Source organism: Scaptodrosophila lebanonensis, unplaced genomic scaffold (genome assembly GCF_003285725.1).
Source record: "Scaptodrosophila lebanonensis strain 11010-0011.00,11010-0021.00 unplaced genomic scaffold, SlebRS2 tig00001410-arrow-pilon, whole genome shotgun sequence".
Lineage (NCBI taxonomy): Eukaryota > Metazoa > Arthropoda > Insecta > Diptera > Drosophilidae > Scaptodrosophila > Scaptodrosophila lebanonensis.
In genome coordinates, this window is record NW_022060738.1 from 1648519 (window position 1) to 1720607 (window position 72089).

Sequence of the window (72089 nt, forward strand, 5' to 3'; positions counted from 1 at the left end):
TCCTTGGTAATCTCGTCTTTGTCCTCCGTCGGAGCGTGGACGCAAATCAGGCTTATGTTGAAAAATCTCGCCTTGACACGGATGGTTGCCAGCCGTTCGTTCACAGGTGTGAACCTAGAGACACAGTTACGCAATCTCTTGCTGACCGCAAAACCGCATCCAAATTCGCGTCTTTCTGCATGGCAGCTGTAGTAGATGTCAAAGGCTGCTCTTTGGGAGCAACCCTGACCTGTCCATCGCATTTCCTGGATGGCGGTGATGTCAGCTCTTACTTTATTGAGAGCATCCGCCAATTGGATAGTAGCACCTCCTCTGTTAAGGGTCCGGACATTCCAGGTGCATATCCTTAAATCGTGGTCCTTTAAACGTTTGCTAGGGTCGTCAACTTTTGGGTGTTCCTTATCCGAGGCTGTTGTTATGTCCTTCACTGGGAGTAAAAAATTTTCATGTGGTGGGTCCCAAGCCCTACGCACAAAAGCGCTGCACACATTTGCTCACTTACCAACTCCGGATGGAGCCGGAAAGCTACCCAGAGAGCACCGCGAGGAGGTCGTGTGTCAACTTGATGATGGCAGAGACAAAGATCACTCTGGCCATTTCCACGTTAATGGCAGTCAGAAGCTTTACATTGTTCTACCAAAATCCGAGCTCTCTCTGACAATAATGTTGCGCAGGCATATATTATGAGCTTAAGTATGCTGGTGTCAGCCCAATTTGGCTCATAAACTATGACCTGATTGTTGGTCTTATGCTGAGGTAGCACAATAATATGTGTCTTATTCTTGCTTATTATTACGCGACCACGCGGCCAGTTGAAAACGTAAGGCGAGAATTTTTGATGGTGCGGACAAGTTGGGTGCGACCGTTGAAGAAGAAGGATCTGATAGAGCTGCTGCGGGAGTTCAATATGGACACCGCTGGCATGAAGAGCTGGCGGCACACTTTGAGAGTCTCCAGCTACGCTCGCTCCGCCCCGCACCACCGAAAGCGCACCTTGAAGTCCATAAAAGTGAGGAGGAGCAGGAAGATTTGCTTAACCTGGACCCATCACCTGAAGAAACAACGACTTCATAGCACTCGTGAGGAATCCAATTCGATGGGAGTGGGGATCCTAGGTCGTTCCTTCGGGAGCTGGAAGAAATTGCGAAAATGAGTGAGGAGCCGCCGGAAAACCTATTACCAATGCTACCGCTGATCTTCAAAGGCAAGGCATTGATGTGGCAGCGTGAGCGACCCGACGCAGACATGGCGGAGTTCCGTGAGGGGCTGCTCAGGGCGCTCCCCATGGCACCACACGTGGAGGAGTGGCGCGGGAGCGGTTCCAGAGGGAGATCGCAGTCGAGGAGGTCCGCACGGAAGATGAGCTCATCCGGGCGCTGGTGCGACGGGAGGAGTCGAGCCGAGCAAATGTGCTAGCGCCAATCACAGTGGGAATTCCAGGACCACAGCCTCCACTGGCACGACCGATCTGCCGACGCTGTGGTAGGGCAGAGCATGACGCTGGGTGCTGCCCGAATCAACAGCAACTTTACTGCTGGGCTTGTGGGAAGCAAGGAATACGGGCGAATGATTGCCGCAGAGCGGGAAGGGCGAACCCTCGACGGGTGGCCACGTTCCTTCAGGAGGAGTTGCCGCGCTTTGAAAACATTGTTAATGTGTCGTCCCTGGCAACACACATGTCCGCGTTAAGACAACAGGCCCATCAAACGTATCCAGGACAGGTGGCAGCCATACGTAAATTAAAACCCCCAGCCAACTTAAAACAGTTGCGGGAGTACATTGGCATGGCCTCATGGTACCGGCGGTTCGTGCCCAACTTTGCGAAGACAGCCGGGCCACTCACCGAACTGCTGAAGAAGGGCAAGAAATGAGCATGGGAGCGGGCGCAACAACAGGCGTTCGACGACATTCTTCTGGTTGCAGACAGATGCAAGTATACAGAACTTGTCCCAATCCGCACCGCCACAGCGGTAACGGTAAAACTGGCGCTGCGAGAACGAATTCTAACTCCCTTTGGGACGCCGAAACAGCTTATCACTGACAATGGTGCCCAGTTCACCTGCCGCACATTGAAACAATTTCTCACGGAAATGGGCATTAATCATTAGCTGACACGCCACAAGAGAACCCGACGAAGCGGAGCAACAGAACGGTCAAAACCATCATTGCGCAGCTAGCGGATGGCCAGCATGACGGGTGGGAAAAACACCTGCCACAAATTCATTTGGCAATTAACACAGCACAATCAGAAGCCACAGGCTACTCACCAGCGTTTATATTGTTTGCATGGTACGAAGGAACCAAGGGCTGGCCAGTGAAGACCAAGAACCCCAATACAACTTGAGGAAGTGAATGGAGGCGGTGGCCCGTCCGACAATCCCGCGAGTGGAGCGGAAAGCCCTGAGCACGGAGGTGGCACAATGGGGAGTATATTTCGACGACAGCGGGGACCCACGAGCATTTCTGCGCATGCTGGAAGATAAAGCAGAAGTGAGTGGAGAGCCGGTAGATAATTTGGTGCCGACTTTACGCTATATCCTGCAGGGCGCGGCACTGACGCGGGACCGCACAAGGGGAAACTCGACCCAGTCGTGAGCCGAGTTCCGAGCGGAACTACTGGAAGCGTACCCGGCGGCCCCTCACGTAGAGCGGTGGCGACAAAACTCGCAGCGACGCTTCCAGGTCAAGTCGGAGTCCACGTCGTTCTACGTGCAGGCGATGCTGGAGCTGATGCTCGATGCCGACTATCTGGGGAGGATCAGCAGATGCTCATCTACAGCAATATTCGGCCAGCGATCAACATCAGGGTACGGCATCAGGATGTCCATACTGTGGCAGAATTCAAACGGCAGGCACCAGAACTGGAGGCCTTGTTCCGGCCTGTTCGGTTGGGGCAAGGCCACCCCAGCCAGCGTTCATGGCTCCACCGGGGCTTACGATCCGACATCCAGGGCCAGCAGACATGCAGTCCCTTTTGAGACTGCACATGCACCAACAGCAACCAGTACATAGAAGTTAAACGACAAAAAAAAAAAAACGAGAAGTCGAAGTCACAAATGCCACGTGCCAGACGCCTGGGCAGCTGGCAGTGCGATGCAATCAAGCTGCCAGTGCACTGGTATGCGTGATGGGTAGCACTGTTGCCCAACCCAACAGCTGGCCAACAAACAACACAGCAGCAGCTCGGTAGCTCGGAAATTCCGCTGCCGGTACCAGCGGGCCGGCCGGCACCCAACCCCTCCACAGAAAGGGGGGAGTGGAACGACGCCCTGGCGACCGTCACAGGGTGTCGTCACTAGGGGAGGACGGCGAGATAGAAGAGGACAGCGAGGTAGAAGAGTAAGGGAGTAAAAGATGGATAGGGAGAGAAGAGTGGTAGAGATAAGTTGAAAATGGAGTTTAATTTAGGTACATCCACAAAGGTGGACAGATGTATTTTGTAGAAATCTTAAGTTAAGCCACACGAGGTGTAAAAATATTCACTAGGCACGGCGGCGCAATAAAATTATAAGACGAGTATCACCGAGGCAGCGTTGCAAACTTTACCTCCTTTGGTATTTGAACGTAAGGCGTGTATAACTGCACTCTAACATACTAATTGCGTCTATGCGTGTCAATGCATATTTGTGTGTATGTCTCGTAGCCTCTGCATATATGTCACATATACATACTGTTTGGTCACTTCGTAGTTGAAGGGAATTATATTCAATTAGATATTAAGAATGTTTTGAAGTTTAGATTTAAGTAAACAAAATGAATTGTTTGCAAATATGCGCAATTGTTAGGCACTCTCTGTACAGCTGTAGGCTCTATTTACATATGTATGTTGCTCTCTCGCGCTACCTCTCAATGCGTTCCACACGCGCATGAGAGCAAGCATAAGCAGTGTAATAAACTCACTTAAAATTGGAAGATAAGACTGTGCAGTTCGCTTTTCTTTGTAAATTTAATAAACCCAGTGCGAGCCAAAAACAGTCTGCCATTTTGTGGTATATATTCACTTCACTTGGAAGTGAACAACCTCTGGACCCTAGCTTTTGCCATACCGGCAAGTTTCCAGATTTAGCTGAACATTTTGGCGCCCCCGAGTGGACACTTGATTTTCTTTGCTTCGCCGCAGGACTTTGTTCTTCGTTGGATTTGTGCCTGGACGTGGATAGCAGAACTTGTGCCGTACACTTGATCTGGATTTTGGCCAGTTCCGCATCCACATGACTTTCCATAATTGTCAGGGAAGTGCACAGGTTACGAATGCCAATTAAGTTTCGGTCACATATATGTGTACATTGTCGGCTTGTGCATAAATAAATAAATGCCAATTGCCAAGCGACAAACATACATACATACATATGTACATAAGTGCGTTTATTTGCTGCAAGGTGGACCGTGACTTTTTTTGGCATTCGCAATAATTATTTGTACCGACATTGTCACAGTATTAAATGCATGCACAGTTTAATAAAGTTTGAAAAAAAAACACTAAGTCAAATTTGAACTTGATATATTTGTATTATTTAAACTGGTTGCGCTTGGCATAAAATTATTCCCAGTATATACATTTACAAATAAATATATACACACGCATGTATATATACACACATACATACATAAATACATAATAGAAAATTCTGCGCTGCCAACGTTTGATAACTCAAATATTAATTCGAGTTATTGAACTTGTGTTTGCTTTGCGTCGATCAGCTGCGCTAACTAATAGCACACTGCCGGCCAAATATATTAGGCACACTTTTGAGTTGGTGCATATTTAGGCAGCTAACTCCAAACGTCCCGGTCTAATATATTAGCCATTGTACTTGTCCATTAGTATATAAGCGTTAGATTTGATAACCGCCAGCTGTTAAAGTTTATCAATACACCGATTTTAATAATACAGAATCAAAATGCCTAGTAGAAGATGCAAGCAAGTTCAGAGCAGAGAACTAGACGAGCCGAATTCTAGTAAAGCCGACTGCTGGCTACAGTCGCATGATAATGTGGTTCGCGACATTAAACGCATTAAACGCTCTATTCAGAATACCCCAGTCATCGAACCATTCGAGGTTGAGTGCAGGCTAGAAATTTTGAATAGGTATATAGAAAAGGCATTTAAAATACAAGAAGAGCTCGACAACATAAATCCTTCTCTAGCTTCTAGAGCAGACTTAGAAAGTCTGTGCGTCACAGCAAAGGCATTGCTCATGAGCAGAGGTGGACGGGCAAAACTCCATACGGATAGTTTAGCCAATTCCACAATTAGTGGACACTCTCATTTAGAGGAAACTATTCCGATTATAAAAACTTTATTGGTCTTTTTGAGAGCTTGGTCGACGGCTATCCATCTTTGTCCAATATTGAAAAGTTTAACCACCTGCTTTCATGCCTAGAAAAAGAAGCGCTCGGTACCGTAAAGGCCTATCAAGTTACCGAGGATAATTGTCCTAAAGCGCTTGCAGCGCTTAAGCGCGTAACGTAATAGTTGCCTTATCGTATTCGATAGCATTGACAAACTTTTTGATTTGCCTATATTGCAAAGCCCGTCAGCTGTGTCGTTGCGTTCATTGATTGATAATGTTCGCGCCAGCTACGAGTCGTTGTTGTCGTTAGGTAACGACAAACAAGTTATGAGCAAAGTTGACCCACTACACGTTCAAAGTGGGAGGAAAGCCTTGACTACAGCCGTCTTCCGTCTTGGGAAGATTGCGAGGCTGCGCTCAATCGAGGTTATCAGCATTTGTCCGCTGCAGAATCGTCTTGTGGCCGTAGTCAAAAAAGTTGTGCCAATTATGCAAAAAGGGGTAGTAAAGTTGCGCTACCAGTTGCTCAGCCTAGTCAGCCGTCTGGTCCGAAATGTCCGTTCTGCCAGTCGAATGAGCACTACATACATTCGTGTACCCAATTTGTAGCGAACGCTTCAATTTCGTGAAACGGTCTCTGTTATACATAAACTGCCTTAGAAAGGATCATACGACAAAGGTGTGCAAATCAGTTGGGTGTAGAGTTTGTTCGAAACCACACCACACAATCCTGCACAAGTATGCCACAAACTTGCCACATCCTGCACCTGTTAGTCAGTCAGTAGTTGCACTGCCGGCAACGCCAGCACAAACTTCGGTTGTTAACCATGCAACTACTGTGTCTGACCAGGTCATATAAGCTACGGCAGTTGTTCGATTTATGGATCAATCAGGATCTTTCCAACTTGCCAGGGCCTTACTCGATTCTGGTTCCCAAGTCAATTTCATGACGGAAGAGTTGGCCAAATCGTTGAATTTAAAATGGGAAAGAAAAAATATAAGTTTGCTAGGTATAGGTAAACGAAAATCTGCTGTCAGACATATCGTGCAAACGTCGATAGCTTCACGCATTGGCAACTTAACATTCGATTCTGAATTTGGAATTTTGAGCGTTTTTTCGTCGTACCAGCCTGAAAAGGCTCTGGTAAACGTTGATGTGCCTGAGGGTCTTCAGTTGGCAGATCCTCCCTCAATTTCATATGCTTCTTGGAGCAGATGCATTTTTCGAGCTTTTAAGAGAAGGGCACGTAAAAGGAACAAGCGAGTCTCCATCTTTACAAGCAACAGCCCACGGCTGGATAGTGACTGGCCGATGCCAGTCTGCGAGCTCACCCAAATCTTGTTCTGCGTCCCTTGTAAGCTCAAGTCATGATATCTCGCCTGATCATGAACTAATTAATTTAGACACACTTGTTCGCAGGTTCTGGGAGTTGGAAGAAGTTCCAAATTTAACTGAAACAAATTTATATACCCCAGAACGGATGCTTTGTAAGAAATCATTCGTAAATTCAATCACTCGTTTGCCCTCGGGTCGGCTAAGTGTCGCATTGCCATTTAAGTCTAGCCCTCAATGTCTTGGCAACTCATTTGAGAATGCTAAAAGCCGTTTTTTTTTGCACTAGAGAGAAGAATGGCAAAGCAGCCAGAAATATACGTCATGTACAACAACTTTATGTTGGAATATATTTCGTTGGGCCATATGCTGCTACTGCTACCGACAATAGAATTCCGAGAGAGCCACACTATTTCTTTCCATACAAGTGTGTCTAAGATCACAAAGCACCTCAATGAAGTTGCGAGTAGTTTTCGACGCATCGGCCCCGTTTTTGGCAATTCGATGCCTGAAATATTTGAGTGAGCTGCACGCCCCGTCACATCCACTGGCTTCTAAGTCATTAGCGTCTGATTTTTATGTGGATGATTTGCTATCTGGAGCAGATACTGTGGAAGAATTGCGGCTGTTCTATTGCGATCTTAATGCAGTTTTAAAACCATTTGGGTTTGTTCATGCATAATGGTCATCAAATTGTAAGGATTTTGAAGTCCAGCCTTCTGACGAACTCGTCATTGGACATCAAAAGGACACAAAAGCTTTAGGCATTGTGTGGAATTCTCGTAATTACGCATTTAAGTATTCTACAGCAAACATATCGCTAGACGTAGTGCCTACAAAACGGGCAATTCTATCTTTTATATCGCGTCTATATGACCCACTTGGTTTGTTGTGCCCAGTTATTACTAGAGCAAAAATATTAATGCAAGAACTTTTGCTTCTTAAATTTGCATGGGATGATCAAATACCTAGTCACCTTCTGAAGGATTTGCAGTCCACAACGAACACATTTGTTGACTTGGAGTCGTTGCGCATACCCCGTTACGTTGCTGTCTCAAAAACAGCAAAGTGCCAAGAGCGTACGGGTGCTGTCTCTACATTCGAGTAGAGCATGAGCAGAACGTGACAGTTCACTTGTTGACTGCTAAGTCCAAAGTTGCACCATTGAAGACCAAATCGGTTCCACGCCTGGAGCTTTGTGCAGCCCAATTATTGTCCAATTTATGGGAAAAAGTCAGGCAGCTTCTGCACACGACAGTGGAGTAAGTAATTTTCTGGTCAGATTCAGAAGTGGTGTTACATTGGTTGCAAACGCATCCGTCTCATCTTAATACATTCGTTGCCAATAGAGTAGTAAACATTCAGGAACTAACGTCAAATGTGTTGTGGCGTCACGTTCCCACAAAAGAGAATCCAGCAGATTTAGCTTCGCGTGGTTGTACCACAACTGATCTGACTGATTCACAGTGGTTCAATGGTCCGAAATTTTTACATCTGGATCGTTCCCTTTGGCCTCAGAATTCACATCTTGAACTGACCAAAGTGCAGTCAGAGCTGGAGCTGCGAAAGAGTGCTACGGCTCTCATTGCGGCCGATGTGCCTTCTAACCCACTTATTGATATGGTGGAAAGGTTCTCATCGTATCAAAAAATTATTAGCCCCATTGCCAAAAAGTATTTCTTGGTCACTTCGTAGTTTAAGGGAATTATATTCAATTATTTATTAATAATGTTTTGAAGTTTAGATTTAAGTAAACAAAATGAATTGTTTGCACATATGCGCAATTGTTAGGCGCTCTCTGTACAGCTGTAGGCTCTATTTATATTGCTCTCTCGCGCTATCTCTCAATGCGTTCCACACGCGCATGAGAGCGAGCATAAGCAATGTAATAACCTCACTTAGAATTGGAAGATAAGACTGTGCAGTTCGCTTTTCTTTGTAAATTTAATAAACCCAGTGCGAGCCAAAAACAGTCTGCCATTTTGTGGTATATATTCACTTCACTTGGAAGTGAACAACCTCTGGACCCTAGCATTTGCCATACCGGCAAGTTTCCAGCTTTAGCTGTACACATACTTATAAGGCTATAATTTCCTGTTAAATCGGCATATCATAATGAAACTTGAATAGAGCGCATAGGCATACATACACTCACACAGACGCAATTGCTATGTAAATATGCAATTATACACCCTTTCCGTGAGTTCGAATACCAAAAGAGGTAAAATCGATCCACAAATTTTTTTTAATTCTCTTACTTTTTTTAATTTCTAATTTCAGGCTGGCAAAAATCCTCTAACTGAACCCTCCTCGAGGGCGCCGGCTGGGCAATGGACACTGTATCTGCCTTGGAGGAGCATACCTAGTGTCACTTGCGCGCTTACACCTTAGGCGATGCGGTGTCTAGCAGAGACGAAGGTATCGTGTACCCTAACGGCAGGGGCACGACCACTGGAGTCATGGTTAGAGGTGCCTGGCGGTTAGGCATAAAACGCTAGGGGTGATTCGCCGATATAAAAATCAAACTGGAGGTCACGAAGGATGAAGCAAAGGCTGGGATGTCAGTCCAAACGTCGGTGGGAGGCAAGACCGCTACCACCGGCGGGCACGGGGAGGCGAAATCCTCTCAGCGTGTCGCTAGCGGTCACACCTCTACCGTGGTTGGAGCAGGCCACGATAGTTGCAAAGCTACTGCCAAGACGACGATGACGACGGAAGAGCGCAAGAAAATGCTCCGCAGCAGTGCCGTAGGATCGGACTGCGAGAGCATCTCTACGGAGGCCGAGGAAATGCTTCTGCACTCCCCAACCCCGGCGGCCCAAAAGATGAAGGGTCGGCTTATTAACAACAGCAACCTAACCACAGAGGAGAGGAATAAGCTGGCCTGGGCCGATCAGAAAATCGAAGAAGCCCTCAATGCAGACAAGGAGCGGAGAGTACGCAAATAAAGTCGAAGAGCAATTAGCCATAAAACGCCAGCGCTCGGCAGAAACGGCGGCAGAGGTACCAGCCAAGAAGCGGCCCTGTCAACAACAACGCCCAAAGGCGATGGCCAGCGATGTGGCAAAACGACATCTAGTCGTAGCCCTCATCGACGGTACGGACCCCAATGGCAAGATCACGAAGGAGCAGTGGGCGACGGTACAGTCAAAGCTGTTTGAAGCTCTGCTGTTGATGATGGCGAACTCAGAGGCAGCTCCTACCTCTTTTGATGGTGCGGGCTGGCTCAATGGAGTGAAAATCCTGAGCTGCAGAACTTAAAATAGGTAAAACTAAAGAAATAAAAAAGCATATAAAAGTGACAAAAATATCTAATAACGACTCCGACACGGTGGGGGAATTTTATTTGCCAAACGGCCAGCTATGCCCCGATTCACAGCAGAGAGTAGTCAGATATTATCATTAGACCTATTGTTCACGCGAGCAGGGGTTAAGGGCGGCAGGGTCCAAATTCACCATAGCCGAAACCTTCCCCCACGCGAACGTTTGAGCTGCGAGCGCAGCCTCCTCTGAGCTCTAAGTTTAGTTGAAAAACGTACTCGCGTCTTTCCACACCTCAAGTGACTCCAGTGCAGTTCGGTGTACCCTCTACACACATACAAACATTCACATACCATTTGTACATATCACTAAACACTACCAAACTCTGTAAATAAACGTCACAAATAAACCAACACACACAAACTACAACGACCAGCCGTTTTCGTCATTGGGAAGAAAAGACCCCCTACAAGTATCCAAAAGTCACCCCCCTACACATTTTGGTCCTTCGAGCCGGATTCCCTATAATCCTCTCGACCCAGCTAGCTACGGTGGAACTGGATAAAACGATAAGTACACAAGTGCACATCTTTTGTTATAATTCCGATAATATTGCCAAGCCGCACTTTGCGAGCGCGTTCCAAAAAAAAGGCAATTTAATCCAAGTGCCAGTGCAAGTGCAAGTGAATCTAAAGAAAGGGAAAGTCGTAGCGGCCTATATGTACACACACATATAGATATATAAGTCGCCATACTTTTTTTTCCTTCCTTTGAGAGAGAGAGACTCCCGTTTCCAAGCGCGAGCTCCGAAATTCCAAGTCCAACTTGGCCGTGTACATGTTCCAAAGGTCCTAAGTTCGAAGGTGTATAAGCGAATTTATTGTGTTGCGCCGCATATCCCATTGGGCCAACCTCAATTTGTTAATAAGTGCAGAAGGCATTTATTAACATAATTCCGCATATAATTTGCCTATACACACTTAAGACAGAACACACGGCGCGCTTGTTGTTTTTTCCTCGCGTTTTCGTTCTCTCTCAGCTGTCCAAGTCGCACACTGCACTTACACAATTTCCAAATAATAATAATAAAAGTAGTGAATTGAAACTGTGTCGTCTCACTTTATTATTATTCATTTTCTATAATTATATTGCACCTAAGAAACATTCCGTCTAAATTTGTAGCAATATAAATCAACTACGTTGCCCAAAACATTTATATTTTTGGGCCGCTATTGTTTTTGTTCTTCTATAAAAGTTTCCAGCGCTTAAAATAAGCCAGCGGCACGGCTCAGCAGCGTACTCACCACGCGTCCGCTCTTCGGCCGTTTTTGTCGCTGTCTGGCGCTCACTAGCGCACACACACACACATGCATACATACATACAAGCGAGCGACGTCGAACGGTGCTAACGGCACGCATCGAGAGAGCAGCGAAAACAGCTGCGCTCGTTTTATACCCTATCCCAAGAGAGTATGCACTTTTCCTGAAGGTACTTGGCAATTACGTTTTTTTCCGTCAGCATCAGCAATCAACACTTGGCTGCCAACCAACTACAACTCGAAATGTCGCTCGTGTGCCGTTTCCAGCGTTCCTGGCCCAGTTCCATTTTATTTTCAAAATATAAATAAAATTTGGGAAGCATTTCCTAATAAAAAAAAAAAAGAAATTTAAAATCTGTTCCATAACTTGCCGTTATCTTTTTATTGAACCGAAGGAAATTGAATTCCAGTTGTTCCGTCTTCAGCCTTGTTTTTTGGCCACAAATTTTCTACGCTTCCGTTTTATTGGCTTTTTACGAATTTTCAAATCCGTTTTCACTAAAAATGGAAAGTGAAACTCCTAAATCGGAAGTGGCCACGGGATCATCCCTAATGCCTCCTGCAAGTGATAAACGGACCACCCGGTCGATGTCGCCGAAGGCTGAATCCGGCCTCACCTACGAGAACGAGTGTCCGATAGAGTTAGCCAGTACGAAGCCAAGATTAGCGGTGCTTCTAAAAAATCCGCCGCGACGAGCTTTAGGAATTGTGGGACAGCGTGAAGCAGGAATTCGAGAGATGCTCCAGACCACTTGCCAGTGCAGCCACCAAGGAAACCAAGAATGAGCTGTTCCTCATACAAGCCAAGTATGATTTTTGCTATTCAGTCTATGAGCGGTGCATGGCTCAGCTGAGTGAGCAAATCGATAAATTGTCCAATCCTCGTCTATCTCCAGTTGAGAAGCTATTTCACCTCAACAACAGAACCAGGGGGGAAGCAGGGAACAGCCAGCTGACCATCCTGTTTGGCCTCCCCCCATAACGCAAGAGTCGGGGACGGCAATAAAGGCACTCCAAAGCACGATCCAAGGGTGCTTGACAGCTCTGGAGCATTTTAAGATTGACACCACTAACTGGGATTGCGTTCTGGTGTTCTTATGCTCATCCAAGCTTCCGGATACAACGTTATCTTTATGGGAGTATTCCTTAAAGGACAAAGCTGAGATCCCAGTTTGGGCGGAGCTAGGTGCATTCCTGACAGAGCGCCATCGGGCTCTGGAGTCCATGGAGGATTTAAAACGTTCTCGCGGCACTCAGAATTTACTCAAGCATCCAAAGAAGGACGTCGCGTCTAAGAAGATCAACACATTTGAAGCGAAGGTGAATGTGAAGGCAGCTGCGCGCAACCTTTGTTCAGCCGAAAACCACCCAATCCGTCTGTGCCCCCGATTCCTACAAATGTCCGTTAAGGAAACAGAAACTGTGCCTTAACTGGTTCGCGAGGGGCCATCAACTCAAGGATTGTACGAGCCGGCATAATTGCTTCACGTGCAAGGGCCGCCACAACACCCTACTGCACCGTGGGACCCCTCCGCCAGCGCCCTCTGCATCAGTTGTCCTATCTCCACAGAATATCGAAGATTCCAGCTTACAGTCCACTACGTCTAATGTACAAAGTTATTTCTCATCAAATATGCAAGGCGTTCTCTTAGGCACGGCGGTGGTAAATATCATCCACTTGGGCACCATCTACATGGCACGAGCTTTAATCGACTCCGGGTCAGAAGGAACGTTCATATCGGAACGTTTGCGTAATCTGATCAAGCTGCCTTTCCAGAAGGTGTAGGCCCATGCATCCGGGCTCAACGGTGTGGTATCAGGCGACACGCGGAAGATGTGCAGGTTACAAGTTGCGGCCTCCGCGTTCGTGTTGACACATTTGGCAGGCAACCTGCCATCGTACCCGATCCCCCAAAGCGTGCTGAGAGATCTACCAAAGATAAAGTTGGCGGATCCCTACTTCTTCCAAAGCGCCCAGATAGACGTCCTTCTTGGGGCAGATGTGCTGCCATCAATACTACTGGATGGTGTCCGGCCCAACATTTGGGGCACCCTGCTGGGTCAGGAAACTATTTTTGGATGGATGTTGACCGGTCCGGTGGCCACTTCGGAACGCAAATCCATCTCGTCCTTCTCCACAAGGGTTTCGGTGAGCACAGAGTCCTCACTGGACAAGCTCCTTTTGAAGTTTCGGGAGGTGGAGGATCTACCTGCAACTCGGGTAAAGGAGGCAGATTTAGTCTGCGAGCAAAACTTCTTGCAAAAAACGAGGAGACAAGAAGATGGGAGGTACGTAGTGTCGCTGCCTTTTAAGGACCCACAACGAATCGACTTGGGTCACTCAAGGTCCATCGCACTGGCTCAGTTCCTGAAGAATGAAGCGCGCTTAAAAAGGACATTCCGTTAAAAGAGCAGTACGATATGGTGATCAAGGAGTACCTGGATTTGGGGCACATGCGCCAAGTTCCTTCCGACACGAGTACAGATAATTTTTATCTTCCGCATCACGCTGTCATCAAGCCAGGCAGCACCACTACGAAGGTCCGTGTGGTCTTCAACGCGTCAAGTCCATCCACAAATGGTAAAAGCTTGAACGACATTTTGCAAATATTAAAATGGCGTTTTTTCCAATTTGTTTTCAGTGCCGACATAACTAAAATGTATCGACAAATCCTTGTCGACTATAGGCACACGCCGTTCCAAAGAATTCTGTTCCGGAATTCTACAGGTGACATATGCGACTACGAGTTGAACACGGTCACCTTTGGCGTCAATTGCGCCCCCTTTCTGGCCATTCGGGTCCTTCAGCAACTGGCAGAGGACTCACGCACGCAATATCCAATAGCCAGTCAAATCATCTGCGGTTACATGTACGTGGATGATGTGCTAGCCGGCGCCCACACGAAGGAGGCCACAGTCGCAGCTATACGGGAGCTCCAGAAGGCACTTGACGCTGCAGGCTTTCCGTTGCGAAAATGGTCGTCCAATAAGAAGGAACTTTTGCTTCATATTCCCAAGGATCATCTGCTACGGGCTCATTTCTTGGAAATTGAGGACGCCAGCCAGACGAAGACACTCGGCATCCGGTGGAGTGCTACGACGGACAACTTTTTCTTCGTTGCCAGCGACGTGGATGCCAAGCCCTCCTACACGAAGCGCGGAGTGCTATCGCTGATTTCCAAGCTATTCGATCCAGCGGGGAGCAGGAGCTCTGGATAAAGAAAATCGGGTGGGATGATCAATTGCCATCTGAACTACTCAATTGGTGGAGCCAGTTCCTTTTGAGCTATCCAGCTTTGGACCGGATACGGATCCCGAGGTGGATCAATTTTCAGCCCCACGGTACCTTTCAGTACCATGGCTTTTGCGATGCGTCGCAAAGGGCATACGGGGCAGCACTTTATGTTCGTGTGGAGTTCCAGCAGGAGGTCCAGGTCCACCTTCTCGAGGCAAAAACTCGAGTCGCCCCAGTAAAGACAATATCGCTGCCGCGCCTAGAGCCAGTCCAGCGAAGCACCTTCTCTCCTCCCTTTACGCACACAGGACTCGACTTCGCGGGACCTTTTGAAATTAAAAACTACACGGGCCGAGCATGCTTGATCACCAAGGGCTACGTGTGTGTTTTTGTATGCTTCAGCACGAAAGCTATACACCTTGAGGCTACATCCGACCTCACGACGGAGAAATTCTTGGCCGCCTTTGCTCGCTTTGTGGCGAGAAGGCGATGTCCCCAAGAAATCCAGTCAGACAAGAGTCATCAAGAGCTTTAGAGCGCGACTTCCTAGAAGCCACTCGAGCGAGAGTTGCCGACATCCATGGCCAACAGCTTCTCTCCTGGAATTTCATTCCTCCTGGCGCGCCCCACATGGGCGGCTTGTGGGAGGCGGGAGTAAAGAGCTTTAAGACTCTTTTCTACAAGGCCACCTCGAGTCAAAAGTACACGTTCGAAGAGCTGTCGACGTTGCTGTGCAAGATCGAGGCGGTCCTGAACTCTCGTCCGATTTCTCCCATTTCGGAGGACCCCACCGATCTTCAGGCCTTGACCCCCAGCCATTTCCTTTCCATTGCCGAACCTGAAATCAAGCAGGAAGCATCGTCCATAATTAACCGTTGGCAACGGCTCAAGGCACTCAACCAGCAATTTTGTCTCCGATGGAAGGACGAATACCTGAAGGAGTTGCACAAGCGCAACAAGTGGAAGCAGCCCCTGCGAGACATTCAGGCAGGGGATCTGGTGGTCGTGAAGGAGGACAACGCCCCATCGCATGATTGGCGGCTTGGCCGATACCAAAACACGTATCCGGGATCCGACGGAAGGATACGCGTCGTCGACGTCTTAACGTCAAGAGGCCCCATCAAACGACCAGTTGCTAAACTACAAGTAGTTGTACTCCCCGTTCAGGAATCCGTATCCGTGTAGTAGCTACAATGTCTAGTCCCAGCTCCGTGTTGTTTGTTCTATGTTCATGTTTGTGTTTCCACTAATCGTCCAACCTACACTTTTTCCGCCTCAGCACCGGCACCCCCCTCGAGATGGCACCACGCAGGACCAGGATGGCGGAGAGCACCCAGCCTCGCGGCGTCAACTTATTCCGTTGCCGCGTATGTCGTGGAGTCCACGCTCTGCGGCGGTGTCGCCGTTTCCACAGGCTGAATCTGGAGAAGCGCCTTCGGGCAGTACTCATTAACAAGTACTGCCCGAATTGCCTGGCCCACGAGCATTCGGGACGATCCTGCAAGAGCCGGGACAAGTGCAGCCGGTGCCAAGGAGATCACCACACGCTTCTCCACATCGACGAGCGACAGCGGTCGCATTCGCCCCGGCGCTCCTCTCGTCCCACCGGTCTCGCTCGCCTCAGAGAGCCACGTCGTCGCAGCGGTCTGACTCTCTTCAACCGCCAGCATGTCTTCCACCACCACTTTCACGGCAGCAGCTCCCTTCATCTGTGTTGTTGCCAACTGCAGTGGTACTTGTCGATACAGGCACTCGTACCTTCGAGTTCCGGTCCTCGCCGATCCAAACTTCTACCGGCCATCCACGGATCCGCTAGTGCTCGGGACGGACGTGTATCCAAGGCTGATCCAATCAGGATGCCATCCGGGTCGAGACGGTCGCCCTGTAGCCCAGAGCACTGTGTTTGGCTGGACTCTATCCGGTGCCTGCCGCCAATAAACGCACTCCAAGCGTCCCCTTACAGCTCACTTCCTGGCTGTGACGTCCCACCTTCAATGCGGCTTTTTTGCAATATATTGCAAGGGGGCGGGATGTTCACGCAAGATTTTCGCTTAGAATTTACGAAGTTATATAACATTTTAGGGTCATGTTTAAATTGGAGCTTGCTACGCTCAAGATAATTTGTGTAACACAAGGAGTTTAAAAGAAGAAAATTAGATTTTGCAATACAATATTTAGAGAAGTCAACACCTAAGCCCGACTCCTTGAACTTTTTATAACATCTGGATTTTATGTTTTTTAGGTTAGAAAGTCTACGCGTAAACCATGAAGGCTTAAGAGAAGAAAATGATGCGACGCTATTGGGAACATAGACATCGAAAATAGAATACATGGTGTCATAAAAAAAATTTGAAGCAACATCTATATCGACAGAGCTATACAAGAATGACCAATTAGCATTGGGAATCAAACGGTTGAGCCTAACAAAATCACATTTGCGAAAGCATTTGCGAGGCATGTTACACTCAGAAGACCATGCACTAGATCTAGAAAAGGGAAGACAAATTTCTAGAGTAGGATGATAAATATCTTCAGGCAGTGTTAAAGGAGAAGATCTTGAAACAACAACATTAGTGATATCATTAATAAACACCAAATCGAGATATCTATGAAGGTGATTGTATATTGGATTAATTTGAACTCAAGAGAGTTCAAGAAGGCAATTCGAAAAGTCATGCTCTGACAAAGGAATAAGGTGAGGGGAACTATTAAAGAATGACCAAGAAATGCTTGGTAAATTAAAATCTCCAACCATATCAATCAAGTCATTGTCACGCAGGCGGTAACAAACTTCTCTGATACAAGTAATATGGAGCATATAAACTTGATTATCAGAAGAAGGAGGAATATAGGAGCAAGTGATATATAGGGATCGAGAAGGAGATGTTGCCTTAACTCAAATAAATTCAATTATGTCAAATTTACACAAAAAACTATCCCTATATAAATCACTAAGTTTAGATGCAATACCTCTAACGTTTTGGTAATGTAAACTAAGAGATTTAGGAGAAATTTCTAGTTTTTTGAACCATTGTTAGTAGGCGGTATTGAAGCACTAACTGGCAGGGACATCGGAATTGGAATAGTGCGTTTTTTCTGTTTGAACTCATGAACTATCATATGCGGTGGCCAAAATTTTGGGTCACAAATAGTTTCAAAAGGTTCAAACGGAACATTTATCTTAAAAGAAGCAATTTCTCGGGGCATAAAATTAAATTTAGAGATGGAAACGGTAGCAGAAGATTTGCTAGCGATGTAAGAAGCGATAGACTCACAGCTAGTATCAGCAGATAGCATCGAAACAAATACTTGCTTCCGAGGCGCTACAACTGTAAGGGAAGGAGGCATGCAGGTGAGGTAAAAGCCGTATCGACCATTTCACCAGAGGGCAGTTTACATTGATTTTTATGAATGCGAGAAACAGGCACAGATGGTTTATGGGACGCCGTTGCTGCTTCGCTGCGTGCGGATGGGACAAAAATAGGGTTCGCTAAAATGGTAATCGGCGAGGGTAAAGGGGAAGTATCAAACAGAATACCTGGAGAGGTTGACAGAGACAGCATTGGAGAGCAGTCAATGTTTTGAGGAGTTGATGGGAGAGGAGCAAGCGATTGAGGCGACAAAGAGAGCGCGACGGAAGGCACATTTAAAAATGGAGTCTCCAACCTCTTTTTAGGTGGAGAGTTAAATTTATACTTGCTAAGCAACTTAGCTCCAGAGTCAAAATCACTCGCCAACTGCTTAGTCAACTTGTGCAGCTTTATAAAATGATTTCTCACGTTATTGTACATCCGCGAGAAATCAAATCAATGCAAGACAAGACCATTTTACACCGCCGCAGCCTTTTTTGGGCTTAGCGATGATCTTATCATGGTCCCTCCCACTGAGACCAGCACATACAATATGCATCACATTGTCACACAACCAGCAGCTTATGAACTGCAGTTGAAACAGGACGGCACTAACAACACTTCTTCCCACGCATCCTGCCAGTGGAGCAGACCCTCAATTTACTCAAATGGCAAAATCCTGAAGTGCCGACGGCTGATTGGCAGGTGCTACATGGAAAGCCCGATAACCAGGGTCAGCATGTGGTCCGGAAAATCAGTAAAGAATGTGAGTGTACCCGAGATTCGGAAAGATGGCGTGGGGCGTAGGAAGTGTGTACTTACGTCTTAAAAAGCGCCACCCGGACGACGAAAACGCAAACACGCTGGCGGCAGGAGAAGTTGAAGAAGACCTGGGGCTGGAGAGTATGCTGGACAGCGCTCTCAACCTCGACAAGGGGAGCACAGTGGACGAAGCTGAGTCTTCCGAGGACGGCGACACAACGCAGGTCAGTGAAACGGCGTCGAAAGTCGCGCAGAAGAAGGAGTCCTGCAGATACTCCAAATAAATCTGCATAAGATCAAGCTGGCGTCGGCAGAGCTTCTTCTAGCCCTGGAGGAAGAACTTGCCGACGTCTGTCTACTGATGTCTGTCTGTCTGACCGTATGAACACCTGGATCTCAAAGATTCAATGCGATATTTATGAATTGAACCGTATACATGGGGGGTCCTCAAATTCTTTCGCCCAACTTTTAATAAAGTTCAGAGTTCCCTTTGCTTTATTAAAAATAGTGGAGATGTGATCATTAAAGCAAAGTTTAGCATCAAACAGTACACCTAAGTCGCTAATAGTGTAAATCCGTTCCAAAGGAATGTTATTTAAATAATATGAAACGAAGTAAGGCCTGCATTGGTGGAACGTCATTAGCTTACATTTAACAAAATTTAGGGTCAGAAGATTCCGGGAACACCACAACTGAAGGGCATTGAGATCAAACTGTAAATTTTCATGAAACTGAACATCATTATAAGAAAGGCAAAGTTTTACGTCATCGGCATACATTAGGACACGAGAGTTAGTTAAGGAAGAAGGAAGATCATTTATAAAAAGAGTAAACAGTAGAGGACCTAAATGACTACGTGTGGGACCTCCGAAGTTACTTTGATAGCTTTTGACAGTACGCCAGTAGGCATCGAATTGCCAAAACAGTACCGATGGTGACCGGTGACCGTGTTTAATCGGTGTATTTGAAGTGGCTCTGTGGGGCTTTTCTCTAAGTGATTAACCGAAAATTGCACTATGATTGTTCAACTTCAACCTGTCCGTATATTTTGGCAATGTCAGCCGACAGTGCAAATGGCCGAAGTCAAAACCTCAAAAAAGTAGAGTATAAACATGGTTGGATGGTTGGACCAACCATAAGAATATCATTTAATGACTTCTGTGACGACGTCTTGTTCGACGCGTTGAGAACTACTCGCAACTTCGTTGAGATGCTTTGTGGTCTTAGCACACACTGGTATGGAATGAAATACACTATTTCTCTAGTTCTTTCTCGGAATTATGTTGTCGGTAGCAGTCACATGACCCAACGAAATATATTCCCACATGAACTTGTACATTACATATCTTTCCGGCTGCTTAGCCATTCTACTCCCTAGTGCAAAACAACGCCGAGGGCTAACGAGTGATTGTATTCACGAATGATTTCTCACAAAGCATCTGTTCTGGGATATATAAGCTAGTTTCAGTCAAATTTGAAACTTGATCCTATTCCCAGAACTTGCGAACGAAGTAATTAGTTCATTATCAGGCGAGATATCATGACATGAGCTTACAAGGGACGCAGAACAAGATTTGAGTGAGCTCGCAGACTGGCAGCGGCCAGCCACTATCCAGCCGAGGGCTGTTGCTTGCAAAGTTGGATACTCAATTGTTCCTATTACGTGCCCTTCTCTCAAAAGCTCGAAAAATGTAGCTGCTCCAAGAAGCATACCTTGTGGCCCTTGAAATTGAGGATCTGCCAACTGAAGACCCTCAGGCACATCAACGTTTACCACAGCCGTTTCAGGCTGGTACGACGAAATAGCGCTCAATATTCCCAATTCAGAATCGAATGCAAAGTTGCCAATGCGTGAAGCTATTAACGTTTGCACAACATGTCTTACAGCAGATTTTCATTTAATTTAATCTTTAATTCACCATTTTAAATTCCAACTCTTCCGTCATAAAATTGACTTGGGAGCCAGAATTGAGTAGGGCCCTGTCAAGTTGGAAAGATCCTTATTAGTGCATAACTCGAACAGCTGCCGTAGCTAATATGACCTGGCCAGACACAGTAGTGGCATGGTTAACAACCGAAGTTTGCGCTGGCGTTGTCGGCTGGGCATAGGGCTGGTCAAAGAAGAAAATCGACTTGGCAGCACCGGAGACGGACGGCAATCTTTTAAATTGTCTCGGCAGCGCCAACTAGCAGTACCAAGCGAGGAGGGGCGCCAACTAGGGTTGCACAGGCGCAGAGTTACTATCGCCGGTTACTATTGTTTCCAGGGAGCCGTCCTACGCGCAGTTTCGTATTAGCGATGACGGCAAGGCAGCAGTGCCACGCGCTCTACGTACTCGCCTGCCGAAAATTAAAATAGATATAAGCTATACGCATATAATAATAATAAAACCACACTCACATTATACATTCACGATTTCATTGACAATCCTTACACATAAATCCATATTCTTTTAATTCATTCATATTAATTGCCCGTATTGGCTGTTGGCAAATATTTGTCGTTTTTTTTTATCAGTACATTTTCCTTCATATTTCAAATTCACTATCGGCATAACACCTACCGCATTTTCACCAAATTCATGTACACAAATAATTGTTAATATCCACGTTGCTTCACATTAAATGTACTATATATTTGTAACCACGTATTTGGAAATCCTTTTTTTTATGGGTGCACTGTCCATAATGATTCCGTAAAGCAGCATAAGTAGGGGCGGGCTACTCACCTGGGTCATGGAATAGCCCAAACACGGCCCTGATATAGAGTATAGAATAGAAATTTTGCGCTAGATACAGGCAGGGTGGTACGCCATGGATATTTCCAGCTAAGCCCCATGCAGTTGTCCGATGCCACCATTCCTGTCTGTCTACATGTAGTTCCTTTTTTTTGCTGTTCGTATCCGTGTTAATACGTTTACTTTTTCCCGCATTACGTTTGCTTTGTTTTATGCTAGTTATTATACTCTGTACATAAAATGTTAGTTAAAAATTAGGTTTGCAGGAGCTGAAAATGTAACAGGCAGAAGGAGGCGTGGCAGACCCCACAAAGAATATATATTCTTGATCAGCCCTGTCTGTCAGTCAGAGACTATAAGAGATAGAGACACCAAATTTTGCACAAAGATGCGTTATATATGTACGCTGTGCAAGTTTGTTTTATTTTTTTGATTTACCCCCCCCCCCCCCACTATATTCCCCCCGATTTTCCATTCGTATAATCACCTATATCTCGGAGACTATAAGACCTAAGAACACCAAAATTTAGTCCCAGATGCCTTATGTGAATACGCAGAAAATGTATATTTTGGAATTTCCCTCTCTCCCCCCTCTCCCCAGCAAACCGCGATTTTCTCTAACTCCCTTAAATCTTAGAATTTCGAACTATAATTTTGCACATACCTCACATAGACGCAATTGCTTTTTACATATGTGTGCAATTATACACCCTTTACGTGAGTTCGAATACCAAAAGAGGTAAAATCTATTAAAAAATTTTTTTTTAATTCTCTTACTTTTTTTTAATTTCTATATTTATTCTAAACTTATGTACAGAGTATTTCAAAGTCTTGTTTTTTCTATGAACAATTATTTTTGGTTTGTTTACGTTTGAGTTGTTTTGTATATTGCGTGTCGAATCAGTTGTAGAGTTGGCGTGCAGTGTGTGTTTGAAATCAAAAGAGGAACCGAGGTTTCGCTTATTAAGCGACTCACGCGGGCAGAGGGTTGAAACCACACACCCAAGGAGAGGTTCCGATGAGCCAGCCGGCGTTGCCCAAAGGGAAAAAGCGTGGTCGTAACAAGCTCTTCCTGCACTTTGAATGCCTTTTCTATATACCTATGTATTCAACATTTCTAGCCTGCACTCAACCTCAAATGGTTCGATGAATGGGGTACTCTGAACGTTTAATGTCGCAACCCACATTATCAAGCGACTAAAGCCAGCAGTAGACTTTACTAGAATTAGACTCCTCTAATTCTCTGCTATGAACTTGCTTGCATCTTTTACTAGGCATTTTGATTCTTTTTTATTTGAAGCGGTGTATTGGTAAGCTTTAATAACAGCTGGCGAATTTCAAATCTAACGCTAATATACAAATGGACAAGTACAATGGCTAATATATTAGACCGGGACGTTTGGAGTTAGCTGCCTACAATATGCACAAACTCAAAAGGGTGCCTAATATATTTGGCCGGCACTGTTCTATTAGCGAACGCAGCTGATCGACACAAAGCAAACACAAGTTCAATAACTCGAATTAATATTTGAGTTATCAAATGTTGGAAGCGCAGCTACAATAGAACAAATATTCTGCAGCGACGCAGGCGCTAGCAGAACAAAGATCGACGGGTAGCGCAACGAGAAAGCGCAAAAACAGCAAGTCCGAAGAGAATCGCGGCAAATTTAGAGTCGCTAGACGAATGCACAAAGCCAACGCACGATTGTTTATTGCTTTATGTGGACCTATGTACAGATGTACCGTTTGCAGACCAAGCTGTACCGACGGAAAGTGGACACAAGTACCAAAGGAAAAAGCAACGGCAAATTGGTAAAGCTGGGTCGTTGAGCTTTACCAATTTGCCGAGAATTTGGCGCGACTAAAATTTCCTATTATGTATTTCTGTATGTATGTCTGTGTATATACATACATGCGGACATATATATACATGTATATACATATGGACATATATAAATGTATGTATATACTGGGTAATTATTTTATGCCAAGCGCAACCAGTTCAAATAATACAAATGTGTCGAGTGTGTATGTAAACAAATTTGACTTAGTTTCTTTTCGATCTTTATTTAAACTGTGTATGCATTTACTAATGTCAATACATACATATATAGTATGTACAAATAATTATTCCGAATGCCAAAAAAGTCACGGTCCACGTTGCAGCAAATAAGGACAGTTATGTACGTATATTTGTCACTTGGCAATTTGAATTTATTTATTTTTTGCACAAGCCGATAATGTTAGTACACTCATATGTGGCCGTAACTTAATTTGTAGTCGTTACCTATGCACTTCCCTGACAATTATGGAAAGTCATATGGATGCTGGATGAACTTTCCAAAATCCAAACCCAATGTGAGGCACAAGTTCAGCAATCCATGTATAGGAACGAATCCAACGATAAACGAAATCCAGCGGCGGCGCTAAGAAAAGTTAAAGTCCACCCGGGGGCGCCAAAATGCGCCAAACGGCTTAAGCCGGAAACTTTCCGGTATGGCAAAAGCAAAGGTCCAGAGTATATTTTCTTCACTACCAAGTGAAGTGAATATATAATCACAAATATGGCAGACTGCTTTTGGCTCGCACTGGGATTTATGAAATTTACAAAAAAAGTTAACTGCACAGTCTGATTTCAATTTGCTGACTGAGTGTGGATCGCATTGAGAGATAGCGCGACAGAGCAATATACATATGTATGTACATAAAAACTTACAGCTGTAAGCAGACAGCGCCTAACAATAACATACATTCATATGTGCTATTCAAGCAATTCATTTTTTACTTAGATCTAAATTTCAAAACATTCTTAATAGCTAATTGAATTTAATTTTCTTAAAACTACGAAGTGACTATACAATATGTACATATGCATAAACATATACAGTGGCTCACAGCTTATTTCAACCAGCATTGTAGCCTCTGTAAAATCTTAACTAAAAGGGATATCAAAATAATTTAAACACAATTAGTTAGTCTGATGACTTAACTTACAAAATTTAACTTCATATATTTTTTAAGTATTTTTCTAACATTTTATAATAATTAAAAACTGAAAATTCAACGAAAAACAATGCCACAGCTTATTTCAACCACATACTTTACAGCTGAGCGAAGATCTGTTATTCTACGATGTAACGGTAGTTTTTTTTTTCTATGCTTTAGTCATTGTTTTCGCAATATGGTGAAATATATTTTTGCTAAACTTTGAGAGTGGATCTTGCAGAAAAGTGTATTTAGCGAAATGGGCCCACGCACTAATATTGAGCAGCGAGAACTTGTTCTCAGGCACTTTAAAGCGGCCTATTCCCGCAGGAAAATTGGAGAGATGGTTGGACTTAATGATTTCACAGTCCAGAGCATCATTTATCGATTTGTTCGTGAGAACAGAACCCATGATAAGGGTAGAAATGCTCCAAATAAAATTTTTAATTCTACGGATGAGCGCTATATTGTTCGGAAAATCCAGGAAAACCCAAGATTATCAGCTCCAAAACTGGCCAATGATGTTGAGGCAGAGTTGGGCAAGTCATGCCACCCAGAAACAATTCGTCGCGTGCTTCGGGAACACGACTTTAAAGGCAGAATACCACGCAAGAAGCCTTTTATAAGCAAAAAAAAAATAGGACGTGTCGCCTTAAGTTTGCCCGGGAGCACTTGTACAAGGATAACGATTTCTGGAGTACAGTGTTATTTTGTGATGAGTCCAAATTTAATATTTTTGGATCAGATGGAGCCTCATATGTGTGGCGTAAGCCAAACACAGAACTCGATTCAAAAAATTTAAGGGCTACAGTTAAGCATGGCGGTGGCAACGTAATGGTATGGGCCTGTATGTCAGCAGCCGGCGTCGGAAACTTACAGTTTATTGAGACGACAATGGACAAAACTAAATATCTTGAAATATTGAAGTCCAATTTGATTGAAAGTGCCGAGAAACTGGGCATAAGGGACGTCTTCAGGTTTTACCAAGACAATGACCCAAAGCATACGGCGGGCATTGTGCAGACCTGGATGATATGGAATTGTCCGCATGTTATGAAACCGCCAGCCCAGTCACCTGACTTAAATGTCATTGAAAATTTGTGGTCAATTTTGGATGCAAACATTCGAAAACGCAAAATTTCAAACATTTCCGACCTCAAAAATGCATTGGTTGACGAATGGTCCAAAATTACGCCACAAGTGACACAAAAGTTGGTCGAATCCATGCCAAAAAGGCTCAAAATGGTGGTTGATCAAAAGGGTGGTCACACCAAGTATTAAATTTAGTTAATTGATCAAAAACGTAGTTGTAATAATGTAATACATTAAGTGGTTGAAATAAGCTGTGGCATTGTTTTTCGTTGAATTTTCAGTTTTTAATTATTATAAAATGTTAGAAAAATACTTAAAAAATATATGAAGTTAAATTTTGTAAGTTAAATCATCAGACTAACTAATTGCGTTTAAATTATTTTGATATCCCTTTTAGTTAAGATTTTACAGAGGCTGCCCCGGGTATCTTCGCCGGCCAAAGTGTGCTCAAATTTAAAAAAGCTAAAGTCGAGTGTCCCGACTTTGAAATACTCTGTACACATGTTTACAATAATTATACAAAATAAAAAAAATTAAGAAAAAAAAAATTTGATCGATTTTACCTCTCTCGGTATTCGAACTCACGTAAAGGGTGTATAATTGCACATTTACATAGCAATTGCGTCTGTGTGAGTGTATGTATGCCTATGCGCATCAATTCCTGTCTGTGTAAGCATTTTCGCAGTCAACCAAACAGCAACATCAACAACAGCCGCGGGCAGCGCTTGAGCAGCGCTGCAGCAGCAAATATATTTATGTCTATAACTTCTCGTTAAATCGGTCTATCATAGTGAAATTTGACATACAGACACATAATAACCAACTGGGGGTATTTCCAAAATTTTAGTTCGAAATTCCAAGAATTTGCGGGGCATCTGGGACTAAAATTTGGTATTCCTAGGTCTTATAGTCTTCGAGATATAGGCGATTATACGAATGGAAAATCGGGAAAACCGCCATAGGGGGGAAAAATCAAAAAAATAAAACAAACTCGTATAGAATACACACATACCGCATCTTTGTGCACAATTTGGTGTCTCTACCTCTTAAAGTCTCTGAGATCCAGGTGTTCATACGGACAGACGGACAGACAGACATTTTTCATTTTTCTCTTGTACATTTCATGTACAGAGTATAATTACTTTTAAAAATGTTATATAATTTTCAATTAATTAACATTTCTTGCTCTGTCAGTGCAAGACGAATGTACATACATACATATGTAGATACATAGATGTGCAGATATGTATGTATGGAGATTCACACATTAGTGTCTCACATTTTGCTTTGGCTATTTCAATCGTTTGCACGCAACTACACGAACAGCTGCTTGCATGTGTGCGTGTGTGTGTGTGTATGTATACTTAGTTGTCCCCACCTGTTTGATATTTTTTATTGTTTGTTCTGCCTAAGGCGGCCAACCGTCCCGCATTGAAAAATCGAATAAAATAGTCCCGAAAAACCTAAAACGCGTCCCGCATGTCCCGCATTACCAACATGACATTTAAAATACATAATGTAATAGAGGAAGAGATAGAAAACCATTGTTCTTGTCTACTGCATCTCCTCCTCCTGCTCTCCTGTTTGACAAAACAGCGGTGAATTGAGGTGCTTAATAATCTAAGAGAAAAAGGAATACCAATGCAAAATTGCCTATCTATCATCCAGTACCTTCTCTATTTTTATACTCTGTACATGAAATGTACAAGAGTATATTAGGTTTGCGGGAGCTGAAAAATGTAACAGGCAGAAGGAGGCGTGGCAGACCCCACAAAGTATATATATTATTGATCAGCGTGACATGACGAGTCGATCTAGCCCTGTCTGTCTGTCTGTCCGTCTGTCCGTCCGTATGAACACCTGGATCTCAGAGACTATAAGAGATAGAGACACCAAATTTTCCAAAAAGATGCGTTATGTGTGTATTCTATACGAGTTTGTTTTATTTTTTTGATTTTCCCCCCACTTCCCCCCTATGGGGGTTTTCCCGATTTTCCATTCGTATAATCGCCTATATCTCGGAGACTATAAAACCTAGGCACACCAAATTTTAGTCCAAGATGCCTTGTGTGAATACGCAGAAAATGTATATTTTGGAATTCCCCTCCCTCCCCCCTCTCCCCCGCAAATGCGATTTTCTCTAACTCCCGTAATTCTTGGAATTTCGAACTAAAATTTTGCAAATACCCCCAGTTAGTAATTATGTGTCCGTATGCCAAGTTTCACTATGATAGACCGATTTACCAAGAAGTTATAGCCATAAATATATTTGCTGCTGCCCGCGGCTGTTGTTGATGTTGCTGTTTGGTTGACTGCGAAAATGCTTACACAGACAGGAATTGATACGCATAGGCATACATACACTCACACAGACGCAATTGCTATGTAAATGTGCAATTATACACCCTTTACGTGAGTTCGAATACCGAGAGAGGTAAAATCGATCCAATTTTTTTTTCTTTTTTTTTATATTTTCTATAATTATTGTAAACATATGTACAGAGTATTTCAAAGTCGGGACACCCGACTTTAGCTTTTTTACTTGTTATTTTCATTGATAATTGCTAACGTCACTAAAAGTGGACACATTTCTTTTAATATATAATATTGGCAGTTGCGGACAATTTAATGACATTATAAATAACAAGAGAGAACGCAGAGCAAGCCCGACAGTGAAATACCCTGTACCCAGACTAACTTCCGGCAATGAGCTTATGCGTCCCTAGCAGAAGAAAACTTGATGCTGCAATTTGCCGATGTAGTACTGGAGTAAAATTGTTTCGGTAACTTAGAATTAACCGATTTTCATAAAAATTGAAAAAAAACAAGAAAGGAATGCTAAAGTCGAGCAGGCTCAACTCTTAAATACCCTGTACCACCCCACAAAAAAGTAATTAAATTAATTTAATTAAATTAATTAATTAATTTAATTTAATTATTTAACTAAATTAATTTAATTAATTAACTAAATTAAATATAAAATATTTCATGCATGCATAGATACATTTACATTTACATCAGAATCGTGCCTTATGCGTGTTTGTGTACTTGTACATATGTATGTATGTGTGCATTGGGCCTGGTTATATGGCTATAACTTTCTTTCCGATCATTCTTTCATAATGAAACTTGGTATACGGATATATAATTACTAACCTAATGTGACTACCAAATTTTAGTTCAAAATTCCAAGAACTACGGGAGTTATAGAAAATCGTTAATAGGGGGGGAGTGGGGGGGTGGATCAGAAAAAATGAACAAACTCGTCCTTTCTCGGTCTCAGGAGAATCTGTATACCAAGTTTGGTTATTCTAGCTCTTATACTTTCGGAGATCCTTGCGTTCATACAGACAGACAGACGGACAGACAGACGGACAGACGGACAGACGGACAGACGGACATGGCTATATCGACTCGGCTTGTCATGCTGATCAAGAATATATATACTTTGTGGGGTCTACCAAGCCTCCTTCTGTGTGTTCCATGTGCACTCGCACAAAACTAATATACCCTTGTACCCTTTGGGTACAGGGTATAAAAATTATGTATATATAAATTATCTTTGCAAATATGGTTTATGTTGCTTATTTGGTTAATGTGCGCTCAACCGTTTTCAGACGGACGGACATACTTTGATCGATTTCTCTCGTCGTGCTGATTAAGAATATATACACCATATGGGGTCGGAGATGCTTCCTTTGCGCAAACCTAATATGTATATACTTTTTACCTTACGGATACAAGGTATAAAAATCCAGTACTGGTCAAAAAGTTTCACTCGTGTGAAAAATATGATTTTAAAAATAAAAAAACAAAAACAAATTGAATAATTATTTTAAGTGTTTAATATTTACATATGTACATATGTAACTGTATATATGACACATCGAAAAAAACACCACCTTAAATTGTCCCGCATTGGATTTTGAAAAAGTTGGCCGCCTTAGTTCTGCCTGCTTTTGTAAAATGCAATTTAGAAAATCCTTGAATGCAAAGTTGTAGATTTAGTTACGTAGATTACATTACCCAAATTTTAAATCGATCGGACTAACTCCCGTAATTCTTGGAATTTCGAACTAAAATTTTGCAAATACCCCCAGTTAGTAATTATGTGTCCGTATGCCAAGTTTCACTATGATAGACCGATTTACCAAGAAGTTATAGCCATAAATATATTTGCTGCTGCAGCGCTGCTCAAGCGCTGCCCGCGGCTATTGTTGATGTTGCTGTTTGGTTGACTGCGAAAATGCTTACACAGACACGAATAGATGTGCATAGGCATACATACACTCACACAGACGCAATTGCTATGTAAATGTGCAATTATACACCATTTACGTGAGTTCGAATACCTAGAAAGGTAAAATCGATCATTGAATTTTTTTTATTTTCTTAATTTTTTTTATTTTCTATAATTATTGTAAACATATGTACAGAGTATTTCAAAGTCGGGACACCCGACTTTAGCTTTTTTACTTGTTTTTTCTTTGTTTAGTGCATTTGGCATTAGGGTTTTCATTAATAACTTTATGCAGCAACAACAAATATCAAATAGTTGGGGACATCACATACACACACTCACACACACAACAAGCAACAGTTCGTGTCTATGTGTGCGGTTCTCTACGTACGGTTGAAAAAGTAAAGAGAAACATACATATGTATGCCTGTGTATGAATATAGCATGTATGTACATTCGTATTAATGTATACATTGGGCAATCGAACACAGTTGTTTGATTGTAAATAAAATAATGCTCTAAAAACAACAACAACTGCAAGTCATTGGCTCGCTCTTCTTCTTTCGTTTTGACCATTTAATGTTAATTGCAAAGGCAATACGCCAAAAGTTTACAGTTACCGTCGCTAGACAACGACTGCGTAAGCGATAGTAAAGCAGAAACCGAATAACGGAGCTACGCATATTCTGCTTCGCATTGCGGGCAGATGTATGTATGTATGATTTGTTCTTATTGATCTCAATAAATAATTAGATTATATTATTTAAATATTCTGCTTATTGCATTCAAACTTCGATATTTTGATGGTATCGGTGGCTTCAACTATCGAAAGTTTTACTCTAGCAAATTGAGATGAGAATTGTCAGTGCTTTTTGATCGTTGCTCATCGCTGCACGGCATTGACACGAGTGCCATGTTTCATATTCCGAGTTTGTGCGTGACCGTATTGACTCAATATGGCACGAAAAGACTCAAATGTGAATTTAAAATTAGGATATACCCTCATAATTATTCCCCTTTTTTGCACATAGTCTATCTTAAAATGTTGCGTTATCTCTATATATAAAACAGTTTGTCCTGACTAATTGGTGATCAACGCACAGCCCAAACGGTAAAAGATGAAATTTGGACTCAAGTATCCTTTCATAGTATCCATCATAGTGTAGGAGCACACTAAGAAAGGCTTTTGGAAAATTCTAGCTCCAACGGGGGGAAAACGAGCTTTAAAAAATATTAGTTATAGTGGTCATGTTCGTTTAAGGAAATAGTTTGTCAAGAACAAAAATGTAACGGACTACTGAACAATTTTTTGTCAAGAACAGAAAATGTTCATTTAAATACCTTAAATGCCTTCCTACTGGTAACTTATAAGGTGAAAACATATGGGTAGGTTATGCACACACAAAATAAATACAATTGGAAACATTATATTGAGCCGGGTTAAGACGGGCACTCAGTATGACGAGAAAAATTTAGCGAGATATGTCCGTACGTCCATCTGTCATTCTGGTCTGACCGTCTATCTGGATGAACGCCTGGATTTCGGAGACGGCGGAGCCCACATTCACCAAAGTTGGTGTGCAGACGCTCCTAGTCCCAAGTCTATGCAGTTGTTTTTTTTTTCATTTTGTAGATTAGAGCGTCACTTTCCTACATTCGAAATAGTTTCAATTTTGGTAAGCATTTCTGCTACATCAAGTCTGACAAAGCATCGGCCACATAATTCTCCCTGCCAGTCTTCTAAATTAATTCGTTATTATTCGGCGTTATTCTCATCAATAAAGGCCTTCCAGCGCTTTATTTTGGCATTTGGATTTCGGTCAGAGACCGCAAAAGTTAATGGTTGGTGGTCGATTAAGATATTCAGATCCCTGACTCCGTACAGGAAATTCCGGAGACTTTCTAGGGCCCAAACTATTGCTAAGAGTTCTCGCTCGTTTGTAGCGAAATTGGCCTCCCTGTCCTGTAATGTTATTGAGATCATTCTAAAAGGACTACCACTCTGAGATAATACCGCCCCCAGGCCGTGCGCTGATGCGTCTGTCGTCAAATCGAAAGGTTTCGTAAAATCAGGGTATCTCAACATCACATCCTCGGACGCTAATATATTTTTGAGCCTCTCGAATGCTTCTAGCTGTTTAGCTGTAAACTCGATCTGGACTTTCCTCGACTGGTTAGCACTAACTTTGCCATTATCACCTTTCAGTATCTCTGCTGGGGGTTGTGCAATAGCGGCATAACTTTTTATGAAACATCTATAATAGCTGGACAAGCACAGAAATGACCTTGGGCCGAAATCTTGTATCGCCTGCACCTTCTCGCGAGCAGTTTTTAATCCCCCTCTGGTCACGACGAATCCCAAACTCCACGCTTTCTTTAAAAAACATGGATTTTTCTTCGTACTTTCCATAGTTAACGGAAAAAGCGGTCTTTTCCCTGTCTTTCTCTGCTAGCTCAATCTGACTAAATCCTTATTTTAAATCCAGTGTTGTATAGATCTGAGTTTTCCCCATATTTGGCAATATTGCGGAAATAGAAGGTATGGGGTATTTAACGCATATGGTTTTTTGATTTAGTTTCCTAAACTCTATAACCATTCTTTTATGGCCAAGCTCATCGGCACCTTTCTTGTCAACAACCCAGATGGGATTGATGTACGGTGACTTCGATGGCCGAATAATGTAATTTTCAAGAAGTTATTTATCTTCGAAGTTGACAAAATCTGCTACTTCCATTGGGTATGGGTATGGGCTTTGAGTACACGGGCTCATCAGTGCGAATGGTAGCGACCGTATTTATATTATACGGAAGGGACGTGTTAGGGTCCGCAAACGCTGGGAATTCTTGGGTTCAATTCAATTCTATTTAACGTTAGCGTTAAGGAATTGCAATCAGTGACGATTTTAGAATGCACACATAATTTATAAATAATTATCTACTGTTGTTTAAAATTTTATTCAATTCTGTTAATTCTAAGAAAAGTTATTAGCGAAACAAATTCTCGCCAGTACAACCCCCACAAACTGCAGCAACAAGTTCGCTCTTCTTCTTCCTCTTTTTGCTGCTGCTTTGGGCGCATATAACTCAGTGACGGAAGTTTACCTGGGTACAGGGTATTACACTGTCGGGCTTGCTCGAATGTAGCGTTCTCTCTTGTTTTGTAATAATACTGCCAAATTCACAATGCACTTGCATCACAGTGTAGTTCTGTGTCGTCTTTATGATTATAAATTGCTAACACTGGCGCTTCCATTAATTTATCTTTAAGACATAAAAAACAATCGAACTCTTTTTCCCCGAACTCGAATTCCCCTGCCTTTTTTTTACAAGTCATATAAAGGCTTAGCCATTATTGAAAAGTATTTTATAAATCTTCGCAAATATGAGCACCAGCCCAAGAAACTTTTCACTGCTTGTGCTTTTTCTGGAACTGGAAAATTTCTGACTGTTTCCAGTTCTTTGTCATCAGCTCTAATGCCATCACCTCTTATTATATAACGTAAATACATTTACGTTGGATTGAAGAAACTCGCACTTATCCATACTCTGTACCAATTTGTTACTAACTAATATTTTAAAGACTTCTTCTAATACCTACAAATGTTCAACTATAGTTTCGCTAGCTACCATTATATCATCTATGTACACAATAACCTTGTTGCTTCTAATCATGTCCTCAAATATTTTGTTGATAAATCTCTAAAATACCGGTGTGCAATTTTAAGCCCCATTGGCATTTTCAAGAATTTATATTGCCCCAACGGGGTCGTAAATGACGTGTATTTGACTGACTCCTTATCAACTAAGACATGGAAATATTCCAATTTAGAAAATATTTTCTTGTTCAGTAATTTGTCTAACAAATCGTTAATCAAAGGGAGAGGATAATTATCATTTATCGTTATTTCATTTAATTTCCTAAAATCAATGTGTTGTTGTTTGTTGAGTTAGTCCCCAGTAATAAACTAGTAGCTGGGTATTTTTACAATCAGTACTTGAACCAAGGGTAATTCGGAGAAGCTGAACAGGGAATTTGAGATCATAAGAGCTTTCTTTCTTCTTTTTGTTCTACCTTTATTAACGATGTGCAATGTATATAAACATACAGTATTTGAGTTTGCGGTAGTCTAATTATTACTAATGTGATTCTTAAAATAAATCGTTGCTGGAGTGTTGTATGCAGCTAGCTGAGTCGGTGCGTGCATATCCAGCGTAGGTTGTTTTGTGCACATGCGCGGCCGCTATTCTAACAATAGCTGCCTGCGTTGGCTTCATATGCACATGCGTGGCCCATGCGTATCTCATGATACGGTCAAGTGCGTTTGACATTGACAGTTCGATGAAATTCAGCGATGTGGGGCATATATGAACACCAACAAGCTTTTTGGTGCCTCTCAAGGCATCTGTTCTATATTTTTCGTTAAGGGAGGCAACCAATGGTACCTTGGTTCGTACGTCATTATTGCCTTATTTATGAGGAGCGTAAGCTTCTGCCCGATCTCCTCGTAGTATTGTGTTATTGTTAAGTTTCCCTGACTTAAAGTCCACAACTCATGTTCGATTAAGTAAATTGGGCGTTTATCTGCATACGTAAAGTCAAGTCTGTTAATGATTGCTTTAAAGTTTAGTGGTGTATCGTATGAAGTCAGCACCATATCGGCAGGGCCTTTTATCTTATTTCTGATTATACCTAAATAGTAATTTTGGAACATTTTATATGCCGTATGGGCGGCTTTGCGTCATGAAACGTATGTCTCATGTTACCCCTAGCCGGGTACGGATTTTACAATATCCAATGTCTAACTACTTTGTATGCCCGGTAATTTTTCGGCATCCCTAAATATCTCTACCTCAAGTACAGTTACCGTTGTGCTAGAAAATTTAGTTTATATTTCTTTTAATTTCTTCTCAAACATTTGGGCTTGATTTGCGAATGCAGTGTTTACTGCAATCTCGACCAGGATTTTTATATCGGACTCGTTAAAAGACATTTTTGTAGTTGTGTTTTGATCGGACCACCAATTCTCGCCTTTTTAGTTCTGATTTTTTTTTAATTCAGCTGGGATCGTATCCAAACCGCATACTAGCTCCTCTAGTTCACTATCACTCATATGGGTTTTTATCTTAGGTTCAAAATTTTGTAGGTTTGCAAGGGCCTATTTTATAAACACCCGCTTAAAATTATTTTTATGTTTTTTTTTTTTTGTGAAAATATTCTATTAAATAGGGACTCTACTTACATGTCTTTTACTTATTGTCGTGTAGTGTTTTTTCTTATAGTAAAAGTGACCGCTCGTCACTGTGCTATTCCTTAGTTGGATCTTCTTGTTTGTCGGCTTGGCAATTTTTTGTTGGCTTTAATGTTGTCTCTCGATGTAACTATGAAACGGGAAACATTTATATAATCTTCAATGCACAGCAAAATCACTACCTATGTAGCGTGTAACGTCTAATCGCTTGCTCAGCGGCTACCAAGGACTGTTTAACTGTCTGAGACTGGCGCACGCTCAGTTTTCCGGCTCTAGCTCGTCGGCTTTGGGGTGGGAATCCATCCATCTCAAAAATAAATATGTCGGGTGCTACTCTAACTATTACATTACAATATTAAAAAAATAAAGGGAGTGTGCTAGTTGCTAGCTAATAGAAAATTAGGGACACACCGAAAAATAAAGTAGATATACGTAGAATAGGTTGAAGATGGCGTTTATGTGCTATGTGCTATAACCACTGTTGTGCTTGTGGATTAAATTCGCCCACCCAACCATGGTCATCATTGCCAAGCTGAAAATAAGTTATTAATATATACGGATGACCCCTTTTTTTTAAACCCTACACAGAAGCGTTGGCCAGCATGAGTTCAATGTTGACTTATATTTATTCCGTAGTTACTTAATAGCTAATAAACAGACAAACAAATCATATGGCACAAGTACAAACAAATAGATTTTAGAACAGCTGTGTTTTATACTCTAGCTGTATTTGATTATTGCTTATGCAAAAAGAAGTATGAAAGAATGTGAAAAAAAAACTTAAGAGAAATTTTTATACCTTGTACCCGTAGGGTAAAAAGGGTATATTAGGTTTGTGCAAAGTATCTAACATGCAGAAGGAAGCATCTCCGACCCCATAAAGTATATATATTCTGAATCAGCATGACGAGAGAAATCGATCTAGACATGTCCGTCCGTCTGGATGAACGCAAGGATCACAGAAACTATAAAGGCTAGAATAACCAAAGTTGGCATCCAGATTCTCCTATGTCCGAGAAAGGACGAGTTTATTTTTTTTTTTTTAATTTTCCCCCGCTACAGAATTTCGTCAATAGCGTCCACATTTCAAATGCTACCTAAACCAAACTTTGCACACATAATTTATATATAATTGTCTACTGTTGTTCATTCAATTCTAAGAAAAGTTATTAGAAAAACAAATTCACGCCAGTACAACCCCCCAAACTGCAGCAACAAGTTCGCTCTTCTTCCTCCTCTTTTTGCTGCTGCTATGGGCGCATATACCCTGCGTACAGGGTATTACACTGTCGGGCTTCCTCGACTGTAGCGTTCTCTCTTGTTATAATTGTAAGAGTTTACGAAATCGACCAGAATAACTGGACATTATCCGCGTTAGAGCAGTACTCTTGCAAAAATTATTCGGCTCTCTATTTAGCTCTTCTGATGCGAAGGCACACAAGCAGGCAGTAAATTAATGCCGTATTAAATATTTCTTTCTGGCTTGACATTGCTTAGCGCAGAAGCTTGGACATTAACAAAAGCGTTTGGATAAAAAAGACAAGTCACAAACTTACCCCACTCTTAGCCGGTGATGAAAGCGCTTCCATTTGGGCGGTGGGCTGAATATGTGGCATTGTTATGCCTATCTGAAAATTCGCTCACAACAAACAAAATAATTTAACACAGAAAAAACTAAGCACAATTCACTTCTGCCTTCGCATAGCAGAATTATTTGACGGGGAAAAAAATAACATTAATAATAAAGAATCATTAGAATACTTATATATAAATACACGCAATACATTCTTCTTTCTTTGAGCAAAAAAAAAGCTAACACTAGAACTTAAACAGTATTTATTTTCGCTTAGTCGCGGGCCGACAAATATGCGGCGGTAACGCTGCACTTGCACTAATTCGGCAATGTCGCTATTCTTTCCGTACGCCGGTGCCGCTAAGTGGTTGCGCTCTTTTGTTCCTCCCCCCTTTTTTCCAGGGGGGTTCAAAGTTCAAAGTACGCTGCTCATGCGCGGACAAATTCAAATGCAGGGAATTGAGCCACTACCAGTTGCCTCTTTAGAATTTGCTTTATCGCAATATTAACTGCTGCAGGCCACCAATAAAATTTATTGGGTATTACGCGCCAAGTCCTGTAACCAATTTTTATACATATATGGACTGACTACACCGTAACCGCTGCATTAAAATCTTACCCCTTGTCCTTGGCGCAGGTAAAGAAAAATATTAAATTTTCCTCGTTCCAATTTATAACTCCCATTGCAACCCACAGCAAATTACGCTATCGTCAGCTAGGTGGCGGTATTGAGCCCAGCGCTTCTCAAACTATGCCTTAATCAGAAATATAGCTACAAGCGCCACTACTACATTATACACCCTTTACGTGAGTTCGAATACCGAGAAAGGTAAAATCGATCAACAATTTTTTTTTATTTTCTATAATTATTGTAAACATATGTACAGAGTATTTCAAAGTCGGGACACCCGACCTTAACTTTTTTACTTCTTTTTTATTTGTCTGGGGGCTTTTGAATAATATTGCCTTAATATTTAAAGTTACAATGTTTCTAGGATGATTATGAACTAACAGCATGCTATTCAGGAGTTTAAGGTAATTAATTACACCTTTGGTTAAATTATTGGCGTTTTAGTAAGCATTCCACTCTTTTTTACAAATATAATATAGCCCATGTTAACCGTCGACAGTGAAATAATCTATTAAATCGGTCCAGTAAATTCGGAGCCTTTTCAATTCAAACAAACAATCAAATCTTTCCTCTTTATAATATTAGAATAGATAAAAATAAAATATATATACATATGTTTTGTTTTCATTCTGTACCTCTTTATTTAAAATATTTAATATACGGTCATACTCGGGTAAAACCCGCGCAACACTCGAAACATACTCGGGAAAAACCTGCGCAATACTCGCAATAATGGTACTATACTCGTTCGATCAAACGCTCATTCAGCAAAGTCTGGTTTGTTTCGATAAGGACCCAGTCATCTTAAACGAAGTGACCGAGTCTGAACTGTTTGAAAGCAAACCAAACAAAACCGGTGCTTGTTCGTAAAAATAGAAAGATTGCTCATTCAAGTTCGATCATAAGAAAAATACTGAGAGTATTCAACTCGTTCGAGATCGTTTGCAGCAGGGTGGTCGAACATACTCGTTGCAGTTCTCTGGCGGAAACCTCTAGATGCATGTAGGCTTTTCATTAGTTTTGATAGTCTTCATCATTTTAGGAAAACTCTTGGACGCGGACAAAGTCAGTCAGCCCATAGTTCTTTTGCTACCTTAACGACCTCAAGAGATGACAGAATCTTACCAATGCCTCTGCAAAACTTTTAAGAAATAGTGAATGTTGTAGCAGTTTTCGTGTCCAATTAACAGTCGTCAGTGCAAAAATTGCGTTCCATTCACGAATGAATATTGGTTTTGATTTATCAATTGAGTTTTTTCAATGCCTCAATATCGGCTATGCTATGTTTAATTATAAACAATTGCATCGTTATATACTCATTATTTTATTTTATTATTTTCATTCTTTTTTATTTTGCATACAACTTAATTAAGTATTTTAAGAATTCATTCCTATTTCTTTTACGTTTTAATTGTTACTTGCTAACATTGCCTTCCTCATTCGTAGAAGTATTTAAATCACTGTTGCTGCATGCTTCTCCCGAACATCCACTGATATTGGCAACATATAGTGCAGGGTCAATTATTTTGGGAATTGGTTTTATTTCTGTTCCAAGCTCCTTCTCAATACGATGTAGGTCAAAGCGGTCTTCATAGGTTATTAGATTAATGGCAATACCTACAAAAGACGAAAGAAAACATGTAAGCAATTTTTAGCTGACTACGATTTCAAATAAAACAAGAAAGAATGCTACAGTCGGGTAAGCCCGACAGTGAAATACCCTGTACCTAGCCAAACTTCCGAGACGAGCGAACTTGATGCTGCAGCTAATGGGCATAGCACTGGTTTGAACTTTTTCGCTAAAAGGTATTCTTAGAATTGACCGATTTAAATAAAATAAAAGTATGTAGATAATTGTATAAAGATTACGTGTGCAAAGTTTGGTTTTTGTATATTTTGATATTAAGACAGTATTGACGAAATTCTGAAGCGGGGGAAGGGGGAAAAATTAAAAAAAAATAAAATAAGCTCGTCCTTTCTCGGACCTAGGATAATCTTGATATCAACTTTTGGTATTACAGCTTGTATAGTTTTTGAGATCCTTGCGTTCATCCAGACGGACGGACATGCCTAGATCGAATTTCTCTTGTCATGCTGATTAAGAATATATATATGCTTTATGGGGTCGGAGATGTCTCCTTCTGCCTGTCACATACTTCGCACAAACCTCCCCCCATTATCGGGGGAGCCGAAACTTTATGTACTCTTGTACATTCCATGTACTGAGTATAAAATTGCCTTTTGTTTTTGTGGAGGTGCGTACAGGGTATTTAGTGGGTTGGGTCCACTTGACTCAAGCTTACCTTTCTTGTTTTGAATAGTTTTAAATCAGTAAATCAATAAACAAAATCCCTACCAATGCAACACCTCTAGCCCATATAACTATTTAGCCACAAAGAGAACTAAAAGTACAAAGCCGAAATTTGTTTTTAACAAGTTTGGGCTTAGATGAACTCAAGTAAATTTAACTACATGCAGTCGCAAGGGTTGTAGGTTAATAATAAACATAAATATTATGATTATGTACTTACCCAAGTGACCAAAACGACCGGAACGTCCAATTCGATGCAAATAAGTCTCCGCCATTCGGGGAAAATCAAAATTTATGACAACATTGACAGCCTGTACATCGATACCCCTAGTGAATAAGTCTGAGCATACTAAATTTCTGCAAAGTCCTTGACGGAAGTCATGAAATACTCTGTTTCTGTGCGCTTGAGCCATTTTAGCATGTATGTAATAACAGCAATAGCCCAACTCTGTGATCTTCTTTGCTAGTAATTCAACGCGTTGCGTCGAGTTGCAAAATATAATAGACTGGTTAATTTGCAATTTTGAAAATAATGTGTTTAAGCAGTGAACTTTTTGTCGTTCTTGGACAAATGCATAATATTGAGTCACACCCTTTAACGTTAGTTCTTCCATTAGGTTAATCTCATATGGTTCACGTAAATGTTTCTCCATAAAATTTTTGACAGTCAATGGAAACGTTGCAGAAAATAGTAGAATCTGGGGATCTTTTGGTAGTTTTAATATAACATGATCCAGCATGCCTTGAAAATCAAGAGAAAGCAATTTATCAGCTTCGTCTAAAACCAAAATTTTACAGTGCGACATATCTGCAACTTTCTTATCCATCAGATCTAAAATGCGTCCCGGGGTTGCGATAATTAATTGCACTAGAAAAAAATACAGGAATAATTATACACATATTACAATTGATCTATTGATTAGGAGTATTAAAAAAATACCTTTTTGATAAATACGAAGAATATCGTCTTTTAAAATGGTTCCTCCAGTTGTAACCATCACCCTGATGTCTAGATGCTTGGCGAGCTCAATGCATATTTGTGAAGTCTGTAAAGCCAGTTCCCTAGTAGGGACCATTACAAGTGCTTGAATAAAGTCTTTTGTCGGATCAATTTGCTCCAAAACTGGAATACAATATGCTCCAGTTTTTCCGGTTCCGTTTTTAGCACGTGCCAGTACATCTTTTCCACTCAAAGCAATAGGAATAGCAGCTTCTTGAATTGGTGACGGGCGTTCCCATCCTTTTTCAAAAATGCCCATAAGAAGTTCCCTTTTAAGGCAAAATTCTTCAAATTCGTTTCCCCTCGTATCGGTAACATCCTAAAAATTAAATTTGTTTATTAACTTCATAGATCATGAACAATTATGGTATATTTTTAAAGCACCCCATCCACAGGCGAGCGTGTTGGCCGAATTTGTTGTTCTCGGTTTGAATTGGAGTGCTCGACGTTTCGCTAGTGTAGAATAGAATTGTTTCTATCTTACTGCTGTTCGTGCCAACAGTGCTGCCACAACAATTGTGAAAATTAGCAAAGAATTAGTGCTCGATTTTTTGCACAATGAGCCGTCGTTATGGAAAAACAAAAGCAACAATAAAGCATGTGATATATTATTTAAAAAAATATCAAGAATACATATTTGAATCGCCATAAATCAAAAATTGTATTTTCGTTCGCATCCATTTAAACGTCCGTACTTGTCAAAACTTTGTCAAATGATGTTCACAAACAATGTTCGCCCCGTTAGTGGTCAAATGTATTTGTGCTGCCGAGCAAGTTCGGCCAACATGCTCGCCTGTGAATGGGGTGCTTAAAGCAAAAGTTTGATTTTAAAATTAACTCCAATATTCACACTACTCCTAACAACACGAAGGGTGTACTTAGATTTATTAAATTTTATTCAAGGAATATACACCTAATACGGTTTTTACACGGTAGATTGGTTCCAAAAACAACCGTGTAAAAAAATACATTGATCATATGCAAAAAAAGGTGATTGGTTCCTTATCTCTGAAGAAATATATATGCAATTTTTTATTTTCAAACCGTGTTATATCAAAATCGTGTAAAAAAAGACAGTGTAAAAACAGAATTAGGTGTATAGAATCTATCCATTTCAGTTGTTTCAGTTGGAAGACAGTATTTCCAAAATAAAAGTTAGTATAACAGTAAAAAGTGTAACGGTATATTGTTTTTGGTGAGTTTGTTTGTAGCAAGCAGATGGAAGAATTGCAGACCACACGATATAAGTACATATATAAATGGCGTTTTAGAACTATCCCCTTAAAACTTTTCATTCAGTGATCTCTTTGACAGACACAGACTAGAGTGACCATGTAAGACTCCACTATATCAGTGCGGTCTATAATTTTGTTTTTATTGGGTTTGGTTTTGCTCAGGTTTCCGAAACTGGTTGACAAATAGTGGCGTTACGTTTAGAACTGTCCTACATTTATTTTATTTTTATAGCCTGTACCCAAAGGGTGAAAGGCTATACTAGTTTTGTGCGAATGTATGTAACACACAGAAGAAGGCGTGGCAGACCCCACAAAGTACATATATTCTTGATCAGGGTGACAAGCCAAGTCGATATAGCCATGTCCGTCCGTCTGTCTGTATTAGCGCAAGGATCTCCGAAGGTACAAGAGCTAGAATAACCAAACTCGGTATCCAGAAACCCAGAACTTTTTATTTAATATCACTAAGATTTAACAAAAACAAACAAGAAACAAAATTGTTATAATAAAAAAATTATTGTACGAATTGACCTAGTATAAAATATGTGGTTATAACTTTCTATAAAATTGATCTATAAAGATGAAGATTGACATACGGACATAACCCACAGACAGGAAGTTATTGCAAACTTTGATGACAAAATTCAAATAACTACGTGATATATGGCGGGAAAGGAAAAGCTTCAAATACCTTGTACTGCACATACATGTAAGGTATCTGTATTTGTCTCTAACTCTCATAGCGTCTGTTAAGCTCTGTTTATGCGAACGGAGTTATGAGAAATCACTAATAGAGGGGTGCATTAGAAAAGAACGGAAAGCCATAGTTGTACATTTCATGTACAGAGTATAAACATTTACAATTGCCATTACAATTACAATTAACAAACACACACGCAGAGTCACAATGCACTAGACCATTCTCATTTTGTGTACAGGGTATAAAAATAGGAATGATCAAACTTAGTGAAGATTATCCCCATAATAAAATCTTATGCGGATTTCTGTATTTTCCAAATTCTTTATATAGAATTGATGTGTAATATAATTTACTAATCCTATAATTTACTATCCTTCGCATTCATACGACATACGACATGTAAGGTATAGAAAGGAATAGCATCTCATCAAAACTAACTTTTTCATTTGAAAAAACTACACGCTCTCACTTTTTGGTTTATTCGATAGGCAGAAGTCAATAAAAGATGATTAATCATGAACATCATTTACACTGAAAGGTTAGTGTGCTAATCGGTGTTGGGCAGTGTATATAATATGCACAAACCTAATGTACCATTTTTGCCCTTCAGGCACAATGTGTAAAAACAACTACAGTAGAAAACTTTAATAATGTATTCAATATAAATCCTAACTTAGAAACAGCACCAAAACACATAAATAGTTTGGGAAATGTGATAAGCAAATATGATCAAACGATCCAACAAAAAACAAGAGGGAAAGCGAGCGAGCTCAACTCTAAAATACCCTGTACCTCCAAAAAAAAAAAAAAAAATTATATTAATAAATTATTTAATTTAATTAAATACAAATTATTCAATACATATATACAAAAGTGGAGACATGTTCATGTACAGTTTCAACATAATACATTTACATCAGAATCGGGTCTCTGCGTGTTTATATGCAGCACAAAGTTGAATCCAAGCAGCAACAACAACAGCTGCGGGCAGCGCTGCCGGCAGCGCATGGACAGCGATTTTATTTATGGCTATAGCTTTCTTCAGAATTGACCTAACATGATGAAACTTGGCATACACATAATCACTAACGGGATGTAGCTACCTAATTCCATGAATTACGGGAGTTATGAAAAAAAAACACGAATTGCGGGGGAGTGGGGGGGGGGAGGTGTATCAGAATAAAAAAATAAACTTTACCTGCCTAGGGCTTATGGGAATCTGGATACCAAGTTCGGTTACCTTCTGAGATCCTTGCCCTCAAACAGACGGACGGACATGGCTATATCGACTCGGCTTGTCACCCTGATCAAGGATATATATACTTTGTGGGATCTGCCACTCCTCCTTCTGTGTGTTACATACATTCGCACAAACCTAGTATAGCCTTTCACCCTTTGGGTACAGGCTATAAAAATGCTTCACTACTCATATAAAAAATTATTTGTTAAAAATTGCAATTTTTCAATCAATTGTAGTAGCTGAAATACTTGTATGCATATGTAAAGAATATATTAAAATAAAACGGAAACTTACAGTTGTTTTGAATCGGTTGTCTTTTGGGGGAAGCTTTAGCTTAGATTTCCAGCCCATATCATCATTATGATTACTGACTATTTTATGATCATGGATAATCCTAAAATTCACAAAGAGAACATTAGAATTAAAAGAAAAAACGGTAGCATAAAATTTGTGTATTAAATTCTCTAAAAAAATATATTTTCAATAGCGATGACTATCGAAAAAGAATTTGAAAAAATATTTGAATACAATATGCCCTGTACCTGTGGTACATATTTACGTGTTTAGCAACAAAAAGCAGAGTAGCACACCCAACAAAATAATTATTTATTTTTAATAATTTTTTTAAAAAACAAAGTTTTTTTTTTGGTTGTTCAATTAGGGTTAATAGTTACAAGAATTACGGCGGTTGTTGAAAAATACTACTAATAGGGAAGTGAAGTGCACACGGCGGTCGCTTATAGGGAAATATAATCACCAAGTTTGGTTAATCTAGCTCGTATACTTTCCGGTATTCTTGGACGCATGGCGCATGGACGGGCAGAGGAACATGGCTATATCTTGCATTACTGATCAAGAATATACATGCATATATTTTGTGGGGTCTGTCACATCTCCTTCTGTGTATTACATACATACGCGGTACAGAGTATAATTATGTAAATGACAATTTTACTAAATTAGTTTTTTGAAAGCTGTGGGCTGTGTGTGCGTGATCGGCTATAGCATCCCTTTTTCTGAATTTTTTTATAACCATACAAGGTTTTTTTTTTCTTTCTTTCTTAAGTATTTTAGTTTTTAGAGGATAAAAATGAAAATGGGGAAGTAAATATTTTCTTCAAAGACAAATTATCCTTCACGTTGATACCTTATTGCTATAACATTATTACCAAGAGGGAGTGATCCCAGGTGAGCCCCCAAAAAGCTTGTGCTTCGGACCATTGCACCATAGCAGGCCAATAGTGGGATTTTCGGTGGTAGTCCCCATTTTTTGGTATGAAAGCCAAAAAAATAACGGAAATCTTAGACTACGGGATTCGCCGCGTGAGCAAACGAAAAAGAACGCAACTACTTTTCCGGCCGGTCTCACACAAACAATAACATCACAAAAAAAAGGTTTTTATATAATTCTGCATTTACTTTTTTTTTATTATATGCATACATTTGAAGCAGCTGTTCGAAATACGATGCCATCGTATTTGCAATAGGCAAAACAAACCAGGCCAATATTTTTAAAATGTTTGAGTTCTGCAATAGGCATACATATACATATATGTAAGTATACATTTATTTACTTTTATATGAATGCATACTTTGTGTACACATATACATATGTACGTACATATGTATGTGTGTACTACACATATTAAAGCAAAACACATTAAGTCAATCCATATGGTTATGTAGGGATAAATATATTATCAAATACATATGTATATAAAATGCACACGCGCATTAAAATAGAAAGCTTCTGGTTATTGTAAATGAAAACAAACCAAACATACCCTTTTGTCACCATATTCGCGTGGCCAGATGAAACTTTCTCCGTCATCATTATGCTGCGGTTTATTTTTCTGTTTTCAAAATAAATGGATGCTATCGAGACCTTAAAAAATAAGAGGTTATTATATGATGACTTGTCACATCAAATATTTCTTTAATTCAACACAACATACTTCACTTTTTGTCCAACTTTAAACAAGGTATAAAGTCACAGTAAAACAAAGATTGCCATCGCCTTACAACATGCTATCAATTGTACCAACCTGGAATGCACTCGCCGCCATATGAAAACCAAACGAAATAATAAAAAAATAATCGATAAATTTCGACCCACTTTGATACAAAACGTTCCAAGAACAGTCATTAAATATCTAGTTTATGCTAGCTAACATTCACAAATTCTAAATTAAGAAATGCAATATGACGTTTTAACTAGCTCTTGGATGATTGTATTGTGACTTTTAGGTATTGCTTCGTTTAAATGCAATCAAATATTTGGCTTAGCCCGAGCTTGAACTTGTTTATGTGTAAACTCGTGAGCCATGTACAACTTTCAAGACAGGGAGCATTCAGTGTAATACCGCTTAGTTTGTTCCCTGCGTAACCCTGTTTGCATTCGTTATAACTGTTACTCTTTACTGAAATTAACAACGACGCCAAACACAAAAAAACTAAAGCAAACTCATGCCACAGTTCGTAGGAAAAATCACTTGTTCAATCGCAGAGTACAATGTAACAAGTAAAAATTTTGGAACGGTGGAAAAGGAACACGAAATTTTTGCTGTAAGATTCGGACTATTGCATAGAAAGAAAGATTTGAGAATAATGCATCGCTTTATTATACCCTGTACGCAAGTGGTTAACGGGAATACTAGCTTAGTGGGAATATATTTGGCATGGTGGCTATAAAGTATATACATACATATGTATATTTTTAATTTGAATGATCAGACGTGTCGATATAGCCATGTCCGCCTACCTGTATGAACACAAAGATCTCAGAATGTTTAAGAGAATAACCCAACTTGGCATATATGTTGTCGTAAGTCAAGTCAACTTAGGGACAAGTGGGTATTTTTATACCCCGTACATGAAGGATTTAATAGTAAGTATATTGAGAAAGGAAAGATTTTGGAATGGTGGAACGCAAAAACGAAAGAGTTAAAGTGTACACTAGTTTAATGCGAATGTAGTTAACTGACAAAAGAAGGCGTGTCAGTCCTCACAATATATACATAGGTATATCTTTATAATCAGGATGAGAATAAATCTATCTGTATGACCGTAAAGATCTCACGAAGATGAAACTTGGCATACGGACACATGTATACACGGGTGGCTCGTAAACTCCAGAGATTTCGGATGTTTCTGAAATATCTTAAAAAATTCATCGATGCCATAGAACTTCGAAAGATTTCCTTTTTTCGAACTTCCATTTCTAGCCAACTGTTAGTAACAGTGGTGATGACATAGGCTAACAGCGACAGTGTTGCCAGAGCATGAAATTAAATCTAGCAGTCCAGTATTTTCATATTTATTTTTTTAGGTGTGTATACAAAAATAAAACAAATTCGTATAGCGTACTCACATAGAGCATCTGTATACAAAATTTGGTGTCTCTCGGTCTTATAGTCTCTGAGATACAGAACACCTGTATACGGGTCCGTCCGTCTGTCTGGAGGAGATCCGCAAGGATCTCAAAAACTATACAATCTGGAATAACAGAAGTTGGTATCCAGATTATCCTAGGTCCGAGAAAGGACCAGCTTATTTTATTTTTTTGAATTTTTCCCGAATTTAAAACAGCTGCGGCAATACATCGGCATGGCCTCATAGTACAGGCGGTTTGCGACGACTGTTGGGCCACTGTCCGACCTGCTGAAGAAAGGCAAGAAATGGGCTTGTGAACCACCGCAACACCACACGCTCGACAGTTTCCGACAACAGCTTATGTAGTTTCCTATTCTGGATTATCCCAACCTCAGCCAGCGCCTATGCCTGCAGACCGACGTAAATGAATACGGGCTAGCTGCAGTGTTTGCGCAAAACATGGATGACCTGGAACACGTAATTTTCTACGCCAATCGGAAGCTGAAAAAAGTCGAATTGAATTACAGCGCCACAGAAAAAGAATGCTAAATCATTATGTTGGGCATTCGCAAGCAACGCCATTATCTGGAGGGATACAAGTTCACAGTCGAGACGGACCACCTGGCTCTGCGCTGCATGAACTCCATAGAGAGCCTATCAGGCCGCATGTCTCCACTCCAGAGCGCGTAAGGAAATGCAGGTTACACGGATTCCCAAGAACTGAATCGCATCTACAAGAATATGCTACCGGAGTTCCAGCTATACGTACGCCGCCACGAGTTCCGAACGCTGCCTCACCTTATCCGACTCATTGGCGAGTTAGAAAGCGTCAAGCAGCGTGGTCAAAGGTGAACGCCTATGGCCGCATCTTTCGTCGGTACCTCACCAAGCAGTCCGCATACAATTGCAACTACAACATATGGCCGCGGCATCAACGCAAGCTCAACCACATTCTACATGCCGCGCCAAGAATGTCCTGCGAGTTGCGATCCGCCGAACGCGGTGCACATGGCTACAGCTCCGACCAACACACCATTGCCCAGCTCAGGATGGCCTGCGAGTTGCGATGCGCCGAACGCGGTGCGCATGGCTGCAGCTCCGACCAACACACCATTGCCCACTACTACTACTACGACTACGGAACCCAGTCCACTTGATGCTACTAATGTCTCTAAAGAACACGAGGAATCTAACTACGACAATAGCATAGAGATTATAAATAAAAGACATTGTGAGGAATATTTCAGTGCATACTTAATTATTGTTCTCTAAACAACCCTGTCGCTATGAGCGGAACTTACATATAGCAGGCTTGAGTCGGTATATATGTAAGATGCGACTGCAACAGCAAGCAAGAATTGGGTGTTATATTTAGCAGCGCACGAGCCGACCGATATAACGCCAAGACACAGCCCACGCGGCGACTGATCCCCTAAAGTAGACATGGAGTCCCTCTTGTCCCATGGTCCTGTCACAAAAAAGTTTTCTTGTAAGGAACTCTGGACAGCTGAGTCATACTCCAGCTGGAAAAATAACTTCTTTACAACAGTAACCGTACGAGACTACCGCGGAGACGCGATGAGTGGCAAGAACACCACTCAGAGCGAGAAACCCGAAGAAACAGAACAGTTCATCCCCCTAAGCCCAGGGACGGTGGATGCCATTGATGACGAGGATATCCTAGAAGAATATATCTCGGAGACGTCTGAGCTCGCTAGAGGGCTCTATAGTGTGGAGTTTAATTTGGAAGATGCCCCTAAGATTTCTTCAGATAAATCGCCCCCACTGTAAAGCAGCATCCGCTGGTCTCCTGCTTCGTCGCATTTTAACTAGGAAAGATATGAACATTTTTCTGCTTCCTAATTTACGCGATTGCGATAATACTGCGGCATGTATTGAGACCTCCCTCCTCCCCAGATGACGAGGCAGATCATTGAGGACAGCAAACGGAGAAAGATTGATCTCCTAATAGGCTGCAACACAAACGCTCATCATACTCCGTGGGGAAGCACTGGTGTGAGTTATTGTTTAACTATATTCTTTCTACCAATTTATTGCTTTGCAACTCGGGATCAGATCCCACTTTCGTTGCAAAGAACCGTAGCCAGGTTCTAAACCTCACCATCGCATCATATAGCATTAAGAAATGGAAAGTTCTTTCTGAAAATTCATTCTCAAACCACAGATATATTCAATTTGAATTATCTCTAAGAAACGAGAAACCAAATGCGGCTAGAAACCCTTGACTCACAAATTGGCTCCCGTTTTCCAAACCTCTTGCCAGAAATCCCACCTGAAGGCCCAGACGCGGTCGACTTCATCCCAAGTACCTCTGGAATTGCTATCTCACAGAAACATCAGATGGTCAATAAGAAGTTTTAAACCATACAAATCACGCAGGAGATATTGAAATTTATCCTCCGGAACCATTCCGAAATCATGGCTAAGATCAAAAGTGGTCTTCATACCCAAAGCAGGTAAGTCCTCATATATAACCAAAAAAGACTTTCGGCCTATAAGTCTCTGGTCCTTCCTATTGAAGACGCTGGAGAGACTAGTAGGCTTCTACTTCCATAACAAAGTCCAGCTCTCGGAGCTATGGCGCTCCCATGCCTACTGCAAAGGCAGATCAACTGAGACGGCACTTCATGCTGTTATCTCACATAGCCTTCTTAGATATAGAAGGCGCTTTTAACAACTTGTCCCCAGACACAATAACACGCTGACTCACTGATCTGGGTGTGGACAACAGAGCGATCTAACAGTGCTACGTTGATTGTCGTCCGCAAAATCCAGATACATGAGTCGGGGGTGTCCTCTCACCCATCCTATGGAACGTGGCGGTAAACTCACTGCATCTCTCCTTAGAAGTGGAAGAAGTTATTTTTCCAGCTGGGGTATAACACAGCTGCCCAGAGTTCATTACAAGAAATTTATAAATGTGACAGGCATGGTCCTGTCAAAATGGACAAAATGGACTGGACGCACACTGTAGGGAATCAATCAATATAATTGCCAAAACTCCGTTTGTTCGAGTGGACCATTTCATGCACTCTATATATGAAGTGTGTCCACTGTAGCCGTTGGCGCTGGATGATGCTGGGGAAGCAAGATTGCTTGTGTGCCGTTATATTTTCGGCTCAAGCTCAGCTAATATAGCGACCACCACTTGCTTGTCGTTGTGGACGACATTTTATATATACCGGCTTAAGTTTCCCACTTAGGTTAGGATAAATTCTCACTGCTAGCTGGTCAATTGCCGCTTGTTAAGAAATGCGTCTGTTCGGGTTCGTGGTCCACGGGAGAAGAGATCGACCTTCCGATATCTTCTTGGCTTGTAGCTTCGTGCGGTGTGACCCTTTCTCTCCTATTTCAAAATACCTATCTAAGCGTGGGCGGCGATGCCAGCTTGCCTGCCCTTGGTGAAAGGGTCTCCGCTTTATAACTTGTACTTTGTTACTTATTCTACTAATTTCATGGCAAAACCAAATCGTGTGCAGCGTATAATGAAAATTTAAGACAAATAACAATGTAGGTAAAGAAAATTCAATGTGCAATCTTAAAGTTAGTAATATGTTGTGACGAAAATTCTGCGTCGCACCCTCTCCTTTCTTCGGGGGGGCCGAGTGGATTAAGACCCTTCCAGTTTTCATGCGCTCCACTCGGATTCGTCTCCCGTCAAGGTGCTTGGAGTAGTAGGCTCGGGTGCACCTGAGCAGCCCCGATACGACGTCATCGATAAGGGCCTGGGGTATCTTCCATTCCTTCGTGTCGACTTCCCACTCCGCCGGTGCCAAAACCGGCGCCTAAGATAAACTAGTTACTACGGAGGCTGGACTGATACCAGGAGAGTCTGAGACGCTGGAGTTGATGGTCAGGGTAATCTCTGGTAGCAACTCGTCCCAGGTATTTTGATCACCGCTTCTGAACTGCGATATCATTATTTTGATTGTCCGATTTTTCTAAGCATAGTATTTCAAAGTCGGGACACCCGACTTTAACTTCTCTACTTGTTTTGGAAATGTTTTGTAGTTAACTCGTAGTACTTCTTACACATGATCTTTTTCGTTTTGAAAAATACAAAATCATATCAATTGTGACCTATAATAATATATTCATAAAAATAAGTGTTATTTCTATATATACATATAAAACAGTTTGTCCTGACTGACTGACTGATTGGTGATCAACGCACAGCCCAAACGGTAAAAGCTACGAAGTTGAAATTTGGACTCAAGTATCCTTTCATAGCGTAGGCTGGCGATAACAATAACGATTCTGGAAAATTCGAGCTCCAAAGGGGGGACAACAGACTCCAATGTTTGTATGAAAAATCTACAATTTTCATCTGATCAACGTCAAACTTAGATTGTATACTCTCTAAAAACTTCCTAGGGATTTTTCTTTGGACTTGAAATATGGGAAAAAATGTACAAAAGGCCAAACAGTAAAAGCTAGGTAGATAATATTTGGGCTCAAGTATCCTATTATAGTGTAAGTGTGCACTAAGAAGGGATTTAAAAAAAAATTAGCTCCAAAGGGGGGAAAACAAGCTCCAAAATTTGTTTGAAAAATCCACATTTTTCAACCGAGCAACGTAAAACGTGGTTTCTAAAATCAATAAAAGAATACAAATAAAACTGCATACTCGATCTGCATACTCGATTGGCCTTGGAGCTTGAATTATTGGGGTTTTCATATTTCTTCACTTTTTTCAGGAGATGCTGATCAGCGCATCCTCAACGTGCTTCTGGAGCGATTCGATCGTATGGCTGATGAATGGAAGCAGCTACATGAGCGTGTGAGCAACATGGAACGCGAGGTTGAAGAGCTTTCCTCGTTAAGGGAGCGGGTGGGTGTGCTAGAGACGAAGCTCGCTGCACAGCTCAATGCCACCAATGCCGCTTGCGACTTGCGTGTACAGGTGGACGACGTGAAATTAGAACAACAGTTTGATAAGCAGGAAAGCGCAGGATGTCCCGTATTTAGAAAATGAAAAACTTAAGGTGATTTTCAACTCCTCTCTGCTTCGCCTTAGAAGTAACTCCGGCACCCAAGTTGAGAGAAATGTATCGGGTCAAGCAAAGAAGGACCAATAATTCCATTGTTGATCAGGTGATAATAATAGATTTGAACGGCGAGAAACTAAACAACATCTAAATTTGCTGCTCTTAGGTTTTGACTCGCCAACCCCAATTTACATAAATGAGGAACTAAGCAAACGGAATTATGTTATTTTTAAAGAGGTAATAAAGAAAAATGTTTCCATACAAATTCGACCACACGTTCGCACTATTTCGCCTTAGAATGGAACTGAGTTGGATTTGTCGAAGTTTTTTCATTGATCATATGCCTAAATTATTTTTTAAATGCATCGTGCAATATTTAATCCAAATTTTACTTTTTTGGCCACCCCTTTGGTAAAAGCTTCCTACGCCCTTGGCTCTTGGCACTGCAGAATAACTGTATAAAAGCTTTTACCCCCCTTGCCGAGCCATCGGCTGAGACGGACGGCGCTGGAGTTTTAGGGCAACACTCTAGCAATAGTAACTTTTGTACTTAAGAAACTTCTGTTATGCTTTAATTTTAACATAGTTATTAGAATTGCTATTTGTCGTGCTCTCTTTTTATATTTCATATTTTGCTAATATACTATCATATATTTCGTATATTAGCAAAATTAGCTTAAATGCGAGTAGCCATACAATGCTAAACGTTCTGTGCAACCAAAACCCTTGCTTACATATTTGTCATATCAATGCGCAATGCTAATGCTATGTTTGTAAATTCTAAGGTTGATGTTATATGTGTGTCTGAAATTTGGTTTATGTCTGACATGTGTAGTTCGTTGATTACTTGTGATGGATTTAATGTTTTCCGCTCAGATCATGTAGGCTATGCGGGCAGAGTTGCAATATATGTAAGAAATAAAATTAAAGCCAAAATTATATGCAAACAACCTGAGGGGTGTGCAATAGAATACCTTTTTATTGCACTATCTTCCTTAAAAAACTGCCGAAACATTTTAATTGGCTGCATCTATCGGCCCCACCGCAACACAAACTACACCGACCTGATCAATATAATTTCTGACATTTCAATGAAACTATGAAGACCTAATTCTAAAAAATTTTAACCCTTTTTGAAATCGTTGCTAATTAGCTGGCACGGCAAAAACACATAACTCAACTTAAAAATGGAAATTAATAATTGAAGGTTGTCGTGCTTATTAAAACTGCGACACATTTATAACAAGAAAGGAATGTTAAAGTCGAGCACCCCACAAAAAAAGAAATTAATTAATTAAACAAGAGAGAACGCTACAGTCGAGTAAGTCCGACAGTGTAATGCCCTGTACCCAGGTAAACTTCCGTCACTGAGTTATATGCGCCCAAAGCAGCAGCAAAAAGAGGAAGAAGAAGAGCGAACTTGTAGCTGCAGTTTGGGGGGGTTGTACTGGCGAGAATTTGTTTCGCTAATTTTCTTAGAATTAACCGAATTAAATAACATTTTAAACAACAGTAGATAATTATATTAACAAAATTATGTAGCGTGTTAAGGGGGGGAAATTCCAAAAAATAAAATAAACTCGTCCTTTCTCGGACATAGGAGAATCTGAATACCAACTTCGGTTGTTCTAGCTTTTATAGTTTCTGAAATCCTTGCGTTCATCCAGACGGACGGACATGTCTACATCGATTTCTCTCGTCATGCTGATTCAGAATATATATACTTTATGGGGTCGGAAATGCTTCCTTCTGCATGTTACATACTTTGCACAAACCTAATACACCCCTTTTACCCTACGGGTACAGGGTATAAAAATAAACTCGTCCTTTCTCGAACCTAGGAGAATCTGGATACCAACTTTGGTTTTTCTAGCTTTTATAGTTTCTGAAATCCTTGCGTTCATCCAGACGGACGGACATGTCTACATCGATTTCTCTCGTCATGCTGATTCAGAATATATATACTTTATGGGGTCGGAGATGCTTCCTTCTGCATGTTACATACTTTGCACAAACCTAATATACCCTTTTTACCCTATGGGTATAGGGTATAATAAATCTATATATATATAAAACAGTTTGTCCTGACTGACTGACTGATTGGTGATCAACGCACAGCCCAAACGGTAAAGGCTAGGAAGCTGAAATTTGGACTCAAGTATCCTTTCATAGTCTAGGTGCCCACAGCCCCACAGCTAGGATGCTGAAATTTGGGCTCAAGTATCCTATCATGGTGTAGATGCGCACTAAGAAGGGATTTTACTCTAGCAAATTGAGATGAGAATTGTCAGTGCTTTTTGATCGTGGCTCATCGCTGCACGGCATTGACACGAGTGCCGTGTTTCATATTTCGACTTTCTGCGTGACCGTATTGACTCAATATGGCACGAAAAGACTCAAATGTGAATTTAAAATTAGGATATACCCTTATAATTATTCCCCTTTTTTGCACATAGTCTATCTAAAAACGTTGCGTTATCTCTATATATAAAACAGTTTGTCCTGACTAATTGGTGATCAACGCACAGCCCAAACGGTAAAAGATGAAATTTGGACTCAAGTATCCTTTCATAGTATCCATCATAGTATCCATCATAGTGTAGGAGAGCACTAAGAAAGGCTTTTGGAAATGCCAGCTCCAAAGGGGGGAAAACGAGCTTTAAAAAATATTAGTTATAGTGGTCATGTTCGTTTAACGAAATAGTTTGGCAAGAACAAAAATGTAACGGACTACTGAACAATTTTTTGTCAAGAACAGAAAATGTTCATTTAAATACCTTAAATGCCTTCCTACTGGTAACTTAACATCGGGAAAAATGAACAAACTCGTCCTTTCTCGGGCTCAGGAGAATCTGTATACCAAGTTTGGTTATTCTCTCTTTTATAGTTTCTGAGATCCTCGCGTTCTTCCCCCGCTACAGAATTTCGTCAATAGCGTCCAAATTTCAAATGCTACCTAAACCAAACTTTGCACACATAATTTCTATATAATTATCTACTGTTGTTTTTATCAAATTCGGTCAATTCTAAGAAAAGTTATTAGTGAAACAAATTCTCTCTAGTACAGTTTACAATTAGCATTGTGCCTGCATTATTACCTAAACTACGCTTTTAATTCAATGTGTGATATGGCAACGTTTGTGTCTTCCTTTGTTATACATATTTCAATTCTTCTAATTCAAATTTCTTCAAAAAGTTCATTAATTGAGAGCTATCCGCTTCGGGGGAATCAGCATTTTGCTTCTCAATGTCCATAGCCTAAAATCAAAAAAGTAATAAATTATTCAAACAACAGCAAGTTTTAAACATGCATATGTATAGTAGTGGACCCTATGTTCATTGGAATATGTATGCATATCTGCATACACAAAATATAAGAATATTAAGCAATAAATAGCACAAAGAATATATATATATATATATAGTACAAAAAGTACTATGTCTGGTTGGACGTACATACATACATATGTACATATCTTCGTTACGCACCGGACGGACTGCCAGTCCTCACTTAACTGTGTGCTTCCTCAGCACGTTGTACGCACAGTCGAGTTATCCCCGAAAATTCCGACGCGGGACATTTAATTTTGATTTATAAATCGGGACGTCCCGCCAAAATTGGAGCGTTCGGCAACGCTGATATGTACATACATTTAAATTTTTCATGCAGGCGTTATCCGCCTATATACATACATACATATGTAAGTATGGATTAAATTTTGTAATTCAACACTAATTTGTGTCTTCAATTCCAAATATGATTGTTGTGAATGTAAAAGGTATGTTTCTGCTTTTGTAAATCGCATGAATACACTCATAAAATAGGCTTAACGGTAAATGACTCTTAGATTTGTTCAGAATACATTTGTAGCGATGTTAGCTAACACTAAAACGGTAAGTCGCTGTATGTGCTACAGGATCAAAACTATCGATAGTTAAATCCGTCGATACAATCAATAATTCCATCGAAGTTTGAATGCAATTAACAGAACATTTAAATAACATCTTATAATTTATTGAGATCAATTAGAACAAATCATATACAAACATACATATGTACATCTGCCCGCAACGCGAAACAGAATATGTGTAGGTCCGCTTTACTGCTTTACTATCACTTACGCAGTCGTTGGCTAACGACGGTAACTGTAAACTTTTGGCATTTTGTCTTCGAAATTAACAGGCGTAAATGATCAAAACGAAAGAAGCGCGAGCCAATGACTTGCAGTTGTTGTTATTTTTCGTTTTAAAAATTTGATTGAAAACCATAGAACATTATTTATTACAATCGATTGTCCAATGTGTACATACATACATGCATGCTATATATGTACGTACACAGGCATACATACATACATACATATGTATGTACATATGCATGCATGTTTTTCTTTACTTTTTCATACATAGACACGAACTGTTGCTTGTTCTGTGTGTGAGTGTGTGTATATGATGTCCCCAACTATTTGATATTTGCGTTCTTTGTAATTTGTTGTTGCGGCATAAAGTTACTAATGAAAACCCTAATGCCAAATGTACTAAACAAAAAAAAAATTAGTTTTAAAATGTTAAATAATCTTTAATTAATTAACATTTCTTGCTCTGTCAGTGCAAGACGAATACATACATAGATGTGTACATGTACATAGATGTGTACTAAGATGTGGCTAATTCAATGGTTTGCAACTACACGAACAGCTGCTTGTATGTGCGTGTATGTATACTTAGTTGTCCCCAACTGTTTGATATTTTGTATTGTTTGTTCTGTCTGCATTTGAAAAATGCATATTTTGAAAATCCTTGAATGCAAAGTTGTAGATTTAGTTACATAGATTACAGTCCCCAAATTTGAAATCGATCGGAAAAAATTTATAACACAAACTTTTCATTTGAAAAGGTGAATAAATATTAAACCAATAATTCAAGCTCCACCACAAATTTCGAAAATCCGAGTATGCAGCTTTGTTTGTATTCTTTTATAGATTATCAAAATCAAATTTAAAGTTGTTCGGTGCAGAAATGCAGAATCAGAAACGAGCTCAAAAGTTTGTTTGAAAAATCTTCAGTTTTTCACCGATGCATACTGGTTGTTAGCCGCTTTCTCGGCCGGTAAAATTGTTGCCCTTTCTTATTCGGCACCATCAGTGCCTTCTGCAGTTCCCAGTTATGAGTAGGTGGATCACTCCACACACACACATGTTATGTCTTTATTTGATGGCTTCACTTTTATAACTCCTCATGCTAAGTTTGTAAATGATCTGAAGAGAGAGAGAGAATTTGCGTTGCCAGACTACAAACTAAGTTACATACAAATCGTTATGTTCAAATTTAACTCTTCAAATAATTTCATTACTTATAGACTATTCTCCTCCAACATTTACCCGCGTTGAAAGAGCCAACTTTCAATAACAAATGAACTAGCTCAATGGGAGGGGCGCCAGCTTGTGCATTGGACGCCTGAGGATTCCTTTAGCGGTCTTTACGTCTGCAACTCGGACCTTTCCGTCCTTTCCAGGAATTGTTGCTATCACTCGGGCCAGCATTCATTGTTGCGCTGGTGTATTATCTTCATGAATGATGACGAGTTGCCCAACCGACAGGTTCGGCTCTTATTCGGTCCACTTGACGTGTTGTTGCAGAGTGTGCACGTAATCTCTCTGCCAAAGTGACCAAAACTGTTGTTTGAGATACGTCACACGCTGCCATATATCCAGATAGCGCATCTCCTTGCCGGGCGGATCTGAATCTCGGTAGAGTGCTGATTCTGGCGCTGTGGTTAAAGATGTCCCTATTAGCTGCGACATCATTGGGATCGTCAGAGGCCGGTGCAATTGGTCTTGAATTTAATATGGCCTCCACGTCTAGAAACACTGTTTGCAGCTCCTCGTATGTTAGGTGGGCGTTGGCAATGTTTTTGAGAACCAACGTTTTCGCTGCCTTCACCGCAGCCTCCCAGAGGCCTCCAAAATGTGGTGCTCTAGGGGGGATTACAACGAAAATCGAAACCTTTAGATAAGCTGTATAAGTTGTTTGTCTCAATGGCTGATTCGTTTAACATTTGATTCTTGTACTCTTCAAATTTTATGGCTGCACCAACAAAATTAGTTGCGTTATCGCAAAATAGGCGCGCAGGAATGCCACGACGAGCAATGTATGCATAGCATACTCAGAAACCAATGAATTGCCTTCGATGCAAAGCAGGCGAATATATGTTTTATACGGAGGCTTGCCTCTAAGCGTGTAGGATGTAAAAAAGGGGCCGCAGAAATCAACTCCGGTGAGTAAAAACGGACGTTCACCGCGTAGCTGATCTGGCGGTATGTTGCCCATTATTTGTTTTATTAGACGGGGCTTGTAGGGGAAACAGTTGATACATCCACAAACGACCTTGCGTATCAATGCCCTTGCATTGATGACCCAAATTCCTTCACGCAGCAGGGAAAGCAATATTCTGGGTCCGGCGTGACAGTTGCTGCCATATGCCGAATGTTACATATAATTTTGTAAAGCGATGTTGCTGTGGTAGTAGTTCCTTGCGGTATATGTCGGATTGAATTAATGCGATGGTTATACTCTGTACATAAAATGTACAAATCACGATTAATTCTTAAGTAAGTAAGTAATTCTTAGAATTTCGAACTAAAATTAGTTATTATGTGTCCGTATGTTAAGTTTCATCATGATAGACCGATTGAAAAAGAAGTTATAGCCATAAATATATTTGCTGTTGCACCGCTGCTCAAGCGCTGCCCAAGCGCTGCCCGCTGCTGTTGTTGATGCTGGTGCTTTGGTTGACTGCAAACATGCTTACACAGACACGAATAGACGCGCACAAACATACAAACACTCATATAGACGCAATTGCTTTGTATACGTGAGCTCGAATACCAAAAGACGTAAAATCGATCAACAATGTTTTTGTTTAAATTCTCTTACTTATTTTAATTTCTATATTTATTCCAAACATATGTACAGAGTATTTAAAAGTCGGGACACCCGACTTTAGCTTTTGTTACTTGTTTTCCAAAACGATTTGGTTTGCTCAGCACCTGATATGGAAACCGCTGATTTCACTGTCAAAGTAAAGTCAGTCAGTGAACAGTCTTCGATTATTAAGTGTAGAGTAGATGTTTGATGTGCGCTGTCAGCATGTCTATAAACAAGTGTTGCTCTCTTATGGACGATTTGCGATGGAAGTGGTTATTTTAGTTGTCGCCTAGCTTAGTTGTGAAGCTTTAAGAAGTCTGGACTTTTCAACCACATATTTGTCAGCAAAGCAGCACGACATTCACCCGAAATTATATCTGCCAGGTTCTTGGCTGAGGGAACGTGCTTCCAAATGACATCTGAACATTCTTGCAGCTCGGCTACCTTGTTGGCAACAAAGCATTGCAGCTGCGAGGAGTGCATTTGAATCCAAAAATAGAACTGTCCAGTTGCCTTTCGAATTTCTGCCAAACACGGCTTAGTAGAATGGCGCCACAAAGTTCAAGTGTCGGGAACGATTGGACTTTCATTGGCACCACCTTCGATTTTGCCACTAGAAGGTTGACTTCTATGCCATGCGCAAGATGTGCGTAAACGTGCTCTCTCGGGACCGTCTGCGAATCCATGTTTCAACTTGGCTAGATCTTTCAGATCTTCTAGCAAGTCTATCAATCTTTCTCGCAGAACCCCATCTATAGGAATGTCAGCAGCATCTACAGGGTACTCAGATTCATATAAGTCCGCAATGTGATGGATGCTTCTTATCGCAAGAAATGGAACTGCTGACATTCCATATGTAGTTCATGTGACGTATCACGTCGCCATAGTATCCATTGGTAGCGTCTGTCTCATTCATCTACCAGGAACTGTCGATACTTTTTTTGCGATGTCGCCAGTAAATGCGTATCTGTGTAATCCAAATGTGTTTTGGCTGATGTATCAATTACGACGCGTAGTTTTGTCGACAAACTTTGTGGTCGTAATATGCTATGTTGTGGAATATAAAAGTGCGGCTCAGCGCATTTTGCATTATGTACCACAGACATGTGTCCGAGGTCTAAGTGTATTTCATAAACTCGACGTACAATTTTCTTAACTGATCATCGCGATCCAGTTTACGTGCCAGTGATTTGAAACGCCTAAGTGCATTTGTATAAGATTCTCCGAGTGTGGAGTATTCAGTAAATGGCAATCTAACTTGTATTCGCCCTGCAGGTGTCTGTGAGACTGTGTTTCGGAAATGCTCTTCACAAAGACGCTCTTCGGCTGTAAACCTTGATTTCGCCACCTTGCAGTCTTCTACCTCCCAGAACCTTTGAACAAACGAATTTCGCAGTATGTCGTTGAATGTGAAGTAACACTGCAGAATACGCGTGTCTGTCTCTTCTGTGATAAAGCTTACTTCTGAGCAAGAATCCAATAGTGCACAGACTACATGAAATTGGCCACATCTGTCCTGTATCTGAACTAAAGCGCTCTGCAATACAGCTACGTTCGAAGTAAGAGCCAAAACTTACGTGCTTACAGATGGTTGACTATTTGGTACAACTTGCGTGTATTTATGCAGAAGAGTATGATGTGACAAACCTTACACCTTGAGTTGGACTGGCATTCTTTAACCTGATGCGCCCTGCGAAGGTAGTTAAAGCATCCGTTTGCATTCTTGAACATGTTAAATCTCTGCTGAAGTGGAAGCTCAGCAAAAATGGTGCATCTGCCAGTGTAGTGTGCTGATGACTTGCAGCATAGACACTGGTCAGCTATATTGACGAAGCTTTTAGCAGTTGATGTATTCTTAGACCTTGCACTTGAAGGACGATGTTCTGAGTGCCTGTCTCGTTGACCTTCTAAGAATTGATAGCGCCGATTAAGAATTTTGCAGAAGTCTTCCCTCGTTCAAAGTTTCTCAAAGCTCTGCCTTTCATCATAGTGAAGTTTAGTGTCAACATCCAATTTGCCAAGTACAAGATGAAATATGATATTGTTCATAATTTGTTCAGCCGATCCCAGTGTAAGCAACGAACCTCTTATAGCCGAATCGTTATCAATAAGCCTTTGCAACGCCATAGCTTCAGGATGTCTCATTGAGGGAATCGCGATAAGCGTTGAGATGCACTCGTGAAAGATCAGCACATCATTGTCGTAGCGAGCTTCGAGCGACTCAAGGTTTTTTCGTAGTTTTTTTCCGTTATATGAAATGACTGCACAACCACCAGCGCAGGCCCTGATAAACAGTCAAGTAGATAATTAAACGTATCGATTGTGGGTATTTGTGGATTTTGAATAAGGTTCTTGAATGACGTGTTGAAACGTTTAAAAAACGCATATTGGCTGTCGAAACTTGGCAGCTTCAACTTCGGCAACCGATGGCCATGCCCACCGTTAGGGATGACAGATGAGTTTAAGAAATTCGCTTCAGCATTTGTAGGTAATGGTACATGCCGCTTGCTTTGAAGAAGCGAAAGGATTTTTACCTTGGCACCAATGAACATTTCTTCTTGGTTTCCACGTTCGCTATCAATACTATGTACGTTTTCCATTTACGTTTGTATTTGACTTAACTGACCATAATGTGACTCAAGAACTTGAAGTCTACAGTTTAAAACTTCAGCATCTTCGGCGTTGCCACCTTTAATCACCTTTGCATGTAAGTTCTGCATATGTCGTTCAAACATTGAGTGCGTTGAGCTCTAAGACTAATTAGTTTTATACGATTATAAGCTATCAGCTGTGACAGTTACCAAACAGTGCTATGTATATATATTGATATCTTTTTTTTAAAGTTTTATTTATTTATCGTATCTTCTCTCACAGAGACTTACGATAAGTAGTAAAATCTTATTCTATTATAGTTGTTTAATTACTTACAAATAAATATTTAAATTACGGCCCTAACTGTTATTGCTGGGTGGGGAGGTCTCTTCGCCGGAGTCGTGTATGGCTAGCCTGCCAAGTTAAATTCTGCGCAAGTCTATTTGGATGGTTCCGAAGCTTAAGCTGGTAATTTGCTTTCACCTTGGCGATTTCATCTTTAACAGGTCCGACATTTAAATCTTTCCGGATATTTTCACTCCGTATGTACCTGGGTGCTCCAGTGATGGTTAGCGACAATGGAGGACAAGTTTGTTTCTTTAGGGTAAAGGTGACATGTTTGCACTTTTGCTCATTTACATGTATGCGCCAGTCTCCTAGCCATTCTTCTATGAGCACGAGGTGAGATGATAGGAGTTCTGTAGCTCTTGTTGGGCACTTGGAGCGACTTAGGATGGCAGTATCATCGGCAAATGTCGAAATTATTGTATGACTGTTCGTCGGTATATCTGCTGTGTATATGATATACAGTGTCGGTCCAAGCACGCTTCCTTGGGGTACACCAGCTTCAATTGGATGGTATTCGGAGATGAAATCTTTGCATCTAACTGCGAAACTTCTTTGCTGTAGGTATGACTCCAGAATTTTATGGATACTCTGTGGAAGTAATATTTTGATTTTGTGAACCAAGCCATCAAGCCAAACGCGGTCAAAGGCTTGGACGACATCCCGGAAAAAGCAATTCTCAGAGGTTATTCATTTGACTTGTTCAATGGTTCCATGTTTCGCGAAAACCAAATTGGTGATTTAAATTTGCACTGTTGGTATGTAGGTGCTGCTTGATGAGATTCTGGAGTAGTTTTTCAAATATCTTCGATAGGCACGGCAGGAGACTGATAGGTCATCAAGTCATTGTGATGACAGATTTTCTCCATTGTTGAGGATAATAGCCCCATTTCATCATGCTGTTGAAAATGATGGTAAGAAAATATACTGCACAGCTCGGCCATTCAATGATCATTTTGGGGGAAATTAAATCACTTTTTATACTCTGTACATGAAATGTACAGAAGTATATTAGGTTTGCGGGAGCTGAAAAATGTAACAGGCAGAAGGAGGCGTGGCAGACCCCACAAAGTATATATATTCTTGATCAGCATGAAGAGACGAGTCGATCTAGCCCTAGACTATAAGACCTAGGAACACCAAATTTTAGTCCAAGATGCTTTGTGTGAATACGCAGAAAATGTATATTTTGGATTTTCCCTCCCTTCCCCCTCTCCCATGCAAATCGTAACTCCCGTAATTCTTGGAATTTCGAACTAAAATTTTGCAAATACCCCCAGTAAGTTATTATGTGTCCGTGTGCCAAGTTTCACTATGATAGACCGATTTAACAAGAAGTTATAGCCATTAATATATTTGCTGCTCAAGCGCTGCCCAAGCGCTGCCCGCGGCTGTTGTTGATGTTGCTGTTTAGTTGACTGCTAACATGTTTACACAGACACGAATAGAAGCGTATAGGCATACATACACTCATATAGACGCAATTGCTTTGTATATGTGCTGTTGGAGCACCCTACTTAGCTTCTAAGCCTTTTCTTTGCGCTCTCTATCGCGCCCTTTACTGCGCTCTCTACTGCGCTCTCTTTGTACATTACTTGTCTTCTGCCGACCCGCTGACTTGTAGCGGCAGCAGGCAAATCACTTGTTAAATACTTCTCGCACGGTCAACATCGTTATTGCACATTTACCAAGCCATTAAAAGCCATTTTAATAATTAAAGAATACCGCGTCTCATTTAATAAATAGTTAATAAAATCTTGTCGTGTCGCTAAAAAGCTAGCGATTTTTCATTGGCGCCCGAGCAGGGACTTCGGTTTTCTCAAGATTATTTCCTCGTTTGTTTGCGGTCTTTGTGGCTTGGTTTTTGTGCGCGGTCGTGTGATTACTTCGTTTGATTTGGGATTTGGAGCTTGGTGCCTTTCTGGATATCATCAACTACATCCATTCGTTTGGACTGTGGAGCTGCTGTCTGCCCTACTTGTGCATCGTTTCGCTTGGCTAATGGGTGATCGTCGCTCGGAATCCAGGGAAGTTTCGGTGGACTCTTTTGAGAGCTTGCAGGTATTCTGTGCCAACAATTGAGCATAAAGCATTAACAAATTTAATTGCTGCAATTCGTGCAAGTGCAAAGTGGAGAAAAATCTATTTACATACATACATGCGTATGTACATATAGTACGTGTGTGCTGCCGACTCAATTTCTGGCACTTGATTTATTTTGTGCACCAACATTACATACACAAATTATATTATATACATACATATACACACATACACCACACCTTGCATAAATTAAGATAATTATACACCCTCATAAACATAACTACTAACAAAACCTCGAGGCAAACAAACCACAACAATTAAAAAAGGGCTACTAAGCTGATTTTTAACATAAACAAATATTTTGAAGTTATTTTGTTTCTATTGTGTTGGTTTTTGGTGAAGATTTGTTGCATCAGCTGCATACATAGAAACATAGCTTTTGTTGTTGCTTGCGCCGCTAGCGTAGCAAAAGAATTTTGTCGCTCTCTCCTTTGTGCGCGCCTTTTTTCGGCTACACTTGTCGCTGGGCCAACGAACTTCCCCCCGCTACCCGTTCGGATTAGCGTTGCCTACAAGCGTGCTTGCGGTAATCGACGCCTATTTTCTGAGTACAGCTGAGACTGCTTGCAGATTTCGTTGTTGTTTGTGCGGTCGCTTGGACTGCTACTTTGCTTGCGTGCATACTGTATTGAGTGCGTGTGTACGTAATCTGTGTGCATCTCAGTTGGTCTCTTGCTGTTAGCGCGTTGTTATTTGCGAGGGCTGTTAGGAAAGTTCGGTTTTCAGTTTTGTTTGATTTGCAACTTGTTTAGAGTTTATTTGGTTATACTCTACCATGTCGGAATCTGAGAAGCACCAAGTAGTAGCTAAATCTAGTTCTAAACTAGTACAATGCTTGCAGAAATTTGATAAGGTTAGCGCTGATATTGCTCGTATGAGAACAGCATTTCAGTTAAAGACAATTTCGTTTGAGCAAACAGAACTCGAGTGTCGTCTCGAGCTGTTAGAAGATTACATAAAGAAAGCTATGGGGCTTCAGGCAGATTTGGATAGTCTCAATCCAAGTAACGATAGTAGAGGGCCACTTGAGGATTTGTGCATTTCAACTAAGGCGTTGTATGTGAATCAACGAAACAAAAGGTTGAAAGTCAGACTTCTCATGACTGTTCTATGATGGCCAGTCAACGGTCCCAGTTACCCAAAATGCGGCTGCCTACATTCAGTGGAAAGCATGCCGAATTTAAGAATTTTATGTGCTTATTTGAAAGCCTAGTTCATGACGATCCTTCGTTGACCAACGTCGAGAAGTTTAATCATTTGGTGTCGTGCTTGTCAGGTGAGGCTCTAGGAGTTGTGAAACCGTTTAAGTTAACGGACTGCAATTACTCGAAAGCCATTGCTAGCATCAAGTCTGTGTACGACAACAAATGTTTGATATTTTTCGACACTATCTCGCAATTGTTTGACATGCCAAGTATGACCAAACCTAATGCGTCTAGTTTGCGGTCCATCATTGACACTGATTCTGCCATTTATGCGTCTTTAACTTCGTTGGGAAGTGAAAAGGACATTTCGAATGCAATGATCATACATATGGTTATGGCCAAAGTTGATCATGCAACCAAATCTCGTTTTGAGGAACAGCTCGATTATGACAAGTTGCCTTCTTGGGATGACTGCGCTAAGCAGTTAAACAGGCGTTACCAATATTTAGCGGCTGAAGAAACAACTCGGGTTCCAAATAAACCGCGAGTAGAACCTGCAAGAAATAGTAAAGCTTCGTTTTCTTGCACAAAGGGTCCTTCAAAGCCTTCAAAACCGATCTCGAAGTGCGCATACTGTAGTTCTGCGGAACACAATATTTATACTTGCCCTTCTTTCGGATCTATTCCCGTTATGCAGCGATTTGAGTTCGCCAAGACTCAAAAAATGTGCCTCAATTGCTTGAATGTGGGTCATGTAGTTTCCAGTTGCAAGGCTTCCAAGTGTCGGGTGTGTTCAAAACCACACCATTCGTTGTTGCACAGATACTCTGTAGCTGTGCCAAATTCACCCGCTCCACACGCAGTCGCACCTCCAGAAGCGTACTTAGGTCACGTTTTAAGTGCCGATCAAGTAATTCTTGCCACAGCAGTCGTAAAAATTAAAGATAGATTCGGCCATTACCATCCTGCTCGTGTGTTACTTGATGGCGGCTCACAGTTGAACCTCATGACTGAGAACCTTGCGAAGCGCCTTCGATTAAAGCGTAAAGACACAGCTGTGAGTATTGTAATGGCAGGTGGAACCACTACTGGTAGTAGGCACAAGGTGTGCGCTGATATTCAATCTCGTTTGAATTCTCACAGCTTTGGCACTGATTTTTGGGTTCTTAAATCCATATCAACTTGTCAGCCTGGTAACTTCGTGCCCACATCGAATTGGAAAATACCCGCAAACCTTGAGTTGGCTGACCCAGAATTCTATAAGCCAGCCAAGGTTGATATTCTCCTAGGCGCTGAACTTTTTTACAAGTTATTATGCGTTGGGCAAATCGAGCTCAATTCCTGTCTTCCATTGTTGCAGAAGACATTGCTGGGATGGGTTGTTGCTGGAAGATATACAGGGCAAATATCTCCTCAACAATTCAGCGTTAACGTTGTCGCTCAAGTTAATGATTGTTCTCTCGACACCTTAGTTCAACGCTTTTGGGAACTCGATCGGAGCCCAAATGAGTCGAAGGCTGTGCGCCAGACAGCTGAACAAAGGGCCTGTGAAGCTCACTTCACCAAATCAGTACAGCGCCTGTCTACAGGACGTTTTCAAGTCGAACTTCCGTTCAATTCCGATCCCGCTGTACTAGGGCTTTCCTTTCAAACTGCTGAAAGACGATTTTTGCAACTTGAGCGCAAACTCGCAAGAGACAAAACTCTCCATGACATGTACCATGACTTCATGAGAGAGTATCGTGATCTTGGGCATATGTCTGCTCTTGAATCTCCTCCTCCAGGACAGCACTACTACATTCCTCATCAGTGTGTCCTGAGACCTGAAAGCACCACAACCAAATCGCGTGTGGTGTTTGACGCTTCTAGTAAAACGTCAACGGCCCTATCATTAAATGACACTTTAATGGTTGGGCCGACTATTCAGAGGGAGCTTTATTCAACATTTGTAAATTTTTGGTTGAATAAATACGCAATTACTGCCGACATCTCCAAGATGTACAGGCAAATAAACGTGTCTGAAAAAGACAAAAAGTACCAGCTCATTCTCTGGCGAGAAAGCGCCTCTCGTGAGCTGCAGTCCTTTAAGTTGAACACTGTAACATACGGGACTGCATCAGCGCCATTTTTTGCTGTGCGCTTGTTGTTTGAATTGGCAAATATTTATGCTCGATGTCACCATGTCGCGTTAAATGTCATTAAAAATTGATGTATTTCGTTATCATCTGCATGAGCATAGCTTTACTTCGTTGAAGCCGACAAAGCGGGATATAATATCTCGTTTGTCTGAGCAACTTGGACCTTTGTGCCCCATCGTCATAGCGGCCAAAACTCTGTGGCAAGAGCTGTGGCGATTTAAGATGTTAGTTGGGCTGCTAAAGCAACAGATTTGGGTGATAAATACTCGTAGGGTTTGCTCAGCAGTTTTACATAACTGCCTTCGATGCAAGCCCAAGTTAGTTGAGCAAATAATGAGAAATTTGCCAGGTGATCGCCTTCGAGAAGGTCGACCTTTCAGGGTTTGTGGACTCGAACTTTGCGGCCCATTCCATGGTAGCTATCGCATACGCGGAAGACCGCCCGTTACAAATTACGTAGCGGTATTCGTTTGTTCTGCCTCGAAGGCCGTTCACCTCGAACTGGTAGCTAATTTATCCACTGATACTGTCCTTAACGTCTTTACAAGGTTCATCGGGAAGCGCGGCCTGCCGGAAATGGTCTTTAGCGACAACGTGACGAACTTCGCGGGAACAAGCGGCTTGCTGAGGGACATGCCGTCGGCTTTCGAGCGGAGAAAGGACGCCCTGACGGACTATGCGGCAGAGCGACGAATCGATTGGTGGTTCATTCTTCCCCGACCTCCTCACATAGGAGGATTGTTGGAGGCAGCGGCGCTGCTAGGCGACCAGTCCACGATGTTGGCGGTGCTCCGTGTAGATTTGAAAGACCGGGAGTCCTTCAAAGGGGCCGGAATGTTGGAGCACCCTACTTAGCTTCTAAGCCTTTTCTTTGCGCTCTCTATCGCGCCCTTTACTGCGCTCTCTACTGCGCTCTCTTTGTACATTACTTGTCTTCTGCCGACCCGCTGACTTGTAGCGGCAGCAGGCAAATCACTTGTTAAATACTTCTCGCACGGTCAACATCGTTATTGCACATTTACCAAGCCATTAAAAGCCATTTTAATAATTAAAGAATACCGCGTCTCATTTAATAAATAGTTAATAAAATCTTGTCGTGTCGCTAAAAAGCTAGCGACACCCTTTACGTGAGTTCGAATACCAAAAGAGGTAAAATCGATCAAATCTTTTTTTTTAATTCTCTTTTTTAATTTCTATAATTATTCTAAACATACTATATGTACAGAGTATTTCAAAGTCGGGACACCCGACTTTAGCTTTTTTACTTGTTTTTACTTGCCATATGCAGCAACAATAAATAACAAAGACCAAAGAACACGACCATTATATAATTTAAAGTTAGGAAATACTCTAATATTTATTTCAGTTTTTTGCACAAAGTCTATCTTTAAACATTGTGTTATGTACATATATGTATTTTATTGTTGAAAAAAGCAAGCGATTTGGAGCGCATATCCAAAAAATAACAATGTTAATGTTAGCCACATTTGCATAAAATAAATTAATATTTTATGAAAAAGTAATAGAAAAGTATAATACGTACATATATCCGTCTTTAAAATTGGACTACCATATACACGTTAACGCTACAAATGAATTCTGAAAACATTAAACGTCAGGGTTCGTAAAATGCGGGCAAAACCCGTTCGGGCCCGCGAGAAATTCTGCCGCGGATATTTCGGGTCGCTGCCGACAGAGGCCGCGGGTACGATCGGGTCGTACATATGTATGTGTGATGTGTGAAATTTGTATGATGGTATGCTTGTGTGTATATATTTCAAGGCAGAATGTGCGCGATGCATTTCATCCCTTATAGCCGCACTCAGCAGATTTGTCTGCGTTTGCATAGTAGTACCTGATAATAGAGTTCTGAATGAATGTCTTTTGATTTTTTTGGCTATAGGAAATAAAAAGATCATTTGCAAATAAATAAACTTGTTACTAAAATATGTTATGTGAATGAAGTATACGAATTGACTGTAGGTTTTATTGGTATAGGAGTATATAGGTAAAAAAGTCCCTTTAAATTACGCCAAGTTGCAACGCCATGGATCTTTAAAAATAGTATCAGGTATCAGGTACCACTGTGCAAACGTAGGCAAAACAGCTCGGTCAAGCTGAAACAGAGTAGGCAGGGAGTGAAAGAGATCGCGCACATTTCGCCTTAAAAAAATATATAAGTACACACAAGCATACCATCATACAAATTTCACACATCACACATACATATGTACATATGCCTGCCTACCACGAACGAGCGCTCTGCTACGGCTCGTACGACACTGCTGCTGTCGTCAGCGACCCGCGGCGAAGCACGGCGTACCCGCACGACCCGTTACCTCTGCCAGACGACCCGATCATACCCGTCGCCTCTGTCGGCAGAATTTCTCGCGGGCCCAAACGGGTTGCGAGCACATTTTACGAACCTTGTTAAGCGTTAAGCTTATTCCGTGAATGTATTCTTTGTGATTTACAAAAGCAGAAACACGCCTTTTATCAAAAAATAAAATGTACAAATCAGCGTTGCCAGACGTCCCGATTTTGGCGGGGCATCCCGATTTTGAAATCAAAATTAAATATCCCGCGCGGGAAAGGCTCAGTCCCACTTTTCGGGAATAACTCGACCACGCGAACAGCGTACTGAGGAATTTCGGACGAGTTGTACTTATAAATGTCGTTGTTACATTTTACAGTGTTTAATTCTATAAACTACTAGCCCTCAATGTCACAATCTATGTACATATGTATTTATTTATGCATATGTACATATGTATGTATTTTATGTAGATAAATGTTTATGTATGTATATACATACATATATGTATATAAAAAAGTTTGTATAACACAACAAATTTTTTGCATTGGGGCTTTATTGGTGCATGAAAAAAATTGTATGTATTTATGTATGTACTTGTATGTACCGAAAAAAACCGACACATGCCCATGGGTGTATGTATGTGGTATGTAAGTATGTGCAATCAATGGACAGCCTAGGGTAAGCACCAAGAAGTGGTTTAGAAAATTAGAAATCCGATTAACTTTAAACTTGCTTTATGTATTTACTCTGAGAAAGAATACAAGATAAACTGCGTTGTATTTTTAACTTTTCATTAAAGAGTAGAAGAAATAATTGTGTTATATGCATATACATATGTACATATGTATATGTAGCGGCTGAAGAAACAACTCGGGTTCCAAATAAACCGCGAGTAGAACCTGCAAGAAATAGTAAAGCTTCGTTTTCTTGCACAAAGGGTCCTTCAAAGCCTTCAAAACCGATCTCGAAGTGCGCATACTGTAGTTCTGCGGAACACAATATTTATACTTGCCCTTCTTTCGGATCTATTCCCGTTATGCAGCGATTTGAGTTCGCCAAGACTCAAAAAATGTGCCTCAATTGCTTGAATGTGGGTCATGTAGTTTCCAGTTGCAAGGCTTCCAAGTGTCGGGTGTGTTCAAAACCACACCATTCGTTGTTGCACAGATACTCTGTAGCTGTGCCAAATTCACCCGCTCCACACGCAGTCGCACCTCCAGAAGCGTACTTAGGTCACGTTTTAAGTGCCGATCAAGTAATTCTTGCCACAGCAGTCGTAAAAATTAAAGATAGATTCGGCCATTACCATCCTGCTCGTGTGTTACTTGATGGCGGCTCACAGTTGAACCTCATGACTGAGAACCTTGCGAAGCGCCTTCGATTAAAGCGTAAAGACACAGCTGTGAGTATTGTAATGGCAGGTGGAACCACTACTGGTAGTAGGCACAAGGTGTGCGCTGATATTCAATCTCGTTTGAATTCTCACAGCTTTGGCACTGATTTTTGGGTTCTTAAATCCATATCAACTTGTCAGCCTGGTAACTTCGTGCCCACATCGAATTGGAAAATACCCGCAAACCTTGAGTTGGCTGACCCAGAATTCTATAAGCCAGCCAAGGTTGATATTCTCCTAGGCGCTGAACTTTTTTACAAGTTATTATGCGTTGGGCAAATCGAGCTCAATTCCTGTCTTCCATTGTTGCAGAAGACATTGCTGGGATGGGTTGTTGCTGGAAGATATACAGGGCAAATATCTCCTCAACAATTCAGCGTTAACGTTGTCGCTCAAGTTAATGATTGTTCTCTCGACACCTTAGTTCAACGCTTTTGGGAACTCGATCGGAGCCCAAATGAGTCGAAGGCTGTGCGCCAGACAGCTGAACAAAGGGCCTGTGAAGCTCACTTCACCAAATCAGTACAGCGCCTGTCTACAGGACGTTTTCAAGTCGAACTTCCGTTCAATTCCGATCCCGCTGTACTAGGGCTTTCCTTTCAAACTGCTGAAAGACGATTTTTGCAACTTGAGCGCAAACTCGCAAGAGACAAAACTCTCCATGACATGTACCATGACTTCATGAGAGAGTATCGTGATCTTGGGCATATGTCTGCTCTTGAATCTCCTCCTCCAGGACAGCACTACTACATTCCTCATCAGTGTGTCCTGAGACCTGAAAGCACCACAACCAAATCGCGTGTGGTGTTTGACGCTTCTAGTAAAACGTCAACGGCCCTATCATTAAATGACACTTTAATGGTTGGGCCGACTATTCAGAGGGAGCTTTATTCAACATTTGTAAATTTTTGGTTGAATAAATACGCAATTACTGCCGACATCTCCAAGATGTACAGGCAAATAAACGTGTCTGAAAAAGACAAAAAGTACCAGCTCATTCTCTGGCGAGAAAGCGCCTCTCGTGAGCTGCAGTCCTTTAAGTTGAACACTGTAACATACGGGACTGCATCAGCGCCATTTTTTGCTGTGCGCTTGTTGTTTGAATTGGCAAATATTTATGCTCGATGTCACCATGTCGCGTTAAATGTCATTAAAAATTGATGTATTTCGTTATCATCTGCATGAGCATAGCTTTACTTC

The 72089-nt window shown here is 41.2% G+C and overlaps 1 protein-coding gene across 1 annotated transcript; it reads right to left on the minus strand.

Annotated features, from left to right (window-relative positions):
- Positions 1-38367: 38367 nt before the first annotated feature.
- LOC115630494 (ATP-dependent RNA helicase me31b) lies at positions 38368-45592 on the minus strand. Its single transcript, XM_030527082.1, has 6 exons — positions 45504-45592; positions 45333-45433; positions 43843-43942; positions 40314-40692; positions 39594-40241; positions 38368-38679 (listed from the first exon to the last, which is right to left on the minus strand). Exons 2-6 carry the CDS (start codon positions 45380-45382, stop codon positions 38477-38479), a joined length of 1380 nt encoding a protein of 459 aa, XP_030382942.1. The 5' UTR covers positions 45383-45433; positions 45504-45592; the 3' UTR covers positions 38368-38476.
- Between the last annotated feature and the right edge of the window lie 26497 nt (positions 45593-72089).

Bases quoted from the DNA above. Each gene is read 5' to 3' on its own strand.
- LOC115630494 (XM_030527082.1), bottom strand. From the start codon at position 45,382: ATGATGACGGAGAAAGTTTCATCTGGCCACGCGAATATGGTGACAAAA. The intron at 40,242-40,313 runs GTATTTTTTTAA...ATTTTTTTCTAG, and splicing joins TCTTCGTATTTATCAAAAAG to TGCAATTAATTATCGCAACC. The intron at 38,680-39,593 runs GTAAGTACATAA...CGTCTTTTGTAG, and splicing joins CGGTCGTTTTGGTCACTTGG to GTATTGCCATTAATCTAATA.